Source organism: Nicotiana attenuata, unplaced genomic scaffold (assembly GCF_001879085.1).
Source record: "Nicotiana attenuata strain UT unplaced genomic scaffold, NIATTr2, whole genome shotgun sequence".
NCBI classification, from domain to species: Eukaryota; Viridiplantae; Streptophyta; class Magnoliopsida; order Solanales; family Solanaceae; genus Nicotiana; species Nicotiana attenuata.
Window position 1 is genome coordinate 1,301,029 of NW_017670262.1, and position 72,089 is coordinate 1,373,117.

At 37.0% G+C, this 72,089-nt stretch overlaps 4 protein-coding genes across 6 annotated transcripts; 1 reads left to right on the forward strand and 3 right to left on the reverse strand.

Moving 5' to 3' along the window:
• The first annotated feature begins 4,748 nt into the window (after positions 1–4,748).
• On the forward strand, positions 4,749–6,337 carry LOC109236870 (sugar transport protein 12-like). Its single transcript, XM_019403101.1, has one exon. It carries the CDS (start codon positions 4,769–4,771, stop codon positions 6,335–6,337), a length of 1,569 nt encoding a protein of 522 aa, XP_019258646.1. The 5' UTR covers positions 4,749–4,768.
• A 3,727-nt stretch (positions 6,338–10,064) lies between these two features.
• Positions 10,065–15,437, reverse strand: LOC109236881 (probable ATP synthase 24 kDa subunit, mitochondrial). Its single transcript, XM_019403120.1, has 7 exons — positions 15,237–15,437; positions 13,552–13,648; positions 12,114–12,258; positions 11,400–11,510; positions 10,914–11,060; positions 10,491–10,613; positions 10,065–10,394 (listed from the first exon to the last, which is right to left on the reverse strand). The coding sequence occupies exons 1-7, from the start codon at positions 15,276–15,278 to the stop codon at positions 10,331–10,333; spliced, it is 729 nt and encodes a 242-aa protein (XP_019258665.1). The 5' UTR covers positions 15,279–15,437; the 3' UTR covers positions 10,065–10,330.
• A 16,795-nt stretch (positions 15,438–32,232) lies between these two features.
• On the reverse strand, positions 32,233–38,214 carry LOC109236882. 3 transcript variants are annotated; one of them, XM_019403122.1, is made up of 9 exons: positions 37,935–38,214; positions 37,307–37,358; positions 36,539–36,612; positions 35,605–35,706; positions 35,198–35,338; positions 33,933–33,984; positions 33,773–33,846; positions 32,785–32,874; positions 32,233–32,437 (listed from the first exon to the last, which is right to left on the reverse strand). In XM_019403122.1, exons 1-9 carry the CDS (start codon positions 38,057–38,059, stop codon positions 32,425–32,427), a joined length of 723 nt encoding a protein of 240 aa, XP_019258667.1. In that variant the 5' UTR covers positions 38,060–38,214; the 3' UTR covers positions 32,233–32,424. The 3 variants fall into 3 exon arrangements, with proteins under 3 accessions (XP_019258667.1, XP_019258666.1, XP_019258668.1); XM_019403121.1 differs by having other exon boundaries at positions 32,233–32,442; XM_019403123.1 differs by having other exon boundaries at positions 32,233–32,455.
• Positions 38,215–38,929: 715 nt separating this feature from the next.
• LOC109236884 (ras-related protein Rab7) lies at positions 38,930–48,506 on the reverse strand. The gene is made up of 7 exons (XM_019403124.1): positions 48,216–48,506; positions 48,053–48,079; positions 47,528–47,627; positions 47,253–47,399; positions 44,848–44,928; positions 44,589–44,731; positions 38,930–39,320 (listed from the first exon to the last, which is right to left on the reverse strand). The coding sequence occupies exons 1-7, from the start codon at positions 48,266–48,268 to the stop codon at positions 39,257–39,259; spliced, it is 615 nt and encodes a 204-aa protein (XP_019258669.1). The 5' UTR covers positions 48,269–48,506; the 3' UTR covers positions 38,930–39,256.
• Between the last annotated feature and the right edge of the window lie 23,583 nt (positions 48,507–72,089).

The window sequence follows — 72,089 nt, forward strand, 5'->3', positions numbered from 1 at the left end:
ATGTTATTTTCTTTTTTTTTTAGGTAGTGTAGTAATTTTCCCTTATTTTTTCTTTGTGCCGCGGATCTTTTTCAAGGGTTTTACTTGAACCGGGTGTAGATAGTTTTTAGTTTATTTTTTGTTTTATAGGAATAAAGAGTCTTGAGTCATAGGGCTAATTGAAGCAACTTCCCTTGACTGCATATTCCTCGAGAGTGGTAAGTGCCTTAGTTGTGACGCATACACCCAGTTCTTGATTCTGAGATAAGTGCCTTAAATTGTGTGGTTGTCACCCTGCTGAACTACTTTGACTAGAGAGTTGGGAATGATCCGATCCTAAGTGAGTTATGTACCAATGTGTGAGAGGGGTTTTTGTGATATTATGTGCGTGTCAGTTGATGTCTAGAACTTGCCCCCTGTGATTGTAAAGCGACATAGTAGTCATGTTCGGTCTAGGAAGTGATATAGGAAGTTCTTTGTTGAGCCAGTTATATATCTGTGACCCACCTAATTGAATGTATCTTAGTTAACTCCTTTGACCCTGTAATCCTGTTTCTTTGGCAACCACATTACAAGCCTTACCCATTTGTTTGAATTGATCATCTGTTTGAACCTCTTCCTCTCGTGAGCACTTAAAACTGTTATGATCTTGTAAAAACTAAGTGGAGGTGTGATTGGGTTTTTGAATGGAACTATAGAAAAAGGAGAAAGGTGCAGTGTTTGAAAAATTGTGAGAACCACTTGTAGAAAAATTAAAAAAAAAAGAGTTTGATTGAAAAAAGAAGAAGAAAAATTAGAACTTAGAAAGAAAAAAAATGAACTCTTGCCAGTGGTATTTCTCATCTTGTTTGTGCTTAAAATATTGGGAGCTTGATGCTATCATGTATAAAGGTCGGGGTTTGGTTCAACGTAAGAGTGGGGTTTGAATGGTGAATTGTATATGTATTAAAGTACTCGGAGAGGTGTAGCCACTATATCTATATGTATCCTACTGTCCCGCAGCCTACATTACGGCTAACTAAAGTCCTACTTGATCCTTGATTGAATGAGCTAAATTAGTAGAGTATTACACTGCGGGCAAGACTATGGTACGTCTGCTGTTGCACATGAATTTTGACTCTGAGAGTGAATTAACTCTTTCAATCTTGAGTTCCAAACTATTCTTGAACGATATTGTGCGTGGAACTACTCTCTATTGTTTGTGTTAGGTCACATGATTTGCAAAGGTAAGGTAACGTCTTTGACCTCTTTGCTAGAGTAAGTGAACAGGTTATGAAAAATGCGTGGTACTTTTGAGTCGAGTCTTGAGGTTGGGATGTTATGATATGGTGCTCATACTATTTTAAATATTCTTGGCATAGTGTGTTAGGGAGGGTGTTTGATGAAAAGGTCGTCCCTATGTGAAGTGTAGTTTAATTGCTCGAGGACGAGCAATGGTCTAAGTGTGAGGTGTTGATGGTAGCTAGAAATCCGTATTTTAGTTGTAGTATTGCACTCTAATTACTGCATTTTATGTGTGTTCGAGCTTAAATGATAGTGAATTATACTTATTACGTGTTTTATGCCTTGTAGGAACTGTTTCTGAGCTATTTAGGTAATTAGAGCGAAATCGAACAAGTTGGAGCTTTGAAGTCTGAGTAGAAGCCCAAGAAATTAAGCCGGAATCACGTTCGGGAGTCGAGGATCAAGTCCGGATATAAAAAAAGTGAATGAACGAATTAACTCTGAGAAAAAGCCACTACCACGCTGCATGGGGCGCCGAGAGGCGCGACGCGGTAGTGCAAAAGTGGTCTGACAGAAGAAATGCAAGCTCTATGGATTTCCTCATCAGCGCGCCGCATGGCACGGCGCAACGTGCAACGCGGCTGTGAGAAATCGTCAGAGTGATTTCCAAGTTCGGCTATGAAAGGGTAGTTTCATCTGGGCTTGTTTCTACACGGTATAAATACACCAAAAATACGATTTTGAAGGGAATTTTGACCTACAGAAGATTGGAGAACCAACCAAGGCAAGAAGACTCTAGAATTCATCAATATTTTGACCTGCAATTGGTGCAATACAAAAGTTTGTATCAAATCATTAAAATTGATATTTTCTTTGTTTCTGAACCTTATTGAGATGTCTTACTCCATTGTTATGTAGTACATTCTGTTAGGGTGTTGACAGATACAATGTTACGATAACTTGCTTAGGAATTCGATTCTTGATAATTGTTAGAATTAATTGATGGAGCTTTAATTTGTATTGTGAGTTATTCTATTTTGCTTAATCAAAAGAGGAGTTTGATATTGAATTTCTTCACATCTTAGGCCCTATTTCAAATTCGTGATTCAATTAGGTAATCGAAAGAGCCTCTTGAATTGTTAATCGAACTAGAAAATAGGGGAATACTCGTAAGAAGTTACCCTTTAGATCATAACCATCATTTCGTTGTTGCAATTGTTTACCATGCTTCAATTGGATTAATTACTGAAATTAACGTTTAATCAAAAGAGGAACATTAACTTCAAGTGTAATCTGATTATCAGGTGAATTTGTGAGAATCAACCGTATTATATAGTAAATTAACTCAAGAATTGGATCCCCAGTCAGTTATATAGCACGTATATAGTCAAATACCCTTATTTCCCACATTGATATTTCATTGCTGCTCATATGCGCTGTCTTTTGTGATCAATTGTTATTTGTTTAATTTTTAGTAGCTAATCGTAGTAACAATCATTAAATCAAGTGTTAATTTTTCTGGATAGTAATCAACTGGAAACTATTCAAATACTGTTTAAATCCAATCCCTGTGGAGGCGATAATTAATCTATACTATCTTTGACTAGCGAGCAATAATTTTGTGTTTTATTTTGCGCTCTTCACCCCGCTTTCTTTACATTTTTCAGGAATGAGGGAGTACTTTGAATTATACGTGGAATTTTGTGGAATAAGGGAGTCCTTTTAATATGTACACACTTTGCACAGAATAAAATAGAAAGGGGTAATGCAATGCTTATTCTTAAATGAGAAATGACTCTTGTATACCGAAAACGAAGTATGTCAGTAAAAAGCATGGGTTTAAGAAAGAACACTAATCTTAAAAGGTGTAGGTATCTTCGTGATAGCATTGATACGCGAGTGTTGGAAGCTTACGGGATATGGTAGTATATCTATGATGCACCCATAAATAGATAAAATCACAAATTTTTGTTAGAGAACCATCACAAGAAACTCAATAGAGTTAAGGAGTTGGTTAAAGTTAAGAAATAAAAATTTGAACCCTGGTATTCAAGAATAGATGGCAAAGTAGTATCATAAAATGGATGAAACTGGGATGAATATTTTTTTTCTATAGAGAAAACTTGTAAGCAATAATAGTTATCAAGTTGGCATCTTCGGGAACTCTAAAGTCACGAGTGAAAGTGGGGGTATTAATTGTTATGTGATGGATGAATCTAGGACAAATATCTTATAAGTCTTTGGAAGGAACAGAAGAACATTCCAGAATAATTTTAACAATTATAGGGCATCAAGAGTCCTAAGTGGGAAAAATCATGTATGGCAACAAGAATCGTGGAAGGCAACAGATTTATTTGAAAGTATTGTTTATGGAAAAAAAATTCAAGACTACGAGTGGAATGAACAAGTTTTGCAGATACCAAGCGGGCAATATAACTTCGATCTCATAAACTATGAGATGTTGCTTTGAGCAAGCTAAGAAATTAAGGGAGCATGAAAATCAGTTATTCTTTATCTCAAAAAATTATTTAAAAAGTCCAATCATAGGGAGATTTTTGGTTTATTTGAAGATACTTTTCAGGTACAACTTGATGTATGAATGACTAAAGGAAATGGACGCATGTACAGTAGTAATATGAGAACTATTTAGTAGCTATTGTTGATATTGTATGGTATTCATGTATGTTACAAGTTAAAAGTTTTAAAGATTTACATTTGATGCACTTATGGTATAAGTACAGCCGAGTGGAGTCAATATGGTATATACATTATATTGTGTATCGTTGGTGGTTGAGCGATATTGTTGTTGGTGCCCGTGTGGGGGATTATTCTGGACAGGTTAAAATTTTTGGGCAGTCCCAATTACAAGGGTTGAATTTCTTAAATGAATTTTCAAATATGTCAATAAGATTTTTGTCTAGCTTTTGTGATTAACATCTGCAAAATTTTGAAACACAACTTAAGCTATAGTTAATTGTATAATGAAGTAAGTACTTAAACTAACTGGAGAAAGAACTATTAGAATGGATCTAAACCCCGAAATATGAATAATATTTATCATTTCCAAAAACTTATAATTTTTTGTTAATATTTATAAATGATTCAAACATATTTACTAAATATGCTATTTAGGCCCGTTTTTAAAAAGTTTGTTCTCACAAATATGAGGTACATACTCAACGCGAGATATAAATATAAAAATAGATGATATGATGATGATACGATGATAGGTTTACAATGTTGATTCTTTTTATTTGAAATTGCTCGTATATCTTCTTTACATTAAATTTTCCATAATTTATCCTGATTAAATAATAACACATATTTTTATGACATCAAAAGATATACTCCATATCCTACTCAACTTAGGAAGTTATATGCGGGTAATTATGTAAATCAAAAGAAGAATAAAAGGATATCCTAATCCGACTAGTTATAAACCTATTCGATCTCGGTTTTAATTTTGACATCTATATATACCCTTCTCTTTCCACGCCTAAGGACACCATCTTAATAATCTTCCTTTCTTTGTTCTGCATATTATTTTCTTTGATCCAATATCTTCATGGCTGGTGGAAACTTTATTCCCGCCGGCGGTGGCGGAGACAATCCAGATGAGTACCCAGGGAAGCTAACAGTGTACGTAGCCATGACTTGTATCATGGCAGCCATGGGAGGGTTGATCTTTGGCTACGACATTGGAATTTCAGGTGGAGTTACTTCCATGGATCCTTTTCTCAAACGCTTCTTCATGTCTGTTTACCAAAAAGAGGCTTTGAACACCTCTACCAACCAGTACTGTAAGTTCGACAGCCAGTTGTTGACCCTTTTCACGTCTTCTCTTTACGTGGCTGCCCTGTTTGCGTCCATTGTTGCTTCTCATGTTAGCAAAAAACGTGGCAGAAGAGTTACTATGGCCCTTGGAGGTCTCTTTTTCTTGATAGGCGCCGTCCTCAACGCTGCTGCTATCCATATTAGCATGCTCATCTTGGGTCGTATTCTTCTGGGGATTGGTGTCGGATTTGCTAATCAATCTGTCCCTATTTATTTGTCAGAAGTTGCTCCCTACAAATACAGAGGGACTTTCAACGTGTTATTCCAAATGGCCATCACCATTGGGATTCTGATAGCGAATTTGGTCAACTTTGGAACTAGCAAAATCTCTGGCGGTTGGGGTTGGAGGGTTAGCTTAGGAGGTGCAGCCGTGCCAGCACTAGTCATCCTGGTTTCCTCGATGTTTCTCTCTGATAGTCCGAGTTCGTTGATAGACAGAGGAAAGAAAGAGGAGGCAGAACAATTGTTGAAAAAGATCAGAGGAGTTGATAACGTAAATGCTGAATTTAATGACCTTGTTATGGCGAGTGAAGCATCCAAGAAAGTAGAAAGGCCATGGAATAATCTTTTATTCGTCCGAAAGTACAGACCGCAGTTGGTTTTGTCAATTCTGATTCCATCTTTACAGCAGCTTACGGGAATTAACGTGGTCATGTTCTATGCTCCAGTACTTTTCCAAACATTAGGGTTTAAGAGTAACGCTTCGCTTATGTCAGCTGCTATCACTGGCGGTGTCAACGTGGGTGCAACTTTTATTTCAGTCTTTTGTACGGATAAGTTTGGGAGGAGAATACTCTTCTTCTGGGGTGGCATCTTCATGTGTATATTCCAAACAACAGTGGCAGCTCTTATTGGGGCAAAATTCGGAACAACAGGGACTGCAACAGATTTGCCACTTTGGTTTGCAGCTTTAGTGGTTGTCTGCATCTGTGTATTCGTTGCTAACTTTGCGTATTCATGGGGTCCTTTAGGATGGTTGGTTCCGAGTGAGATATCTCCATTGGAAGTTCGATCAGCAGCACAATGTGTTACGGTCTCCATGAACATGTTTTTCACATTCGGAGTAGCACAAATATTCTTGAAGATGCTATGTGGGATGAAGTTTGGTCTATTTATCTTCTTTGGGGCGTTTGTGTTAATAATGACTGTGTTTGTCTACTTGTACGTGCCCGAAACAAAGAATATACCAATTGAAGAGATGTCTCAAGTTTGGAGAGAGCATTGGTACTGGAAGAAGTTCGTGGCCGATGATGATGCAGAATCAAAGCCACAAGGGAAGCCTGCAAAGGAGATAGTCTAAAGTATAGAATATGATGAAAATAGTTTTCTTTTTCTAATGTTTTGGAGTTCTATGGGTGTTCTTAGACTTTGTTATTTTTCCATAGTAGTAGTGTTTTTTTTTCTCAATTCAATATATATTCCTGTTTTCAGTATCTTATCATTCTTTTTTCAGCTTTTTTATGATATGCAAGAGTATTTATAGATAGTAGAAGAAGATTCAAGAGTGCACCTTAAATGGTAACCACAAACAAAGTAGATCCCTGATTTCCATTGAGGAATGCTGGCAATAGATTAACAAAGATTCGTAGTAACAAATCAGAATACTCATAAATGGTAACCAGAGTTACATTAGATTCGAGTGAGAACATTGGACTCCTAGATTTACTTGTGGGTATAGTTTGTGAGAGAACTTTGTCCTCCAGCATTCTTATTAACAATAAAGATCTACAGTAGTTCTGGTAGTAAACAAAAGATTAACAATAAAGATCTACAGTAGTTCTGGTAGTAAACAAAAGATAATGCATTAAAGCGATGATTACTGGTAATGTACTCCAGCATTTTGGTACATAATTTGTTTTGCTCCAGTATGGGGGTCAGTAATGCTCAATGCTGAGTTCAACAGGGATCTGTCAAACCAAAGAGGCATTGGTATTTTATAGGACTAGTTTTAGGGTACGCGCTTTGCGCGTGTACCTATATCAATAAATATATAATTTTTAAAATTATATAAATATTATTAAATAATGTATTTGAGTTATTGAATAAATATAAAATATTATAAGTTTCTAAAATAATGAATTAATTTTAATTTCACTAAGCTAGCTCTGTCAATAATTTTATTAAGCTAGCTTAGTGAGATTAATATTCATTATTTTTAAGAACTTATATTGTTTAAAATTTATTCAATAACTCAAATATATTATTTAATAATATTTACGTAATTGTTAAAAATTATATATTTATTAATATAGATATACGCGCAAATGATAAATATATTAAAGTTTGTATAAATATTTTGAGAAGATATATCTGAATATTGGGAGAAGATATATCTAATAATAGTAAGTAGTATCTGTATTTGTATATAACCAAAGAATGAAATATAATTTTTCACAAAAAGTCTTTCTCTATATTTTTCTTTTTTATTAGTACTAAGATCATTAAATTATATAAAATAATTAGTTTTAATTCTATGATCCATTTGTAAATATAATTGTTAATAAGAAAAATCAAAGGAGTAACAACTGATACCATACAAGATATTTAATATAGAACTTATACAAATCAAAGAAGGATTTAACGCACAAAATTTAGTTGATTTAAAAAATTTAGTTTTTGAGCAATTTTTTCTTTTAAAAATTACATACTATTAAAAATCATTAAAGTATATTTTAGATATAAAATAAAAGTTAATATCAAATACGTAAGTTTTTGAAAATGATAAATTTGATAGCAAGCTTAGATTGTTAAATAAAATCCTGGCACAATATAAAGGCCAAAGAATTTACAGTAAAATAAAGTGAAAATAAGATAGGTATTCAAAATAGTTGAGAAAAATATTCATTAAAAGGTTAGGAATAATAGATAATACATTTATATTTATAATGATTAATAGATGAAACACACTTTTATCTCTAATATACACTCAATGTCAATTGCTATTATTTATTACGTACTTGTTCCACATGAAAGCCTTTACATAAAAATTTTGATCAACTTATTCTTAATTATCATGGATTTATGGTAATGATACTGCAAAAAATAAAGGAACAAAAACTTATTGGACCTATAATAAAAAAGATCAATGTTAATTTTAATGTGATTCTTTCAACTCTTTAGTTACCATTCAATTCCACATCATAAAAAAGTGTAGGTTAACGGAAGTTTCTAGTTAGGCTTTATATATTACTTAATTACTATGTTTACCTTATAGCCCTATAAGCTAAAATTTTATTTGATATTTAAGTTCTAAATTTTTAGATTTCCTACATAGCAGTGCAAAAAGCCAAAAAGGTAATTATTTAATATGCAAGATTTCAGTTGATTATAAAGTCTTAAATATTAGAATATTTAAATTACTATTTTGCTTCCATATTATAAATTTATGTTAGAAGGAGGTTTTAATGTTAGCACAATTTTATCCGACAATTACTTTTTTGAAGAACAATCATTAATTGACGCCAAACACCATTAATAGAAACGATTCTTGGCGTGCATAAAAGCAAATTTTAAAATAAAATCTCGACTTTAGCATACTTTTTCTTTTTTTAATTTAAATAGTCACAATTCTATAATTGGAATGTTAAAATGCCATATGCATAATTGATTTCGAATAACTAAATATTTTTCATAAATTTAAGCATTAATAATGAGTACAATTTTATTCATTACGAAATATGGCGATATAAATTTTAAAGAGAAAGTAATGTCTAAAAGAAGTGGGAATCGAAGATAAATTTTCGAATTTGTCAACTGTTGTAGCCTTCTAAAAAATCTTCAACGGCCAAAAAGAGTTTAATTTTTGGAACTGTGTAGATATATAAATGTGCGTGTTTTTTATATTTATATTTAGAGTGAAATATCGAGAATTAAAGTTTTTCTACCCTAATTCGGTGTTAGAGACCTGAGCCGGCTCAGACTCTTTGTCCAAACAAGTGGAACAAACTAAGTTATTGTAATTAGCAACCAAAAGAGAGCACTGTATGATTGAACTGTTCGTAAAGAACACCCGAGCATACTGGAAGACCGAGCTAATTAAGAATATCTATGTTCATTAGATGAAATTGAATACCTCGAATAAAACCTTGTCGGATTTCATATTCATGGCACAAAGGAGTACTTAGAAATCCTCCAACCAAGATCCTGTGAGTTATAATTGATAGTATCCATCTAACACAGAACTTGAAAAACTTAATAAAGAAAACATTTAAATACAATGTAACCAACAAAAAAATCAATCAAAAACAATACTCAATTATGTAATTCAAAAGTAATAGATTTGGATATTTCATCAGTCATATTATAGATACATAAGACTATGAGACTAAAATTACTAACAAAACAAATAAAGCAAGCAAGCAAAAAGAAATATCACAACTAATAAGGCTTGAATCACAACCAAAACAAAAGGCAAAACAAAATAGAAAAAAAACGACAACTAACCAAACCTATCGGACTTGAGTGAAATGAGTGTTTTGATCATTAAAATGTATTACTTAAATACAAGTTTAATGGTGATCAAATTACAAAATAGTTTTCCTTTTCAACGTGATCTTTTATGATTTTAGGGTTAGTATAAAAAGTAAAATCTTAATTAATTGATTTTAAAGCTTTAAATATTAGTACTTTTTACATAGTTCAAATAAGGAAAAATATATAAAATAAAATTTTAGTTGATTTAAAGTGCTAAATATTAGGAATATAATTAAATGACTACTTTGTCCAATGTAAATTCTATTTTAAAAGGGTAAAAAACATTTCATTAAGGGCCTTCGTGCTTTTAATATAATATAGATATAGATTCTCATGTACTCCCAAACAATTAGTTGTATGTATCTGGCTAGAAAATACAAATCCAGATACATATGGACATCAACTAAGTTCACATTAAATCCACACTAATTTCAATTAAACATCCTGGTTGACCGAATTGCCTGAATGTTTAGCCAAATAATTTCACGAAGACCATAAACTGTTGCAGCAAAAACAAAAGATTTCAGCTATGACAATGAGCAGAAGATCAGTAAGGCCATCACAAAAGCAATTGAAATATTTGATACAATCATGCATCTTAGTTCTCTTTCATTGAAATCAAGTATAGAGTGCACAAAACAACTGACCAAGATCAGTTGCAAATAAAAGCTAAATTCTTGGTCAGACCTCTTATTATTCAGAAGCAGCCTCTTGGATGTCTGGTACAACTACACGTTTAGGGATAAGAAAATTTATGTTCAAGGGTAGCAGGAGATCAACAAGGTGCAAAAGGAAAATGAGTCTTGAAGAAATTTCAATTTTAAATGAAGTTTCTGATGTCCAGAGACTTCACGCTGGGCATCTCCTCATCCTTGAACTCCTCCCTGCAAGTACAAAGGATTCAAATTCAAAATCCGGAGAAGAAACAAACCCAACATTCATGTGGTCTAAGAGAATGAGCAATCAAAGCCTTATATTACCTCTTCTTCTGAGTTTCCATTGCTTCAAGAGCATCCTTTTTCAGTTCTTCTAGTTGTGCCTTTGCAATCTTCAGCTCTAACTGTTCTTCATATTTTGGCAGATCTTCCTTGCGAATGCCAAGCCTAAATAACGAGAAATTCAAAAGACAATAGTGAGGATCAAATACCTATGTAAACTCCGAATCATATATTATCTGAATCACAATGACTCGTGCTACAATATGGAAGTTGGCCACAGCTTTTGGTCAGAGCAAAGGAAAAATACCCCCCAATAAGTCAAGTCAACAAATGGCTGAGCAAAATTGTTAGGAAGCTGGTTGCAGTCATTTACATAACGAGTGACCAACTGCTCTTCAAGGTAGATAATCAAAAATTAAAGCACTTGCAAGTAGAATCAATTAAGGTCTGCATGAGGAAGCTTACTTCTGGTTGATCTTATCAAACTCAGCTGTAAGAAGAGCTATTCCCTTTTTGTCATTCCTCATTAGTGGTTTTTTGAGTTCTTTCTCAACTTTATCCAGTGCTGCCATCTGCAGATCCTCTATACCTTGCTCATCGAGAAGGCCCCTCCTGCCCAAATAATACATGAAAAAGAAAGGGGAGTGAAGAAATGCTGATACACCTGCCTAGAGGAAAAATCAAACGCCTCGGTCACTTAGGAATGCTGATTTCGACATTAGGAATCAAGTTCACATTTCAGAATTAATTGTGGGATACAAAAGAATATCAGAGAAAATCAATCACTTGAATGAAAGATAACTGAAAGCAAACCTATTTTACATTTATCTATTATTGATAAGGAAGCATACTACCTTTTTAAAAAATACCAAAAGCATGCCAACATGATAACTTGCATAACTCATTAAATATTCTAACTAGAAGGTAAAACATAAGCATGAAAATGCATACTTGACACGCATCTCCTTCAGTTTCAATAAATAAGTCCGAGCATCTGGAATTTCATGAGTTTCTACTTCAATGTTGAACTTAATTATTTGAGACTCTGATAAGAGATTAGCCCTGCAAACATGGGAAAACATAAAATTAACAATAGATCATAAGAATTTATGGAAATTAATCAAATAATACAGCATGCAAGTCGATAAATAAAACTATGTACTATTTGTCCATGCAAATAAAACTAGAGGTTTTGTACCACCAGGTGTGAACTTGTGATTCTTAATGAACTAAAGGTATAAAATGGTTCAATCCAAAAACAATTTTTGGGATGCCAAACAATATAGATAAGGACGGACCTATTTTGGTAGTAATAATAGAAAGTTAAATTGTACAGATTATATTTATATATGATCTTTCTCCAGAAAGCATCTTGATTAATGGCAAAGCACATGCATGGTGACCTGAACTAAATTTAGGATAAGCAGGACTTCCAAATGCATAGCCCAGTAGTATGTTTAATATGATTGCAGGTGAGGCAGAATCTAGTCGGGGGTGGAGGAGGAAGGGAGATATATAGAGGGAACAAGAAGTGCTAGTATCTTTACGGTTTCTGAATTCTGAATCACATGCTATCACAGTTTAAGTCAGTCACCAAGTGTTGAACTGCTGCTCTATTTACAAAATGAAAAAAAAAACTTCATAAGGAGAAGTTAGATATCTTACTTTTGTCTTACAGAGTTCATGACTTTGGCATACTCAGATACAGCAGCAGGATCTTCTGGATCTATGGTGATCTTCTCCTTTCGTAGGACACCAATTGCTGTCTCAAGCTTGTTCTTAACCTCGTAAAAGATGTCCTTCAACACCTCTTCATATCCACACAAAAAGTCAGCGTCACCGCAATGCAACAGTACCCAGATTCAAACCACATTGTAATAGTACAAGTCAATTTGAAGGCCAGAATAAATCCAACATACCATTTCCAAGACAGACAGAATTATTAGGTCAGTGACAAGACTCTAACAGGACACTTATGATCAAGGCCTAACAAGAAAAACATTATAGCACTTCTTAGACACTAATATTTTCTGGCACAAGATTGCCCTAGTTAGTCGAAATAAAGAAGTCACTATGAAATAGTTGTAAGTCACCCTCTAGAACACCAGAACATCAGCATAAATACAGATCAAGATAAGTTATCTGAAAGCATACACCCTATCATTTGAGAGACAAGTGAATTAGGCACCATGAGCAAACTCAAACTCTATATTTGTCTTGAAAACACCAGTATCGAAGTTTCTTATGAGTATATTATCTCCAAATTGGTTCACCCTAAAATAAATGTTAATATCTTGTGCCTTCCTGTGAAGACATTAAACAGTAATGTCTATGCCAACTGGGATCCATCACCTATCTAGAGCATAAGTAAAACTACTTTTTTGAAATACAAAGCATTTAACTCTCTTAAAGCTAAATGCTTACTTCATCTTTTCAGTTGGACCAAGTTGTCCCCAGTAATTAGCACTAGACAGTTTTTGGATTTTGTTAGTACTCGTCTTAGATTGACTTTTTGTATAGGAGCTACCTACACTCTTTTATCTTTTGTCTCTTGTAATTATGCTCCTTATAACTTTGCATCTTCTTGATGCCTTATTAATGAACACGTTACTTCATCAAAAAAGAAAAGAAAGGCTCGCATACATTTAATAAAGAGGAAAAGCCAGAGGCTTATTAGAAAAGTAAAGGAACTTTTATGCATAAAAATGATGGTGTTGGCTGCAGTACTTACTCAGAAAGAAAATATAAGAGTGGAAACATCCATATATAGCCTGTCAGCCATAATTCCGTCCTTATTTTAGTCTTGTTTATGCTATTAAATGTAGGTTAAAACAATGAAGTTACACAAAACAAAATAACATAATCACTGCATAAGGAGAAGGCTGCGAATAATTTTTTTGATTATTTCTTCAAAGTTAACTGAACAGATCTTCTGATACACAGACAAAGATAAATGAAAAACAAAAAGTGGGATGCATAGAAGAAAAAAAAGGCTTTAAAGTGTTTCAACACATTTGTAGTATGAAAAACTGAAAAGGAAATTAAGTCGGCAAACAGAAACAGAGTCATCAAGTTTCAATAAAGCATATCCTGAAATACTTACGATCTCCCTTCAGTGCAGTGGGAGCAGCAGCTCCTTTGGCAAAGGAACGAACTGGAATTGCATGCTCGGGGCGAAGGACAACCTGACCAGCGCATAACTGCAAAACCAGATTTATCAATAAGAGTAGACATTTCAACCAAGTACAAACTGCACCAGCATATTCAATCACATACACATCCCACATTTTACCACAAATTCTGCTTTAGACCTATATGGAACCTAACAGTTCAAAGACACGGGCAAAGGCCATGTAGCCTAAATTACTCAACAGTTAAATGACCACATTCAGTACCAGCCACTTCCTAAGTGGCATGCTATTCAATAAAACAAATACATTGGCAACGGCAGGAAAACCAAAGTCAACTCCCAAGTGATAATCGACTCAAAGAATCTCCCCCCACAAGAAAAAATACAAAGGCGGCCCAATGCACAAAGCATCTGGCGTTCGCGCAGGGTCCATGGAAGAGCCGCACCCCAAGGAGTCGTGACGTAAGCAGCCTACCCTAATGCAAGCATGACTCCACGGCTTGAAACCGCGAACTACATGGAGATAACTTTATTGTTGCTCCAAGGCTCGGAAAAGAAACAAGAGGAAAAACAAAACAAAAATAGATAATCTCAGGCCAAAGTAATTTCCCAAAAATCAAAAAAGGGCAGCTATTATCAACCAAGCAAGGACATTTCTTTTAAACCGAATCATTCAATCAATCAAATGTCTATCTTAAGCAGGCAAATACAATCCCTATGGAGCCTAAAAATGTACCTAATCCTAAACTCAAAAGAATACATAATTTCTCTGGGTCTTTTCCGGACACCGATAAAAGAAACCCTAGCTCAATCACTTTCACAAGTTTTAAGTCGATTGCATTTCATGTGCAAAATGCGTATCTCACTAAAAAAAGAAACTAAATTCAGTTCAATTAGCATTCAAATCAACTATGACGCAGTCTTCTAAGCACACCAAGAAAGAAAAAATAAATTTTAAGCCGCAATCAGATCAAAGAAATCATGAAACTCAAACATTTTGTTACAATTCAGGCTTTTTTAAGTTGTACTAAGAATTCATGTAATGATTTCACTGGTGGATTTGCTAATCCAACGGATAGGGGATGGAGTTATTTCGATTCACCAGCAAGTGCTTACCCTAACCAGGTTCCATGTGCTTATCAGATTGACAATAACAATCTGGGTTTCTGTTTCGTTTGATTCTATGATGGTTCGGTGGTGTCAATGACTGCTGCTAGGTTAGATACCTTGCTGAATTCTACTGCTAAGTATGTGGAGACTAATTGCTCACAGACGGATTTTCAATCACTTAAAACACCTCTAGACTCAATGGGTGGAATCGAAATGGGTTATGATCAATTGGAGACTGGTTACCTTGCAATGGAAGATAAAGATTCAGTAATGGAACGTACAGAAAATAATGAAGATAAGGTGTTTGACAAATTGCCACAACCGCTGGCACTGTCGAAAGGAAGACCAGATATTTGATGAAAGTTCTCACACAAATAGAACTCAGGAAATTAGCCCCGATGAGATCACAATTCCATTTTCCACCAACTACGTGCTTGCCTTTACCATTGAAGACCAAAATTCTTTGAAAGTAGATGAGGAAGGTGAGAAAAAGCCTGAATCGTAACACATTTTCCGCATAAAAAATTTAGAGATTAGATCGATTTTACCTGGCGAGTGGATCTGGAAAGCAAGCGAGAAGCGAGAGCCATTTGATGAAATTAGGGCTTTTGTCCTTGAAATTCCAAACAGAAGTAGTGGGTCTCTATCTCAGTGTTGAAAAGCTCTGTGTTGGGTTGGGGGAGGGTGGCCTTTTGATCTTGACCTAGTACTGCTGCTTCATTTCAGGTTTCGAGCGACGAGGCTAGGGCTTTTATTACGACGACGTTTTTGTCTCCGTCTTTTATGGGAATATTGTTTTTCCCCCTCGATACTTTTTGTCTTTGTTTCAGATTTGCACCTAAACTTTTAATCCTTTCATTTTTAATAATCACTAGGAGTAGTTTTTATTCTCCTGATATAAAAAAGATTAATGTTGCCAAAGTGATTTTCATCCTAGTAGAGTAATATCGTAAGCTATAGTATTAGGTGGCGTATGATGTGGGCTTACTCACATGGTCCCAAGCCTGGATAAGGGAAGAGGGTTAGTGGTAGGTTGACAGTCAGCGTAAAACTTGTGGTAGGCTGACAGTCAACGTAAAACTCATCAATAATACAGATAGCATGATGATGATATGAACTGAACTTATAGAAAAAATAAAAATTTATACGGCCGATGCTAACTTTATTCGGGACTGGGAGTAGTTTTGTTGTTATGATGTGTTTGAAATTTACAACTTTATATGATTGAAAATATCGCTCCCATTCCCAATAAGTTTTGTGCTTGCTCGAGAAAAATTTTAATTGAGACATAATACCTTTAAAAAATTTAGGCATAAAAATTAAAAACCCGAACTATTAAACTCTATGCTTAGGTAGCATGAGCTTGAATTATAGTAATAGACCATAATTATTGCTAAGAAATTATCAATTTCATAAATTATAATTCCTTTGCTATAATGAGTTGATAGATAAATTTCATAAGAGCATTGTTAATATATATGTTATCTTTTCCAGCTATATATATATATATATATATTATAAAAGCACGAATAATTTAGGTTAAATATTGAACGACTAAAATATCCCCGAAATATTGATCGACTTTTATAACCTTAATTATTGTATAATTTAAGAATATAATTGTAAATCACGTAAGGTTGAAATTATTTTCGATTTAAATTATACATATGTGGAAAAAGTATGTCCTATCCAAATTAGCTTTGAATTCATCCTTCCGCACCAGTTTGCTACTACCCCCATCTCCAATACTTACTCTTTCTCTCTTTGTAGAGTTTATTGCCTACTTCTTCTTGGACAACATATCCTTCTTCTTTTTGGACAGCAATATGCTTTCACTCAGTTATTTTTTTCCAATTTCTATGGGATTTAAATTTTTTGAACGAATTCATGTAGAAAAAGGGTAAACCCTTATTGTTATAAAAGAAGCCATTGTTCCACATTATTTATCACAATCTTTTTTGGGAGTATTAGATATAAATTGTGGATTGTTCAAGAAAGAAGCAAAGTTCTCCAAATATATTATTAGTTCTCTCTAGCTATGTGTGCCAAGAGGGCCTTGGGCAACCAAGACCAGCTATGTGTTGAGATTGATTAATCCAATTTACTGTTTTTAGTTATACTGATTTCTCACAGCCAATCGAGCAATGCTTGGTCATTGAGAATGGTACATGTACTGTAGTTTCTATTCTAGAACTCCAAACATATGCTTTTATAACACATATTTATGTTGTTGAGAGATTTTTTAATTTTAAAAATTATTTTATCTATGGCTATCATATATCTTCTATGTTCTTATAGAAGAACAAATATAATGTTGATCTTCCAAAATATTCTTGAAATTTTTTATAAGAACTCACAAGAAAAGGGCACAATTGAAAGTAGTACACTTTAGAATAAAGATTTGTATTAAAATAGGGACTTAACCGTGGAAGAAGTAGTATTTGAATGGAGTAAGAATTGGTTGTGAAGAAGGTATTTATCATTAATCTTGGACAAACAAACCTTATTTGAAACGAGATGTTTGCGACAACGATCATTCCTTCTAAAAAGCTCAGTGCAACAAGGGATTTCTAACAGCATGAATTCTATCAAGGTAACTGTTAGAAGAATCTAGAAGATAAGAGAATCACAACTGAAGGAAATGAAGTCTCTGTTTTCGTTCATGTCTTCAATGTACAGTGGTGTGTATATATACACTGTAGCTCCTAACTAACTCTACTAACCGACTCAAGAATACAAAGTTCACGTGAGTCGCACGTGACTTCAATACTCCCCTTCAAGCTGGAGGGTGGTACACATCTAACACTCCTAGCTTGGATAACAGATGTTGGTGTTGAGTTGGACCCAACCCCTTTGTAAAAAAATCAGCTAGTTGATGTTTGCTTCCCAAATATTCTGGTTGAATCAATCCTTTCTTGATTTTCTCCCTAATGAAATGGCAGTCAATCTCGATATGTTTCGTTCTCTCATGATATATTGGATTTGCTGTAATTTGCATTGCTGCTTTACTGTCACTGAACAATTTAACCGGTGTTGATATATCAACACTCAATTCTTTCAGCAGACCCTCTAGCCAAACTACTTCAGCTACAGCTGCTGCCATGCTTTTATATTCAGCTTCAGCTGAACTTCTACTTATGGTTTGTTGTTTCTTGGACTTCCAGGATATCAAGGACTCCCCTATCTTGATTGCATAGCTTGTTACTGATCTCCTCGTATTTGGGCAAGCAGCCCAGTCTAAGTCACAGAAGGTTGCCAACTTTCCTACATCAGTTCCCCTTTTTAAGAGTACACCTTGTCCAGGTGACCTCTTAATGTACCTTACCAATATCAAGGCTGCATTCCAATGTGACAATTTTGGATTTTGCATGAATTGACTCAGTACTTGCACTGCAAAACTGATGTCTGGTCTGGTGATAGTCAAATATAACAGCTTCCCCACCAATCTTTGATAACTTCCAGCATCGGTCAACTGCTCATCATCAGATCTTCCAACATGTTTGTCATGCTCAACAGATGTAAGTTTAAGGTTGACCTCTAGTGGTGTAGTAACAGGCTTGGACCCCGTCAAACCAACATCTTCAAGCAATTCTAAAGTTTATTTTCTCTGATTAAGCAGAATCCCAGACTTAGATCTCAAGACTTCAATTCCCAGGAAGAATCTCAACCTTCCTAGGTCCTTCACTTTAAACCCGTTATGAAGGGTGTCCTTGGCTTCTTCATTCATCTTCTTGCTGCTCCCTGTGATAAGAATATCATCTACATATACCAAGATTATGACTATATCATCTCCATGTCTCTTTGTGAATAAAGAGTGATCATAAGAACTCTGCTTATAGCCTGCTTCTACTAAGGCATCAGTGAGCTTGATGTTCCATTGTTGTGAAGCCTGTTTCAAACCATAAAGTGATTTAAGTAGCTTGCATACCTTATGCTCCCCCTGTCTTTGGAAACCTTGAGGCAAATCCATGTATACTTCTTCAAACAAATCTCCTTGTAAGAAAGCATTATTGACATCCATTTGTGAAAGATCCCAATCTCTTGAGGCTGCAATAGCTATCACTGTTCTCACTATTACCAACTTTGCAACTGGTGAGAATGTTTCATGATAATCCAAACCTTCTTGTTATATGTACCCTTTTGCCACTAACCTGGCCTTGTACTTGTCTATTTTTCCATTAGCTTTGTACTTGACTTTATATACCCATTTGGATCCCGCAGCTTGTTTTCCTACTGGGAGATCAACAATTTCCCAAGCGATTGTCCTCCAAGGCAGTTATTTCCTGCCTCATGGCTTCTATCCACTTCTCATCTTGAGATGCCTCCTTAAAGCTTCTTGGTTCTGCAACAATTGAGACAAGACTAATGTAGGATTGATAGGGGTCAGGAAGATGATCATAAGATATATGATCACTAATAGGGTACTGACAGAATGCTGAAGTTTTCTCCCCAGTAACATAGTCCTTCAGCCATGTAGGAGGCTTAGAGACTCTACTAGGTCTACCCTTGTTTAGTTCCTGACTATCACATTGGTCCCTTGCAGCTAGCTCTTCAAATTGTTCACCTACATTCTGGTCAACAACTTACTTATCTGCATCTTGTTCATCAATGACCATCTGTTGTTGATTCATCTCAGCTGGTATGCTAGAATCTGAGGTGTTATCAATGCTATCAGAACTGATAATTGCATCAGAGTTGGCCAGATTTTCCTCAAACATCTACTGTATTCTCCAAATGTGCTCCCTCTGAAGGAGTGTCAAGTTCAATATCTTGGTCATCATCTGAGCTGATAATATGAGGCCTTGCCTCTGGTGTAGGAATTAAATTCAGCAGAAATAGATCACCCTCTTCATTTCCTCCATGGTTCCTTTCCTTGAAAGGAAAAACAGTTTCCCTGAAGGAAATATCTCTGCTTATCAAGAAAGTTTTAGATTCTAGGTCATACAGCCTGTACCCCTTTTGTGTTTCTGAGTAACCCATAAACATTGTTCTCTTAGCTCTTGCAGCAAATTTGACTACCTTTGGCAAAACACTGGCATAGCATAAACACCCAAACACCCTCAAATGTTCCAGTTTTGGTGTTCTACCATGAAGCACTTCATAAGGTGATTTGCCTTTGAGGACTGCAGTTGGTAGCTTATTAATTAGATAAACTGCAGTTCTAATACACTCTCCCCAGAATCTAATTGGGACTGAACTCTGAATCTTTAAGGCTCTTGCAACTTCCAAGATATGTCTATGCTTCCTTTCCATAATACTATTTTGTTGTGGAGTGTATGGACAACTACTTTGATGGATTATTCCAAGATCAGAAAATAAAGCACTGCATTTGGAATTGAAAAATTATGTACCATTGTCAGATCTCAGCACTTTAATATTCATACCAAACTGGTTCTTTATCATTGAAAAGAATCTAGTCAACACAACTATCACTTCACATTTGGACTGAATCAAACATATCCATATATATCTACTATAGTCATCAACAATTGAAACAAAGTAATTTTTTCCATCATATGTACGCTGCTTATAAGGACCCCAAACATCTAGGTGTACAAGTTCAAAGTTACCATCTGTTTTACTTGTAATGTCTGGAAATGTTATCCTGTGTTGCTTTGCCATTGGACATACTGGACACTCCTGCTGAGCGTGCTCATCTGCCAAACCTTTCAAGATGGGAATGTGCTGCATTGTCTTTATTGATGGATGTCCTAACCTTGAATGCCATAGCTTTGTATTACAGTTTTCTTTTATCACTGTTGCTGCTGCTATAGGTTTTATTGCCTCTCTAAGGATATAAAGACCATCTGTTTCTCTACCAATCCCCATCACCTTGCCACTGTAAAGACCTTGTAGAAGACAGAAGTCAGGGAAAAATTTAACAGTGCACACAAGGTCCTTGGTCAGTTTTGACACTGAAAGTAGATTGAACTTGAAGTCTGGCACATGTAGAAAATCTTTTATCCTCTGTCCATCTAGGATTATTGCACTTCCTATATCTGTTATTTGTGATTTGTTTCCAGTTGGCACCTGTACCTTTCTACTTACCTGGCTTCCTAGCTCATTGACATCAATTAGTTTCTCCTTACAGGATGTGATATGATGAGAAGCCCCTGAGTCAATGATCCATTCAAAAAGACAATCACTCGATAACATGGAAACAATACCTGCCATGTTGACCTTGTAGTCAGCAGTTGAGGATTTGTTTAGCAAGTCTACAAGTTGCTTATACTCTTCTTCTGTAAAATAATGGCCTTGGGACTGGTCTTCAGTAGATCTGTGTCCCTCAACAGAAGTGCTTCCTTCAACTGTTGTATTATTTGCATAAGGCTTGAAACCACCAGCACCTTTCTCATGCATTGGCTTTCTTTTGCTTTTGAAATCAGGTGGATATCCTACAATCCTGTAGCAGTTCTCCTTTTGATGCCCTTTATACCCACAATGCTCACAAAATATACCAAACATTTTGCCTTTCATCATCTGTCCCCTGCCAGCTAACATAGTCAATGGCTCTTTATTCATGTCCATCACACCAAGAGCCCTTTGGCTTTCTTCTTGAATTACTAAGGCATATGCCTCATTTACTGATATCACAAGAGTTTTTAACAAAATTTGACTGCGAACATGAGCATAAGTTTCATTCAAACCTACTAAAAATTGTACCAGATGTTGCTGATAAAACATTTCAAAAAATGGTTCTGATTCCTTACAATTACATCCTTTACCAGGTAACAAAGTATCTTGTTCATCCCAAAAGTCCTTCATTTTAGTTAAGTATGTGGTAACAGAATCAGTACCTTGAGTTAGGGCTCCGATTTGAGTCCAAAGGTGATAGAATCTAGTTAAATTGGATTTTCCAAACCTTTCCTTGAACTCAGCCCAAACCTTCGTTGCATTTGATGCATAGACGATGCTCGGCAACAGCTGCTGCGATACACACCTTCCAATCCACGAGAGAACCATATCATTACATTGTTCCCACGGATCTGCTAATTCTTCTTTGTATAAACTCTTCACACATGTTCCTTCTACAAAACCTAGCTTGTTCTTTCCCAATAAAGCCAAACGCATCGATCTACTCCACAATCCGTAATTTTCAGGACCTGTTAGCTTGATGTCTATTAGGACTGCTCCAGGCGTATTGGATGGTTGAAGATAGAGCGGATGAAGATGGTCAATTTGAGGTGTTGAGGTCTCTCCCATGGCGGATTAGCTAATTGAAGGAGAAGAAGAGAGGAGAAGCAGATTCAGAGCCCTAATCGCTGCTCTGACACCATGTTAGAAGAATCTAGAAGATAAGAGAATCATAACTGAAGGAAATGAAGTCTCTGTTTTCGTTCATGTCTTCAATGTACAGTGGTGTGTATATATACACTGTAGCTCCTAACTAACTCTGCAACCGACTCAAGAATACAAAGTTCACGTGAGTCGCACGTGACTTCAATAGTAACTTTATCTTTTTTTCTTTGTACTTTTCCACTGGAATATTCATTGACTACTATCATTATTAATATATTATTTTGATTATTATTTCATCATGTGATAATAGTTATAGGGAAACATATGAAGTATTGGGAAAGTTGGGTACGTCGGATGCATGCACCGGCCACTATTTATCAGCTTGATTATATATGTTTTGTGTCAAACAATTTTAGTATAAGGTTTTTCGTATTTTGACAACGAATCTATGATTGTAAGGCAGTGATTTTATTAGTCTAATGTTACCCTTTGTGTTGAATGTTGATTAGTATATCTTTAGTCATCTATTGGTCGAAAAGTCTTGTATTTTTAATTTGACAACTAAAGCTTGAATTATTGTTGCTAATTGCAAAAGTGTTTTTCTTTTTGGCTTTTGTTAATATTATAAATATTTCAATTAACTTGGCTTTTGATTATTAGACTTACATAATTTTTTGGAAGAAGCTGTGAGATGCACCTTATTTTGAAGATCTCACACGGGATTGAAGGGAAGATCGATTCTAGAAGGCATACATAAAGAACTCAACAATATTTATGAAGGAAGAGTTTTATAAATTGAGGGAGATGATCAAGTTTGCATATTGTTTGGTGGTGGACATACACAATTGGAATGGGAAGAACTATTTAGTATTGGCTATTTTAAGGTAGTATTTTTTTTTTTTTGCCAAATAAACCTTACTGTGCAATGAATATCGAACATCGAAAACTAAAAGAAAGTCTACTTCATTTAAGCACACCAGAGTAGAAACCTTTTGATTCTACAAGAATAATGAAACATGCATAGGTAGTCAATCACAATTTTAAATTATCTTAAAGTTAAAATTATTTAATTTTTGTAATTTTTATGAAATATGGATATAATTATTATTTTTGGCAACGCAAACGCAAATATCTCTTATTATGATCTATAAATTATAAAATAACATTTATTTTATAAGGGCTAGTCGAGTTCTATAAATAACCAATAAAAAATTAGTGATGCAGAAAAGTCGCTAATCTAATAAGGCACAAATCACTCATTTCGTTTGACTGGAATGCTACTCACAATAGTCTTTCTTTCCCACTTATTCATACAAATAATCAATTAAAAACTAGCAGTAATAATAAAATATAAATGGTACGAATTAGCTAATTAAAGAGTACCATCTTTAATACCTTCATATGTTGCATGAAATTAACCCTTTTATGGTTATAAATTTCACATATCTTGCATAAACTATTAGTTGCATCTATTGTTATATATTTTTATTATCGATTATCTTACATTAATATTTTGATTTACAATTTTCTCATCTTGTGCTGGGGGTATTACATGCGAGGCATGTACATAGAGACTAGTACCATATTAAAAGTAAGAATGTCTTAGTGAAATATCGTTCGCCTGTTTTACCCTTTAAAAATTAATTTTGCATTAGACAAAATCACCATTAACTATTTACCTAATATTTAGGATTTTAATTAAATAAATCCTCTGTTAACTTTTACTTGGCACGTTTTGACTTTTCACGCCCCTTAAGAAATGATAAATGAAGTGCATAATTTACCATGATACCCATATTAATTGATGAATATTTTATTGGATTTGAGAAAATGATTTGAAATGAGTAATAAATACTGTGGGTATAACAGGGAAAAAAATTTGTCTTCTCTTGATATGCGTAAAGTGACAAGTAAAAATAAAAATCTATTTTTAGTATACATGCCAAGTAAAGTCAACTAAACTTATATATATAAGTACATTCCTTATTATTATTATTTTTGATAATTAATTTTTTTTTATTAATCACCAAAAGTGAAGGCATTACAAAGCATAGCTTAGCTACTCCCAGCTAGCTAATTCTCATGAGATTTACAGGGAAAGACTATACTATCTTAGCATACTAGACCATATTGCTATCAGTGAGCTATGCTAAAAATACAACTTTTGCACTAGTTTCTTTACATTCCCAATAGCTCTAAAATTACATATGCAGACTATCTCCTTTGTCAAGCTTGTGTGATCTCTGAATGTCTCTTGAAATATTCTCTTATTCCTTTCTTTCTATAGAGCATGTGTATATTCAGCATATATCATCTTGAGAAGTTTTGCTACAGCTGATTTTCCTTTTGTGTGCTGACAAATAATCTGTAGTTGTTGCTCCCATGTTGAACTACTAATGTTCTATACCTTTTCCCATTGACTCATTCCCCACAACCTTTTAGCATAGTCACATTCAGCAAATAGATGATTCCTTGTCTCCAAGTTTGTATGTCATAACACACATGAGTCATTTACACTGAGTCCCCATTTCTTAAGTCTGTCCATAGTAAGTAACCTTCCTTGGCATTGAAGCCACATTGTGATTATAGCCTTAGGTCTGGCAGCATTGCTACACATTAGACTTCTCCAGGTAGTTTTATGTAACATTGGAGTCAGTTGAAGCTATATCTGCTTAATGATGCTTGTCTTATCCTCTAATGTCCTGTGCAGCTGATTTATGATCTCCCTTGCTTCCAATATCTTCCTCACCATCCAGCTTGCATTCATAGGGATAGACATAGAGTTTATGCACTGCTCCTTGATGTACACAGTATGAATTCACTTAATCCAGAATTTGTCTTTCTTGTGAGATAAATCCCAGAAAGTTTTGACAGTGGCAGCAGTATTCCAGATGTGAAGGTTGCTTAAGTTGAGTCCACCAACTATCTTTGGTAGCACACTTTATCCCAGGCAATAAGGGCCCTCTTTGTGATTTTATTACCACCAGACCACATGTAACTTCTACAATAAGCTTCTATTAATTTGATCACTTTGACTGGTAATGGAAATATTTAAGCCTAATATGATTGGATTCCAAACAGCATTATCTGTATTAATTGGACCCTTCCAGCATAAGACAACTTTTTTGCAGTCCATGAAGTAATCTTTGCTACTATTTTTGTGATAAGAGGTTGCCATTGTAACATATTCAGCTTCTTTGTGTTCAATGGTACTCCTAGATATTTGAAAGGTAGTTGACCATGAGTATATCCCATATTCTGGCAGATTGTTTCTATAGTCCCTCTTTCCATACCTCCACAGTATATAGCACTCTTATTTAGATTTGCTTGCAATCCATAAGCTATTGAAAAGGTTGTGAAGCATTCCTGTAGCCTTTGAGTTGAGGATGTGTCTCCTCTAGCAAACAACAACAAGTCATCAGCATAACTTAGATGAGTTATGTGTAGTTTGCTGCATCTGGAATGGTATTTGAACCTCTTATCCTGGTGTAATTCATTGAGAAGTCTGCTCAAGTATTCCGTAGCAATGGCAAATAGGAAAGGAGAGATTGGATCTCCTTGCCTTAGGCCTTTAGCAGCATTAAATGGCTCTAGAGATTCCCCATTCAGTAGAATGGTGTAGTTGACTGTTTTCACACAAGCCATTAACCATTTGACAAACTTTTCTGAAAAATTCAATCCTTCTAGAACCTGTTCCAAGTAAACCCATTCTACAGAGTCGTAGGCCTTTTGCAAGTCTACTTTGATTATACATCTAGGAGAGATGTATTTTCTGCGGTATGATTTAACCAATTCATGTGCAAGTATAATGTTGTCCACAATCCTTCTCCCTGGAATGAAACCTGCCTGAGCTTCTGAGATGATACAATTCATAACCTTTTGTAGTCTCCCAGCAAGAATTTTTGCAATCAACTTGTACATCATTGTACAACAAGCAATAGGTCGATAATCCTTCACAGTATTAGGATTTGCTATCTTTGGAAGCAGGGTTAGTGTGGTGCAATTAATAGCTTTGAACATGATTCCAGTGTTAAAGAACTCTCTAACAGCATCACATACTTCAGTTTTGATGATTGGCCAAGCTTGTTTAAAGAAGGTAGCATTGAATCCATCAATCCCGGGAGCCTTGTGATCACCAATTGAACCAAGTGCTTCACAAATTTCAGTATCTGTAACTTTGGCATATAACTCAATCTGTTGGCAATGGGATAGTCGAGGTCCATTTCTCATCACCATCCTATTAACTCTGGGAAGAGAAACTGCAGCTGATCCCATCACTGATTTATAAAATGTTGTAAACTCCTCCTTGATAGCTTTAGGATCTTTGAGCTTCATGCCTGACAGGGAAGTGATCTCCAAAATCTGTTTCTGGTATTGTTTTTCTTTCATTACTGCTGTAAAATACCTTGTGTTTGAATCACCCAATTTGATCCATGTAGCTCTGGATTTTTGCTGCACCACACTTTCTCAGTGAATTGGATAAAATAACTAATCTTAATTCCCAAAATATTAACGCTCTCACGTTAGGTAAATGTGTAAATTATTATATTATAATTACGAGTATGTTTCCCTAAACATTATAAAACCTAAAAGCATAAACAAAGCCAAAAAAATTATTGATCGGAGACAGCGCGGATTTTTCTTTTGGAAGTATTAGTTATTACTGGTTTCTAAGAATGATTTTGAAAATACCTAAATAGTTATTTTTGATATATTAAATTTGAAAAATAAATTATCTGAAAGTACTATAAAATAACTATGAAGTTCCGGAAATAAACCTAACTAAAAGTAAAATATTTAAGATACCTACGATCTAAAAATTTGTGAAGTAATTTATATGAAGTTAGTGTTGGTCGATTTCTTCACTTTTGTAGCTTTAAAAACTAAACTGTTCCTTTAACAAATAATTCCATGTTAAAAAATTATACTAACATTTAAACTTTTATGTAATATTTAAAATTTTGAATCCAACTAATTAAATTTTACTCTAATTTATAGAATATGATTTAAGAATCAATGTCTGCACTAAATTTTTTCCAGATATACGGGTCTAATCTATCTATCTATATTTGAAACGATATATCATAAAAATATAAAATATTAACATAAAATATGTATCAACTTACCCTTCATAATCATTATAAGTGCCGTTCGTGTTGAATAAGAATCGTAATTATAATTAATAGTTTATTTTTAGTGGAACTGATATTTAAGATTTTAAGGATTTTTATGAGAGGTAGTTTCTTTCTTTATTAAGTTAATTAAATATCGACATTAATCATTATTTTTATAATTTTACACTTTCTTCCTTTAACTTTAATAAATATCTCAAATATAATTCGTAAAATAATATTTATGTGATTTTTTTTAAATGTCATACTTATTGAAATAAGGTACACGCAATGAAGTATGCAGAACTTTTTGTAAGCGGTGTCGCATTTTGTTATAGGTAAAAAAAACGAATAAATTACTATAATGACATCATAATACAAAAAACATAATTCAAATATTACTACAACCCTCTACGGTGAGTTTTTATTTTTTAAATGTTTCCATAATAGGCTTATAAATATGTCTTTTTCCAGAATGGTTTGATAGTATCTACTGTCAATTCAACCAAGAAAAGGATGCCAGCTCAAATGGATTTTTATTGCTTCTTAATTTTGTTATAGGTCGGCGGTGGTTCAAGCCTCACTAATTGTCACGACCCAAAATTTAACCCGTTGTGATGGCGCCTATCATGGAACTAGGCCAACCTCAAACCAATGCAATCCAATGCCACAATGTAGATATTAAAAATCATTTGCGGAAAACTTTCATCATTTTGAAACAAATCGTTTAAGACATAAAAGAAAGATTCATATTATGATACAATCGTCCCAAAACCACAGTGTCACTAAGATCATGAGCGTCTAAGGTAAATACATAGTCTATTAAAGTGTCTAAGAACCAACAGAAAAATACAACTAGAAATGAGAAGGAGAGCCAAGGCCTGCGAAAGCCATGCAGATACCTCAGCAACTCCACAACCTGCGACCTCGATCAATGGTTGTTGCTGGGACCATAAGATACCTGGATCTGCACACAAGGTGTAGGGGGTAACGTGATTACACCAACTCAGTAAGTAACAATCCCAAACTATGGACTGAGAGGTGGTGACGAACTCAACCTCTTCATAAGATAACAGAAATATCGTACAAAAACGTAGGCATGCTTTCAGTCAATTTAACAACTCATAGCAGGGAAATAAGCAGATATGAACATGGTAAAGGAGTATAACTCCGCTACGTCTACATGCCAATGCACATACTATATGTACTGTACTATGCCAAGTGCCTCATGTGCCCAATACCCCAATGCTCGTCCACTCAGTACTGTATATGGCTCATACGGCCCAGGGAAGATCCATCCCGGAATATATACACATCACAGACCGTACGTCTCCAGTACCGAGGAACAGGCCAATCCAGCATCGTGGAGAAGATCCATCTCCAGATATAAGTACTTCGGACAAGATCCATGTCCAGGGAAGATCCATCCCTCAATATAACCAGCCGCGCCCACTATGGGTGTGCAGACTCCGGAGGGGCTCCTACGTCCCAAGCGCCATAACATAGCCAGCGAAGGCACGTATCATTAATCCGTTGCAGCGTGCAGCCCGACCCATAACTGTCACTCATAATCAGGCTCTCGGCCTCACTCAATCATCACTCTCCAGTCTCATACACACGGGCTAACAATGCCATGAAACTAGCCCGAAACAATGATATGATATGCCAAATAATAATAACTGAGACGGAGACATAATATGATATGCATGAACAAGACTGAGTACAGAATATCAATGAGTGTAGTGAGATGACATCAAGAAACGACCACTCGGGTCTCAACAGTATTGGTGTAAAGCCCTAACAGGATGTCTAGCATGATTCATAGAACCGTTACTTAATCACATGATAGAAACACGGATATCAACAAGAAAGAGTTACTACGCGATGCCATGGAATGAACCAGGCCGCATTCCTCAAGGTGCACGCCCGCACGCCCGTCACTTGGCATGTGCGTCACCTCAATACCATCATATAGCACATAGTTCGGGGTTTCGAACCCTCAGAACCAAGTTTGGAAGCATTACTTACCTCAAGCCAAGCCAAACTCTAACTCGCGAAGCCCTTGCCTCTCAAATTGGCCTCCGGATGCTCCGAATCTAGCCATAACAATACGATACAATCAACACGAGCTAAAGGAATCAATCCCCTAAGAAAATGCTAAGCTTAAGGCCAAAAGTCAAAAAGTCAACTCAAAAGACGGGCCCCGGGCCCACGTCTCGAAATCCGACCAAAGTCTTAAAATCCGACAACCCATTCAATTACGAGACTATCCATACTAGTTTCACTCAATTCCGACTCCGAATCGGCTTTCAAATCCCAAAAATTCATTTTATGAAGTTCCACGTTTTTTCCCAAATTTTCATCCCAAATCTCTACTCAAATGATGAATCCAACGTTAGAATCATGTATTTTAGCCAAAATTGAGTTAGAATCACTTACCCCGATGATTTTCTTGAAAATCCCTCGAAAAATCGCCAAAGCCCGAGATCTCTAGGTCAAAATATGAAATAAAACCCCAAATCTTGTATTTATAGTGCACCTCTCGGATTCCCATCACCGCTGACCACGGTAAACCACCTCTGACCGCGGAAAATCACCGCTGACCGCGCTTCTGGTGGCCGCACAGACATGCCTTAGTATTTTAGCCATAACTTTCTCTACAGATGTGCAAATTATGATTTCTTTAACTTTCTAGAAACTAGACACAAAGGGCTACAACTTTTATTTTGAATCATCTCAAAATTCCTTGTATCAAAAGATATAGGCTTCCGAAGTCGGACCAACGAACCTGCGAATTCTCCCCTGGACCGCCTCAGCGCTCCTTTTTCCGCCTCAGCGGTATATTTAAGCACCAGAACCATTGCCTGAGTTCCGGTAATGCCCGGACTCGCTCAAAACTCATCCGAGACCCTCGGGACCTCAACCCAAACATACCAACACCTCCCATAATATCATTAAAACTTAGTCGAGCATTCGAATCACTCAAAACAACACCAAAACACCAAATCAACTTCGGATTCAAGCTTAAGAACTTTCAATTCCACAAACAACGCCGAAAACTATCAAATCACCTCCGAATGACCTAAAATTTTGCATACACGCCACAAATGATACAACGGACCTACTCCAATTTCCGGAATTCCATGCCGACCCCAATATCAAAATTTCCACTGCCGACCGGAAATGCCAAATTTTTAATTTCGCCAATTCAAGCCTAAATCTATCACAGACCTCCAAATTCCATTCCGGACGCGCTCCTAAGTCCAAAATCGCCCAACAGAGCTAACTAAATCATAAAAATCCAAATCCGATATCAAATACTAAGAAGTCAAAACTTGGTCAAACCTTTCAAATTTAAAGCTTCAAGCTGAGAACCATTCTTCCATATCTATTCCTGTTAACCTGAAAACCAAAACCGACGATTTACATGAGTCATAATACATCATACGGGGCTAGTCATGCCCGAGAAGTGGCGAGCGAAGTGCAAATGCTCAAAACGATCGGTCGGGTCGTTACATCAATACATCATTATAGTTTAGTAAGTAAAGTTTCGAAAATTATAAAAAATTTAAACCTGCCATTCGGATTCGAACTGCTGGCCTTGAATAGAGAACTGTAGCGCTTAACCACCACAAATCTATTTTCCTTTTAAGCGGTGTCACATAATTTTTATACAAATAATTCTCTTTGCTTATATCTGTATACACATAGTAAAACTTTCCGACGAAATGGTGTCACGTGACCGCTTCCGACAAGGTGGTTCCGCCCCTGGGTACACGGCAAAGGGCGTACTTTAAGACTAAGTAGTTAATAATAGCCTTGCAAGGATCAGTTCATTGTTACATACATATCTAATTTCAGCTACACTGTCATGAAAAAATGTTAGGATAGCTATAACTAAAATGAGTAACATATCCAAATTTAGAGCAAACAAAACTATTCAATTATCATGAATGTGGACAGAATCACATTCTTTATCTACTAAGGGTGTGTTCGGTAGGAAGGAAAATATTTTTCGGAAAATGCTTTCCAATTTTTCCATGTTGGTTGGCTTAAATGTTTTGGAAAACATTTTCCTTATGAACTCATTTTCCTTCAATTGGAGAAAAATGTTTTCCTTATCAAGAGAAGGGAAAACATTTTCCAAAACTCCTTCTCAACCTTCCCTACCCTCACCAACCCACCCCACCCCCTCTCTCCAAAAAAGGTTTTTTTCAAATTTCAGTTTTTCCGTTACCACCCACCCTACTACCCCTCCATCCCACCCCACCCCACCCCCCTCCTGTAAAGAAAATATTATTTTTTTACCTTATTTTTTTTATTGCAATTTCAAGTTTCTGTTTTTCGTTTTTCTGCACCACCCACCCCCAATTGCGTCCCCCACAAAAAAAATTAACCTTTTTTTTTTTGCAATTTCAAATTTTGCTTTTTTTTTTCGTTTTTACTTCCACCCCCCCCCCCCTCGAAAAAAAGTATTTTTTAATATATTTTTCAATTTTAGTTTTTTTTATCGGTTTAAAGGTTCAAAATTTTACAAGTTTCAAAGTTATGAGTTCGGAGGTTTATGTGTTTGGAAGTTTACCGGTTTAGAAATTATAAAGTTTACGGGTTAGAAATTCAGCAGTTTCGAAAGTTTAGCGGTTCGAAAGTTTATGAAAAATGTGGGTTCGGAAGATTATTGGTTTGAAAGTTTATGGCTTCATGTTTATTATATCTAAATTATTTATGAATACTCTTGAGAAGTCATTTTCCTTAATTTGCGTACCAAACACCGGAAAATGAATAAGATTACTACTTTTCTTGAAAAACATTTTCAGTTATACCAAACACACCCTAAATGTATACAATACTATCTTGTAATTGGTTGAGTAACGAACATATGTATTTTTAGATTTCTATTGTGCTTTGTAAAAATGTCTAAAAGGTAAAACAATGGCTTCCAACTTGTTGCTGGATTAATGTAGATCAAAATTCTATTTACCCGAGTGTTTAATTATATCTTTCTTGGCCTCAACGATTCATAACACACACACACACAAAAGAGAGAGAGAGAGAGAGAGAGAGAGAGAGAGGGGAAGATAGCATTTCGCAGGTTGCCTGAGTTATTATCTTATTCGAATTTTAGTGGCAACTGAACATATTTGACCTTGAATTTAATAACTACTGTGTATGGGATATATTTTGCTCAAGGATATAACAAAATATTAGTCCGCAAAAGACAGTAAAATAAATTATTACAGAAAATATTCTGGTTCGTTTACACAAACATATGTATATTACAAATCTAGTATGTTAACGTATTCGTTAAAAAAATAAGAATGGCTCAAGAGTTCCACTATCAAATCAAACCAAATTAGCCATAAAGCTTCGTACTCAGTTGATTCCTTCATACCCGTTTTCTGCCCTAGTAAGAACAACTACAACACAGGGTGAGTACGTTTCTTAAAATGGTGGAAAAAGAAAACAAAGAAATTATTTGGAAAAAAAAATGCTTTTTAATGTGTAGAGAATTGTTAAGAAGCGCAAAATACTATTTGATTGAACAAATATTGTAAATATGGTATAATTTTGACTAGAACAAGGATGTCAAGGAGGGATTTTTGCTCAAAATGCAATACTACAGTATTATTGTTGTCGCTGCAGAATTAGCAGGAAATAATATCATTTGCTTGTTCACAGGATGCACAGATAAACTCTCGTATCATAACGAGGGAAACACGCTTAAACAGATGGTGCAAAAACTTGCCTGTTGCTGCTGCTGAAAAGAATAAGGTAGATGGGATCTTGAGATGAGAGACTGAAAAGCTGTAGAGCAATATAGGCGCATGTGCTGATGCTGAGGAAATCAACATAACGTCTGAATTAGATATAGTCCAAAACGAGCTGTTGCAGTTGCTATAACATCTGGAGTCAGGTCTAATACGTGCAGTGGCGAAGCCACATGGTTATAAGGGTGGTAAAATATTTTAGAGGTATATAACACATACTGAACACCCTTTATCGGATTTTTTTTTACTTCTTTTAAATTTGAACACCCTTGGGGAAGTTTCTTGCTTCGTCACTGAATACATGCCCACGACCTGAACACACGTATCCATTGAAGCTAAAGGACTGAAAGACAACAAAAGGAAAAAAAACAGATATTTTTCTCCCAGAATGGAAAATAATGAAGCCACCCTTACATTCAGATGATGAAGTTGAAAGAGACATTATATTTCAAGAGGAAATGAGGAAAGTGGGGTTGTTTGCATGCTGACAAATGCAAATGAAAAATCTAATAATTTCGAGCTGTAAGATATTATATGCAGGTCGGAGTGCAATTAGGAGACTAGTATTAAATCTCTCAGAAAACACAAACTAGATTGGACTATTCTTACTCTTGATGGAAATATATATTCATGCTTCGGAAAAACTCTAGAAACTTAAAGCTTGATGCGACAAAGTGGGCATAAAGTCAATGCAGTTGTTGCAAGAGGCAAAGGCTGGAATTTTAATTTAGTTCTTGTCAGACAAGCAAGATATTGTAAGTTAGTTCGACAATATCATTGAACCCCTTCTATTCAGGATCATATGAAGGTATGCAAACACATATTCGTAAACTCCTAGTTCCACCATATATGAATGAGACTTCATAGTTTGCTCTCACTCATATAGAGTAATGAATAAGATGTCATACCAATGGAGCTAACTGCAAATGCATTAATATCAGCATAAATCCAACAGAAAAAGCATACCCGCCAAAACAAATTAATAGTATTATCCAGAAAGCTGCACTTAGCCAACTTGATTCCTTATATGCAATCCAGACCTGGTAAAACAGTGTAACACATATAAGATCAACAATCTTCAAATACCAGTGAGACTAAGAGCAAAGATGGCTATTGAAAAACTTACCGAGAGAGCCGCAATATTGACATAGAAATCAACTAGTGTTGCTGATAGCCACCTGCACGGATATTGAGTTCTTAAATTGCATGTCAAAGAAAGATTTATATCAAGCAAGTTAATATTCGACCAATGTATGGGATGCACACAGAGACGGAGCCAGGATTTGAAGCTACTGGGTTGGGGATTCTATTCCTTCTAAGTTACTGGGTTCTAAATTAATAATTTATACATATTCAACGAATTTTTAAAGACAAACACAGAGTTTGAACTAAAATTACTGGGTTCGGCCGAACCCGCGTCTGAAGCTCTAGCTCCGCCCTTGGATGCACGTGTACCACTTCATCACAAACTCACAAAGTTTGCTTTCAAGAAGAAACTTTCAAACAAATTTGCAAATGATGGATTGCAGCTCTTGGGACAAAGAAGAAAACAGCTTTCTAGACTAACAGTTTTCCTAAATCCAGGCCCTAAGAATGGCCTGTACATAGCAAATCCATGTAATGGAAGAAAAAGCTCATTTCAAAAGTATTTCATAAGTTCAATTTTAGAAAGCAAAGAAGAGGATAACAAATACAACATTCTGATTAAAAATTTAGCATCAGAACAGCACGTCTCTACCGATCATAGAATGTGAAATTCCATAGATACTTATCTGACATATCTCACACTGAAGATAGTATCATGTTCTCCAGGGAAACTGAGAAAGCTCAACATAGATCAATCCAGTCAAATGTTTTGATATTTTAAGTTCATATAGTATTATTAAGGATTAAATGATAGTATGACGTAAGATAGCATCAATAGTCTTCGTCCATGCAAAATGAGCAAGGCAATCAAATTATCAGACAAACAATTTATACATTTTGGGAGCGCAAATCATTCTCAGTAAGTTACTGACAGTAACCTTATCCCAACCTCAGATCACTGTAACAAATATGTTCTCTCATTTAGGAATCTCATTCCGGGAAAGACATATACTTCCTGAAGGATATAAGGTGCTGAAGAGCATAGAAGACATTGAATAAATGAGAAGGTGTTTTCCTCCAGAGTAGCACAATGACTTCCCTTAAAAGTGCAACAATTTAAAGCAAAACAAAGGAGATCTAGCTATTAGCTCAAAGAAGAAAACAAACAAATACTTCAAGTACTGACAAAGTCCTCCGTCACAACTAATATCCTCCAAATATATTCCAGTCTCCACTTTACCAGGAAAGACTATAGTCAAAGTTGATGGGCATCTGATTAAAAGTAGGAATAAGTAAAGAACTTACGGAGTGAAAACATCTCTGCGAAATGGAGAACCATCAATTACAATGGTGTAAATCAGTGTCCCTAGCATCAGACAGCCCAAAACAAGAGATAGAATTCTTGCAGTTAAAAGAGAACACTTCCTCCTTTGTTCTGTTTCAGTCCTAAATCATAAAATTTCAACAGATCATTATAAGTTAAGCTCATTTTCAGAAAGAAAACTAACACAAATAGATGTGTCTCATGATATAACATTGATGGGAAAGCTTCAAACTCCAAGTAACATTTATTTGTATCAGTTAAAGTTTTACTACAGTTCTTTTCTGCAAAGAGTAGGTTATTACACAGCCTACAACCACATGAACTGATAATGTAATTTACTGCAAGGTCTTGTACAAATAGAAAGAAACATAAAGTATCAGAAACTTACTTTTGCTGGCGTCGTAATAGAACAAAGTAAATTGGATCCTGTATAGATTCTTGAGTTGAAAGATTCAGGAACTGCAAGACAATGTAGCCGCATGTAGTAATGCTGCGAAGGGGTTAGAGAAAGGTTATCACCATCCCTGAATATATAGTCACAAACTGATAAACGTTTATGGATAATATTGTCTGAACACCGTTAAGGGCAATAACACCATGGCATTCTGATGCCATAAAAGGATAATACAAACTGAAAAGGAAGATATTCTTTGCCAATAGAATCTAAGAAAATTTTATCTTATGGAATGCTGGATGCCAAAGGATATTAAGATAAATGTGCAGTCTTACACATAGAGGATATAACGAGAGAAAGGCGCCTGTAATAGTTTGCCAATACCTTATGCAACCTCCAAATACACCAGTCCCTTGGAGCAACATGATGGTGATTGAAGGTGCTAAAAGGGGATGAAATATGCCAATAGCACATGGAGGAGAACATAATGGCAGCAGAGATCCATGTAACAATACCAATTAGTGCGGACCGAGGATCAATTTTTGCAGTTACACAGACATTAGGGTCATAAGGGAGATTATTAGAGAATTTCTAAAACTTTGCCTTACAAGACAAATTTCATGCTAGTACTGGAATGAAATGGGCCAGAATAGAGCAGAATATGTAGAGGATTCATATTGCTGCCTACTTAATTTGGGATTGAGGTATAGTTGATCGATTGATTTATTGGGTGTATACCAACAAAGTTATCTACATGGTTCGATATAAATTGATTGATTGGTCACACTGTTCATATATGTGAAAATTGCAACCGAGAATTCAGTCTCATAAAAGATACTTAGCGAAATCTTGAAGGACAGTCATCATCTAAACTAAAAAGTACATTGCTGGTAAAGTTGTTTTGTATACAGGAACAAGGTAGGCATACCTTCCTAAACAGAACAGCAAGACCGCCCAAAGTAGTGCAGTAATCCAGTTGGATTCCTTGTAGGCAACCCAGGACTAATATGATAACACAATGCCAAAACATGAGAGCAAATCTTTTGGAGATAAGAGCAGAGAAACATAGCAATATGTGATGCATTCAGACCAATATCTTGGAATCACAAAAGTGTTGTCAAAGCAATTCAAAACTAAAGGACCTCAAAGATTCACCCCAACAAAAAATAAAGAGACAAGAGAGTCAACTACAGGTTAGATATTTTCCTAATCAATGTTTTGCTTAAACTGCAGGATGACATTATACATTAGTGCAAAAGAAAACTTCAAATCTCAGCCTAAGGCTATGGATTAAATGCTAGTTTTACTAATGTCTGAGGCTCTTAATGAAGTGTAAAAGAGATTTTCAGTTTTCAGCTAAAGGCTATTGATAAAAACGTGAAAACCTGATGCTACAGTTGACCCAGGCCCCATACTAAAGTTCATGATCAATTCTCAGCCTAAGGCTATGGATAAAAACGCGAAAGCCTTCACTCTATTGGTGTTAAATTTCTTCCAATTCCCAATTACATTAGTTACTAGCAAATCATGTTATATTAGCACTAGCTTTGAAGCTAGTTGAGTTTTAACTATTCGTATATAGGCAAATTCAAACATGTTCTCTTTAATGTCCAATGCTAGCGGCACTGTACCAAATAAAAAGCAATTGAACTTGAGAGTAAACATTGAGAAGCACTAAAAAATAATCATGTCATACCCCTATTGCAAAAATGTTGATGTAGAAATCTATCAAGGTTGCTGCCATCCACCTGCAACATCCATTCCACCAATTTCAAATTGTTCAGAAAACAGATGGAACTAAACTGTTTTTCAAAGTCAAATTCTCAATGTCTAGTTGTCTCGGTATGACCTATAGGTCACGGGTTTTAGGCGTGTAAGCATTCACTAATGCTTGCATTAGGGTAAGCTATCTACATCACACCCCTTGGCTATCGGCCCTTCCCCGACCCTGCGTCTTTGCAAGATGCTTTGTGCATCATGCTACCTTTTTTTTTTAATGCCTAGCTAATTCTTTTCTCCTGACTATTCTCACAAAAATGCTACTATAACATAAGTCAGTTAAGACGCAATTAAATAAATAAAAACTGCGTCATTTCTAACAGCTTGAAGGTGCTCCCAAGAATTAATATAGTAATAGAGCAGATAGAACTCCTGAATTTAAAAAGATATGTTCACATAAACAAAAGTATTTATTTCAAAACAGTTTAAGCTTTTAGATAATGCAGCAGAGTCTACAACCATTTATCCAAATAGGAGCATCAATGATCCAATCAAGAGAAATTCAAAATAGAATAATTAGTAAGACGGAGAGAAAAGAAAAATACGGTGTGAGGAGTTCTAAGCGGAAAGGGAGGCCATCAGTGACGACAGTATAGATTACAACGGCTGAGGCCAAACATCCCAACACGGCGAAGAGACTTTTTAATGCAATTGCCAATGATACTCCCATCTTCCTCCACTGTGTCTTCGTCTACCAGCTTTTGCAAATGAGGAACAATGGATAAAGGAAACAAAATGTGAGAAGCTCATTGCTCCACGTCCACTGAGTTTGTGTCATAATAATGGAAACAAGTTGCTTCTTGTTGATCATACTTTAAGTCTTTCATTTCATTACTTCATTCCCTTTCAAATAAATAAAAGGTGGAGTACTATACTATTTTTGCAAATTAAAGTTTTTTTTTTCCAAGCCCAAAAAAAAAAAAAAAAAGGAGGAAATAAACACGTGGAGAAAGCAGTTGGTACACTAATATTTAATTCATTCAAGCAAAGATTGGAAGCACATCATTGCTTTTTCTTTATTTTTTTCCTATTCAATAAAAAACAACAAAAGAATATATTTTCCAAGACTAATTATATCCAATTTAATTGTGGATCAACCTGTTTTAGTTTTTGCTACAAACAAGGTCTATCCAAGTGAAATGTCCTGTTGACTTTGACAGTTTGATCTTCAATTTTATCTGACCTATTGGGTATTCATACAACCGAAACTTAATTGCAACAATGATTACTGATCTTCAAAGTTTTAGGTTGAAAAAATCATCTGGAAAATACTCATGCCCATCACTATAATCTATTAACTAGAGCGAGTTATACTGAAACATGATTGTTATTTATTTAGTCATGTGTAACCAGAAGATTGGTATCATATGATTCATTTAAGTCTCCTGTAAACTTACACAATCTGGTGCTACTTCTGCATACCTGAGCTTCAAAAAGAAAAGATAGTAATTTTTCATCCGCTCCATGCATGAAGCCAACAGCAATTTTTTTGCATAACTAATAATTTCGCCTAACTGTAAGTTCATGGAATGAAGCACAGTAACAGTTACCAATCCAACTCATTGTTATACGTAGATGTAGAAAAATACAGTTTTCAGTGTATACAATAACATCCAACCACACAGGGTACGGCAAAATGCACAATTACAATCTTTCTCAGAGCCAACTGCAATACAAGGAGACATTCCTGAGTTCCTATACCTCCAGTATCTGAATGTGACAAAGATGTATTTCATCTTAAGCGAAGAGTATATGTAGTAATGGGTACAAAAGAATGGCTACGGCCTGAGAGTAACGATACTGTTGCAGGAAAAATAGGCAACAACAGCGATTACATATAGCACTCAATGAAATTGCTTCATCCGCCTTAACATGCACAACCACCTCTTTGCTCCATCTCTGAAACTGCCTCCGGAATGCCCTGGAAGTATCTGGAAAACAACACAAGATTTTAGTATATGCAGGTTCCCTAGCTGCCAAAATGCAGTAGTTGAATGTAGAGGGATGAGGAACATAGAGTAGGTTCACTATCTGGCCTACCAAAATGCATTTTCACTTCCACAGTCGCTATATCATTAATAGTCGATAGTCAATCAGGATATTATTACTCAATTATTCTAGGCCCTGTACAGAAAACTCAGGGAAAACCATTTAACATACTGCTGTCATAATTATCAGAGATATACTAATTCCGACTTATGAAATACTTTTTCAGGTTCAAAGATTAAATTGATATTATCTTATTAGAAATGCACTCTAACAAGATTCATTGGAGTTTATCCTAATAACCAACCATTGACTGTCTAAACTTTCATTGTTACAGAAGCAGCAGGCACCATAGTAGAACATCCTATGATGAAATGACGTTCCAACAAATCTATGAGCTCTTGAACTCTTTATGAACCATACGTCAGAGTTACTTGAGTTTTGAGCTACCACAACATATTCCATTTGTTTTATGGAAAGTAGAGCAGCGATCATTGCACCAAAATATATAGACCACTAAAGCTTCCCTGATAACACAGAACATCTGTATCCTGCAGGCACGCCAAAGGCTACAGAATATAAAAGCATGAAGTACTATATCTATGAAAAACTGATGCTACTGTCCATCACTTCCTTCTGATCCTAAATTCTGTAGTGAATAGAAAATTTATCTGTTAAGTCTGTGTAATCAACTCGAACATAGCACATTATCGACTCTATTTTTCAGCATCAGGCTTTTAGGCAGGTAAATTAGTGAACCAAACAAAGTCACCATTGTCTAAGTTATATCTCCCAAATCAACACAAGTATAGCCCAAAACTCTGTTTTAAAAGGCAGAATTGGGACTCGCCCGGGGCTCGCCCCGGGGCGGAGCACTCGTAAAAAGCCCCTGGGCTTATGTGTGGGGCTTAGTTCCGTGAGACTTACGCCCCGGACACGCCCAACGCCCAGCGTACTGGGCTCGCCTAATAGAACTTTATGCAATTATATGTAACTAACTTTGTAAATCCTCAAATTTTCTTAATAAATCGTTGACTATTCAAAATTACTTTTTTTCTAATTTTAAATCATTAAGTTGAGAGTATTTTATGTCATAATTAAAGTGAAAATTATTGCACGTTATCCACTAAGACTGCTATGATAGTTAATTTTAAATAAATCTTTCATTTAAAAAGTATTTATTTATTAACTTTTGTTATGTCTTTACTATATACTAGTCCATAATTTTTTTTATAATCATTTTTCTAAATATTTTTTTTCATGTTTATGAGATACAATACTTATTAATTTAATAGCTCAGTATTAGTAACTATTTACAAATAATTAGTTATCATGGTATAGTATGGTGAATTATGTGTCACTTTATGAACTTGTTGAAACTTAAAAATGAACGATGCTTGAGAATCACATTTAAATTGTGAATTATGTTTTTATATAAATTCTCTTTCAAATACAAAGCATATTAAATAAAAGGAGTATTTTAAGAAAAATATCAAATTATAATATCGAAATTCTTTCAAGATTCATTACTCCTTAAGAGATACATATAAGATTTCGTATCGAATACATTACTTTTGATGTTTGATCTGTAACGACGTTGCAGCTAATTTGCATATTATGATATATGTCATACTTTTCGTATTATTCATAGTTGAATTATAATTTATATTTTTTTTAAAAATAGATTATTTGTATAATTTGTGATTTAACGTAATTTTTATAATTATTTTTTATTTTATACTATCTTAAAATTCTTGAAATTAGAAAAATTTAAAGATCCGTGGTACTTACGCCCCATGTCTCAGGGCTTACGCCTCGCCTCACGCCCCCGCCTTTTAAAACATTGGCCCAAAATCTATTGAAGACGTCAATAGTTGACGACTCTACTCTCTGGAGTCATCATCAAAAGTCTGGTCCTTTACAACCCAACCATGCTTAACCTCACCATATTGATTGGACTTTTTAGCTACATTATCAGGTCAAATGGTAAGCTCTGCCACCTAAGACTTAAATCCGCATACCCTTGTGAAACGGCTATACTGACGGCGTTAGGTGGATCACTGAAGAATTATCATTAATTAAGCACTCAAACCGAGCTTTCTGGTATATTCACTTCTAATTTCAATTTCTCTTGGTATTGGTCACTGTTAGAATATCAAGTGAATATGTATCCACATTCATACACGTCTAAGTTCATTGCTTGAATAAGGAAAATCATATAGAATATGATACATGATACTTAGGATAGTCTGTATTTAACTATTAAGTATCCGCTTACCTTATTAGTATAGGGATTGATTATCTACCATAATTGTACATAGCCTAAGACTCCTACCTAAGGAGCACCTCTTGTACATTGTTGATTGACTTCTCTTTTCACTTGGTATTAGAGCCTTCACAGTCTAGAGACTACGGAAGCTATCACCACGGCCAAAAGTGCTGCTTGCCTGGCCAATGCTTCTTTCTTTTATTGTCTGATGACACTCCTCGCTCCATCAATTGGTGACCCTACATCTAGATGAGTGTTTATGCGTCATTCCTCTCCTTAGGATTGTTCAAGCACCATTCATTTCTCTGGCGAGAGATGTTGTTACTTTTTATGCGACCCATGTCCTAGAGATTTGCAACACTATATTTGTTTTCGGTGATAGAAAAAAGATCCTTTTTTTTTTGTGTGTAGTTCAACGAGCACATTCTTTCATTATGCAGTCACCAACAACTTCGCGGAGGAAATAATTCCAACAATGCATTTATATTTTGTCATTGTGCATGAATCCAGCGAGTATTCGGCATCAACATTATATGTTTTTGATATAACCAAACGCAAGTTGCTTTCCTTATTCTAAGTTTGAGAGAGCATGTTAGAATATCAAATGAATATGTATTTAAATTCATACACATCTAGATTTCTTATACTTGAATAAAGAAAATCATATAGAATATTCTATTGAATACCTTGGTTATTTGATATTTAATTATAGAATATTTACTAACCTTATTTGTATCGGAATTGATTACCTACCACATTGTAGGTAGCTTACGACTCATATATAAGGAGCATCTCTTGTACATTGTTAAACAAGTCAATAAGATACCATGTGAAAATAGAAAAGAACTTCTCATTGAATTGATTAACGATGTACGAGAGGTGCTCTTTATATAGGAATATTAGACTATATAATATGATAGCTAACCAATCCTTATACTACTAAGGTAAGTAATATTCAATAATTAAATACAAAATACCCAAGATATCCTATAGAATATTCTATATAAATTTTTTATCCAAGTATAATGAATCTAGACGTGTATGAATCTAGACACATTCAATTGGTATTCCAACATGGCCCCTCAAACTCAAAGTGGGAAAACCAACTTGAGTCTGATTATTTTTAGAACATGGAAAGTTGACTACGAAATCTCATTGGAACTGCACAATCACCAAAAAAGAAACAGTGCAGCAATTCTTTCCTCTAGAAAGTAGTTGGCAAATGTTTTGTGGAAGAAAGTATTTCTTGCACCACAAGGAAAAAAATATATTCTCAATTACCAAAAAAAAGATATGGTGTTGCAAATTTCCAAAATATTATCAATGTAACTTGAATGGGCAGACTACGGAGGAAATTCAAAGTTTAAAAGACAGCATCGGTTGCATAAAAGTTAGCAGCACCAGTCACCGAAAAGATGAGCCGATGCACAAACAATCCTAAAAGACAGGAATGGCGCATGAATGGCTATCTGGAGATAAGGGTGCCAATTGTAGGAGAGAGGAGGGTCATCGGGCACCAAAAGGAAGAACAAAAGAAGATAACACTGCCCAGCGAGCGGCATGCATTGGTAGTACCAGTGGCCGGTAGCAGAAGGTATTTGAGTTTCTACCAATATTGTAAAAGCTCTGATACCAAGTAAAAATAGAAAATCTTCTCATTGACTTGATAAACGATGCATAATACGTGCTCCTTATCTAGGAGTCTTAGGCTATGTATAATATGGTAGGTAATCAATTTTTATACAAACACGGTAAGTAAATATTTTATGATTAAATACAGAATACCCAAGATATCTTATAGAATATTGTATATGATTTATTTCGTTCAAATACAATGAATCTAGATGTGTATGATCTACACACATATTCACTTGATATTCTAACAAACTTTTTTGCACTTTGGTTGAACACCCACAGACCACCACTTCACATTGCCTCAAAATCATCTCCGTGTCTTAAACACATCGATTCATTAAAGGCAAATGAATGAAATAGCAGGAGAGTGCACAGTTAATTATCTTTCTAGTTCAGCAGTAACTTTTCCATATATTTGGTTATCCAGATACCTTAGATGATAAAATTTTGCACACCAGAGCAAATCAATTTCAACATTCAAAAGCTCAATCTTGGAACTGTCGGGTTACCCTTTCATTCCAAGATCAATCTTGAAAACAGGTTCTAAAAATTTACACAAACTGCACGATTCAAAAGTGGCTAACTACAAACTGAATGGGCTAAAAATCTAGCACTTCATTTATAGAATTGCTGAAGCATCAATATTACTTACATTTTTTAAGATATGTAATCATAAACTTGACATGAAAGTTTGGGGAAGCTCTATGATTCAAGTAATATCTTTTGCATGTAACAAGAAAAGAGTTTTTTAGATGGCTCTTGGACAGTTATTTTTTTGAAAGGTTGATTTGAGAAGCTTTTCAAAAATGTTTTTTGGAATTACAGAAAACAAAAACATGCAAGGTAGTTGTTTTTTCAATGTTGCAATGTTTACCTTGATCTAAAAACGACTTTTAGCCCTTTTTTTTCTGGCTAAGGTTTTTTTTTACATGGTTTCCTCTTTTTCTTCTAAAAACTTTTTGAGAAAACAAAAACCAAACAAACATCTTTGCCAAGATCAACAAACATTTAATGTTAGATGTTAGTTTCATCTAGTCCGCTAGAAAACATTCTACTTTCAAGGGGTCATATGTTAGAATAAATATGCTTGACATACAATAGACCCTTGTGGTCCGGCCCTTCCCCGGACCCCGCGCATAGCGGGAGCTTAGTGCATCGGGCTGCCCTTTTTTTATCGTTGGGCTCTCATTACTTAAGCTAGCTCATCTTATTGTTACCGCTAAGTTTATAGGTATATAAGCATCATATCTCATACAAGCAATAACCAACAAACAATGCTTTGTTTATATTCAAATTCACATATACTCACATATCTTGCTCGTGTTCATTGGCCAAAGCAGTTTTTGCAATAGACAAGAATGCAGCATCAACATTTATATCCTCTTTTGCTGATGTCTCAAAGTAAGGTATCCCTTTTGAAGCACACCATTCCTTTGCTTTCTTCTCAGAAACCTGTTCAGCATGCAAAAGATAAATCAATTACAAATGTCGCACAGAATATGAAAACGAAAACTCTCATAGAATCCGAAGACCATAACTTGAAAACTTTAGCACTACGATTGTCTTACCACTCTGCTATTTCCACCATCTATGTCAATCTTGTTCCCCAGTAATATGAAAGGAAATGTTTTAGGGTCTGGTGGATTAGCCTGCATATCAACAAATTCTGTCGGTTAACATGGAACAGAGCTAGTCTTAATTCAACAATCACCAACACAATATTTGCATGACGAAATGATAATACATTCCAATGTTACACCAGAAGAAGTCCAATTAAGATCTGAACATATAGACCATATGTGAAAACTCTTTAGATACACAGCATAATCCCAAGCCTTTACTTGTTGGGATCTTACACAGGAAAGAAATTGCAGGAATCGTCTACTTCTATAAAATACTCAATGTTAGGCTTAAAACTAATTTCTCTTGTAAAACATGCGGGCCTAGTAAAATATAAGGCACGATGGAAGATATATATATATATATATATATATATATATATATATATATATATATATAGGTGATATTAATGAGTTGGGATTAAGTTTTAGAGTCCGTTTGGATTGGCTTAAAAAAATGGCTTTTAAGTTAAGTGCTTAAAAGCACTTTACAAGTGCTGGAACTTGTTTTATAAATAAGTAGTTACATGTTTGGATAAAAGTGCTGAAACTTAAAAAAAGTTGTTGAAGTGTTTGGTAAACAAGTGCTAGCAAGTACTTTTTTCTGTTAAAAGACAGAAATAACCTTAATTATGAGTTAATTCAAATAAAAAATAATTTATATTTAATTTAATTGATTATTTTTATTCAGTTTTAGGCTTGATTGGTGGCCAACCTCAAAACCTAAAAACTCAAATTCTTTAGAGAATCTAGCAGCAACTAGTGACAATGTTGTTGTCAAGTTCAAAGGATTTGCTATGTTCTGTTTTTTTTTTTCTTTTTGCATATCTTTTTTAAAATTTACAGATCTTGCTCTTTCTTTTCCAAAGCTTTCTCTTTGTTTTTTGAGTTAACTTTGAGATTTAGAGTGGATTTTGGCATGAACAGTACTTACCAAAAATGCAGAAAAATGAAGATGAAACGGAGAGGAAGAGGAAAAGGAAAGAAGGTGCACTGCTGTGTTCTAAAGTGCAAAAAAGATAGAGAAATAGGAAGTTTTAGATTTTTATTTGACTGAGGGTAATTTGGGTATTACGAAAACTTATAATGGATAAGAAAGTAAAATCTTTGGTCAAAGTAATATGGCTTTTAAGCCAATATAAAAAAAGTTGGGTTTACCCAACTTCTTGGTTTTGGCTTTTCTTAAGCAGATTTTAACTTTTTTTAAGCTATTTTTTTGGTTGCCAAACACCTCCATCAGTTAAAAGGGGCTTAAAAGCTGATTTGACCAGCTTTTAAGCCCATCCAAACAGGCTCTTAATCATGTTAGTATGATTACTTTAGGTTCATTATTGTCTAGGAGTCAGATTAATGCCTAGTAGAAAATATGGATAACTTCTAGTGCTTTTTATTTTTAATTTACATAATATAGGACGGAGATGAGCTTAAAATGGAGCAACATGGACTATAAGAATTCATATAACCGACCAAATTCAGAGACATGGCACATCGATTCATCTGCAGGGAGATCATTAAACAAAATGCTGCACTATACTGTTTGGTTTTTATAATTATATGTTTGCATATTCGTGTATTCTCATTTCTACATATAAACACAACCAAAATGAAGCCTTATTTCCTAATGTCCATTTCTGATTTTTACAGACAGATATATGAAGGGAAAGCAGCTAGTCCTTTTGTTGGTTTTGTACAATTTTGACTCTCTTCATCTTCTAACAGCAAGGTTTAAGCATTAAATACATGATTATATTTTGACTGTAAATCCTTCTTCTGTCAATTTTTCCAATCATCTTGCAGACTTGCACATTCTTCATGTACATGTTCCCACTTAGACGGAAGAATTTGGGTAGTACACCAACTGAAGCAGCCTAATAAGACTTTGATGCACCAACAACAAACCAGATGGCAAACTTAACGCTCTTTCTGTTCTCATTTTCTCTCTTCAATTGGTTCACAAGTCTGCTTGATGCTTTAAACAAAAGAGGATGTGGAGAATAGAAGATGGAGGGCATTTCTACTAACAGATAACTAGTTTAATCTCTGCAACACCCAGTTCAATTCCTAAATAGGTATGCCTTTATTTCTTGGTCTTTTGATTATAAGTTGCTCATGAGTTCCATATACCAACAGAACAAACAATGCACTTAAGATCAGTTCTAGCCCTAGTTGGACCACAAAAAATAACCTCCACCGGGATTCAAGGAAGAAATGTCCATCCTAATCATCTCAGAAGTGTTTGCCTACTAGTCGATAACATGACTCTTAGCAATGTATAAAGCAGTCAAGAAATCCTAATTCACTGAACAAGAAAAAACCACTGAGACAAATGAATCCACGAAGAATAATCACTCGACCTGTTTGAGAAATTCTTCATGCCAATTGTCAAGGTTATCAAAGGATCTCATAACATTGACATCATAGACCAAAACACAGCAATCTGCACCTCTATAGAATGCAACTCCAAGACTCTGAAATCTCTCTTGGCCAGCTGTATCCCATATCTACCAAACAAGAACACAAACACATTCAGCAAATACATAATCCCCAAAAATGGTTCAGCTACTCTTATGCATTTAAAAGCACGTAAACATCAGAATATTTTTCACATATAAATAACCAAGAAACTCACTTGGAGAGTTACAAGCCTGTCATCAATTTGAAGCTCCTTTGTCACGAAATCAGCTCCAATTGTAGCTTTATATTGCTGGCTGAACTTCTTGTGAACATATCTTTGCTATTGGTCAAAGATCCCACATGTCCAAATACTTTTAGAAAACACAAATCCACCCATAAACAGTGAACACAACAAATAGACGGTATAAACAAAAGAGCCTAAAACAATACTCCCTCTGTCCCAATTTATGTGATACTCTTTCCCTTTTAGTATGTCTCGAAAAAAAAAAAAAACCTTTCTATATTTAAAAAAATTTAACTTTAATTTACCTTAATGATCTGTGCCCAGTCAAACAAGCTGATAGAGAGAGTAATTACTTATAGGTATTTGCAATGCCAAAAAAAAAAGACTAATACTAAGTTAACTGTAAAATTGAAGCTACTAATAGAAAATTGATTAAAATCGAAATACCCAATTCGTAAATTTAAAAAAAAAAAATCTTGACCTCCAATAATTAGGGAATGTGGTAGAGAAGGATACTGATTCATTAATGACGTTTTACCAACCCTGAAAACAGATAAAAAAGAGAAATTAAATTAGCATTATATACTCCAAATTTCTTCCAAATGAATAGTCCTGGGATGAGAAATTTCTCAAAATGAAAAAATAAAAAGAGAGAGAAAAGAGGAAAAAAGGAACGTACCCACTATCGCCGAGGACGATGACTTTAAGCAAGGTTCTCCTACGCATAGACATGGTGAAAAGAAAATCAAATTAACAAAAGGTGAACCCTTTATTAGGTTTGTATTTTCCCTTTTGGAATTTGGGATTTCAAATCTGGGTTGACAACTTTCAGAAGAAAAGAAATGGGGTTGTAGGGAGAGAGCAGGGAAAAGCGGCGCCAATTTCGATATTTTCAGACACCGATTTGTTGGACAGATAAGCAAATACTGTGTTAGGACATTGGTATGTAATGGAGTAGTATTATTTTTTTCACCATTGTTATGTAATTGTTAGACTATATAGTATAATTACTGTGTCTGTAATTACATACTGTTTCTGGTCCAAAATTAATTTTCGATTAAACTTTGATAAACCCATCAAGAAAATTATTAAATAATATTCATCGTAAGAGTCACTTGATTAAATTACCCTTTAGCACTCGGCAAATTATTATTTATCTCACTTATGTTATGAACAATAAAAGAAGAAAAGATTATTACGGAGAAAAGTAGGGAGAGAGAATTCTTATTGATTTGGGGTCAATTACAGTGGAATATAACCCTCTATTTAGAGGCTCTATTTAGAGGGAGAAGGTGACTTATAGCCTGTTTTGCCAAGCTTCTTTTTTGGCCAAAAGTGCTTTTTTTTTTGCCAAAAGCACTTTTGGCCAAAAATTGAGGTGTTTGGCCAAGCTTTTGGAAGGAAAAAAAGTGCTTTTGAGGAGAAGCAGAAGCAGTTTTGGAAAAGCAGAAAAAAGTAGCTTCTCTCCAAAAGCACTTTTTTGAGAAGCACTTTTTTGAGAAGCACTTTTGAGAAAAATACACTTAGAAGCAGTTTTTTAAAGCTTGGCCAAACACTAATTGTTGTTCAGAAGTGCTTTTCAAACTAATTAGCCAAACACAAACTGCTTCTCACCAAAAGTACTTTTGAGAAAAGTACTTTTGAAGAAAAACACTTCTCAAAATAAGCTTATTTTTGCAGCTTGGCCAAACGGGCTATTAGCCACCAAGTAATAAACCCTAGAATCTCTCTAAAATCTAAATATAGACATTCACCATAAATAAAATTCTATTTATAACACTCCCCCTTGAATGTCTATTCAACAGATAATATGCCTCGTTAAAACCCTAACAAAAATAAAACCCAGTGGGAAAAAAGTTCTAGTGAAGGAAAAAGAGTACACTTGTTTAGTAATACGCCTTTTGGTTGCCTCGTTAAAAACCTTGCAAGGAAAACCCAGTGGGACAAAACCTTGTAAGGAAAAAAGAGTGCAATGCGCATTAACTCCCCCTGATGAGAGCATCAATTCACATCCTTGAGCCTTCGCATCCCAATCTTGTGCACCATTTTGAAAAGATCGTTGATAGATATTTGATAAACAATATCAGCCATATTAACTTCAACGAATTTGTTTCACCTTGAAATCATCATCCCTGATAGATGTATTGTCTTCATATGATCTTGTTGGAATCATCATTTCAATATCTTCACATAGGGGTGAAAACTCTTGCTATCATATTATCATGCTTACAATTATAGCAAGATACATATGTGCACAGATTACATTTAGGATATAGTAATTCATGACCATGAATTCTATATGCTTTAAGCAATTTAAATCCTTCAAGGATTTTTAAGTCATATAAGCCATATAATAGACTTTAGATGCATATCAAGTTTTCATGTCATGCTAGACATATAAGATATCGAAAACTGATTGCACATACCATTGACTTTATACTTTCAAGTGTTTGAACTACATGTTCAAAACTACATGTCTTTCATATGAAACCAAATCTATTCGAATTGTTTCTTCAGACTTAAGATCCTCATATATATTTAGCGTTATTATAGATGTCGTCGACAAACATTTTATATCGGTTCCAACCTCCTTATTTTTCATAAAGACATAACATAGAGATCTCTTCATTCATGTATTCAGGTACCTGAATCTCTCATGAGATTTTATGAAGTGTTATGTCATGTGATCTTCTAGATCACTTGCCTCCTTTATTATGATCATTTTGATCATTTGCTCATCTTCTTTATCAAGAAGTTTATTTGAAACCGATTTGTCTATACGCTTTAAGCGTACCATAGACTTTGTCCTTCTAGGACTTATTCCAATAGGAGCATTTGCAGTGAGATATAGTTACTTTTTTTGGACCAGCAAATGCGTTTGACATGCTTTGCAATATATTGCAAATGAATTATTCTTTTATGAACTTCAAGTTCATATTATCTTATTCGAGGATCTAGATGTACAAATGATAATTCATTCCACGTAACTTTTTCTCAACTGTTTATCGTGTCTCCCCCTCATGTTAGAAAAATTAACTTGTTACCTCAACTTTGAGAATCCACCTTTGTGCGTTACGTGCTAATAAAAATATACACCGCACATCAATAATAATAAGATGGAATTATTTGGTTCCTGACCCTGAACCACTTGTGAGGGAGAAAATAATATACTTTCGTATATAACGTATATCAAACTGATATAGATAACTTTATTCTCATAAGCAATTGTTTAGCTATTAAGTAGAGGCACTTAATAAATCATTTTGCTAAACCAACTGTGATGTAAACTAACTTATCAAGATGAACTTCTTGAATAGAAAATCTGGAAATTATGCTCGAAATTAAATTATTGAGCAAGTTACCTCGCAAATACCATGTTGCGGGTTATTAATAATCGCACATTTAACCATCTCATAGATGCATCTTATGTGGTATACATGGCAGGTGAGTGGGCCCATATTCACCTTTGATATTTCCAGCATTCATGGGATTCAATCCCAATTTTAGTTGGTATATTAATTAATGAGAACAACCAACATAAGAGAATTTGTAAAGAACTTTCTAGTTCTTTAATATTTACCCATGTGAATTCTCTTTTATTTTTTCACATCATACTTAAACTGATATGGGTAAACCAATTATGCCAACTGAATAAATTATCAATATTGATAAACTTCAGATTTACACCATGACGTGTGCAATTATCAATAAACTCCAAGTTTTTTATGATATGGATTTTTATATCAATAAACTTCTCTTTATTGTGGCATTCTTTTGTTTATGTAGTACAAACTGGAGAATAAAGCGGGTAGCTTTTCACATACATATTACCCCGCTACAAGTTAGTAATAGAAGATATTAAATCTTTCCTTTATTTATAGTCTCAATATACCAACCATTTTCGCTATACTTTGGAAACTGAATAAGTTTCTTTGAGACTCACTACAACACAATACCTTATTGGTAATCAATTGTGTTTCTCCAAAATAGTATAATTGGCTTTTGTAGAGTTCTCAATTAATTTTATACTATCACATATTCATCAACATCCATATGGTGAATATATCTTTTAAGGAGAAAGTTATACCATTATGGTCATGGTCAAAATTATATGCGAGATATGTTTCTTGCATTATTGTTGTCCTTTAATAATCACATTGCCAAAATATTTTGGCGTACAATAGGTACGTGACCAATGACATTCATGCCATAATAATGACATTGATTTCTTATATCATCTCAAACCTCCTTCTAGAGGTGAGTGTGGTATATTCACTACCACTAGCACGTTCATATTCTTCCAAGAATGAATATGTATTAATAAATCAGATGTTGTCACATTCATATCATGAATGGACCATATTCATCTGTATGTGCTTTATGGAATCTTATGTCAAATCGATGACAAACATTAACTTTCATAGAGTGAAAGACTATCTTGAGAATCCTTATTATTCTCGTTACCACAATGATGACGATTATAATTTCGTCTATTGCCACGTCCACATTCATTGATACCTTCACGGTAATAATTTTATCTTCTTTCATACTTATTACATATTGCTATCACATTCTCTTAAGGGAATGAGAATGAAGCAAATTCAATGGGACGAGTTTCCACTTCTTGCACTCACAATCATACATGACTTTGATCATGGCAAGATATAGAAATTTTACCTCTTCGAGTGGTTATAATTTCTTACTAACTCCATTAGATTTATAATCAAAATTTATTATCTTTTCTTGTATTTAAAATCAAATTATAGATTAAAAGAGAAAAATACGGTAAAATACATACCTTAAATCCAGAATTTAATCATGAAGGAAGTTTATGGAACAATTGACAATCATTATGCTCAATCCCAAAGCTTCTACTCAATTGGTTAGAGTCTCGTGCTGATAACGTGTTATGAACAATAAAAGAAGAAGAGTATTGCGGAGAAAAGTAGGGAGAGATAATTCTTATTGATTTGGGGTCAATTACAATGGAATAGAACCCTCTATTTATAGGGAGAGGGTGACTTAGCCACCAAGTAATAAACCCTAGAATCTCTCTAATATCTAAATATAGACATTCACCATAAATAAAATTCTATTTATAACAACTTGAGACTTTTTAGATCATTTATTAGAGCAATGGTAGATTGAAAGAAAAAATTGATGTGGATTTAGGTTCCTAACGTGACAGTTTATTTCGAACTATATTGATTTGGCTAAAATGAGACTTATTTTGAACTAAATTAATTGAATTTTAACTAATATAGTATTCTGAACCTACAATTAATGGGCCTTGGGTTGGGTATTATGGTGTAACTAGTTAACGTAAAAATAGCACGGTCTAGCCAGTTTTTGGACTGGTCATTCAAAAATAGCCAGCATTTACCAAGTCAATGAAAAATTGCCACTATTTTGCTGTAACAGAGACTGGTCCAGCATAATATACTGGAGTGCGGTGCACCTGTGTATGAACTTCCAGCATATTATGCTGGAACTCCAACACACGAAAAGGTCCAGCATAATATGCTGGAGATTCGAGCACTTGTGTATGAACTTCCAGCATATTATACTGGACCGGTATACTTTGCTGGAACTCCAGTATATTATGCTGGAGTTCTAGTGTACTTATGCTGGAACTCCATCATATTATGCTGGAGTTCCAACATACTTATTCTGGAACTTCAGTATAATATGCTGGAGTTCAAGTATACTTATGCTGGAACTCCAGCATAATATACTGGCGTATTTTCCGGGTTTTGAACAGTGTTTTTGCTCAGATTATCTTTACGTGAAAAGTGGCTAAATATCGATTACTTTTGAAACTGGGCTATTTTTGAACGACCACTTGTAAATCTTGCTATTTTTGAATTTCTCCCCTAGTTAACTGACACGCGCTTCGCGCCGTATCATTTTTTAAATTTAGTTGATATAAAATAGATAAAGAATTTATAGCACAAAGAATTTTCAAAAAAAAAAAAAAGTTTAATATTAGAAATAGAGCAAGAAAAATGCACAAGTCTTCGTACCTTATCCATAAAGGGGTTTCAAGGAAGTCGCTTGGCATTCTGGTAAGAAACATTAGAACATAGAAACAAAAGATATAGAGAAATTTTCATAAAGCACTATCTTTTAGTACTAATTAGTCATCTATAGATACCATTTGCTATATTACGGATTATAGATACTTTTTTTGTGGTTATAAGATGTATTTGATGTATTTAAGCTATTATATTCATGAATACAATAGCAAAAATAGGCGTGAATCAGGGAAGTCCAGCTAATCAGTTGTTGTATTCGAATGTATTCGACTGTATTCATGGAGTGAAACATGGGATTACAGCTGGACAGATTATTGTATTCGACTGTATTCACGGCGTGAAATAGGGGATTAAACTGTTTTTAAAACGGAAAGTAAATCAATTAACATAATAGACTCCTAATATAACTCAACAAACTCAATTATAACACACAAATTTTGTATTTTTCAGTTACAAAAAAGATTCTCAACCGACAAATACCCCCAAAAATATAGCAATCTTCAAAGAAATTATATAATACATCTGAATACATAAATTATATTAATTAAAAAAACATATGAATACATTCATGGCATATAGCGAGACAGTGAATACAATAAAATACATAGAATACAACGGGATACATTGAAATACAATGAGAAAAAAAGACAATGAATACAATGAAATACATGGAATGCAATGAGATACATTGAATTACAATGAAAAAAAAGATAGTGAATACAATGAAATACAACGAGATACATTGAAATGCTCTTAAAAAAAAGTTAACAGAATCTTCAAATTGCTCAACCCCAAACTTCAGATGACCTATTTTAGTCGACGATTTTCTGACGACCCATCGGATTCCGACCATGTTTCCATAAGCAGCGATGAGAGAAAGAAGAAGAAAACGAGAAAGATCTCTGAAGAAGAAATTGCTAGCATCCGTAACGCATCTGAAGAAGTTAAAGTCCCAGAACTGAATTTGGCTAGCACCCGCTGGTAACGAATCGGAAGAAATTGCTAGCACCCACTGAAGAAGAAATTGCCAAGAAGTTAAAGTCCCAAAAAATTCCTTGCCATGGAAAGGAAGAAGAAGAAGAAACATACTGGTAGAAGAAAACAATCAAAATCGGAAAGGAAGAAAAAGAAGAAACATACTGGAGTTGGCCATGGAGATTTCGTTGCCTTCATTAGGGTCAAGCCAGAGAGGCAGCGTATTTTATGAGAGAGAGGGCAGCGTATTTTATGGCTTAAGGGTAGGAGGTGACCATAAATAGGTATTTGGCTATAAAAAATCAAAAGGTAGTTATAGAATATAATTTTTTAAAATGGTATTTATTTAAAATAAATAAGTTATCAACCTTTGCTATAGGAGGTAACTAATCCATGAAAGAAATAGAGGGAAAAGCCAAAAATATTTAGGGAAAAAGATAAATGATTTTCTTGGCTTTAGGGAGTGTCAGTATACACGGATTTTATATGGTTATACACATATAATATACATGGATTATACATATATTATATATCCATCGATTATTTTTAATTCAAACGGTTGGGTGGGAGGAAGAACAATTGGCTTTTTTTGTTTTTTCTTGCCTTCCACCCGGTGTGCGATAACCACATTTTGTTTAAAGTTCTATATACATTGTTTTATACGCGCATTTGGCAGTGTATCCTTAGTGTATCCCGAATGTATTTGTGTAAAATTAGTATATAAACTATTTATACAATGTATGAAAAATTATAACGATTAACGAGTATTTGAATATACAGTGGATGCGTCGCCTTCTATTTCTTCATTCTTATTTTTCTTCTTCTATGACATGAGTATTTATGTTTATGCAATTTCTTTCTTTTCCTTTTTTTTATATAGATTAGGCCAATGAATATTTCAGATTTGTATAACAGATTATAAAAAAAAGTGATTTTAAATTCCTTTTTAATCTTATTGTGATTGCCTTGATAAATTATGGACACTTCACTGTTGTGACCAGAAACTTCAAATGAATGTGTCTGAAGTTTCACTTGCACCAAACTTCAGACAAATTGGTCTGAAGTTCTCTTGTAGCAGTACAAACTTCAGATACACATGTTTGAGTAAATTTACATAGAACTTAAGACAAGTATTTCTCAAATTGTCTCGAAATTGAGTAAATTTATTGATATTTACACAAAATCAAGTATACGTATACTTCCCCCACCTTAACATTTTGGCCAAATTAGGAGTTTATTAGATACAATTTAATATGACTCCGACCTATTAAAAGGTCGTAATGAAACATACAGTAAAAGTCATTTTGCATTTTGAGGAATGGTTTTGTCATTCGAAAAAGTACTTACAAGGGAAAATAATGATTTTAGTTCATGTCTTATTCAGCATGGAACATTTAACTTTTAATTAAACTAAACACTCGATTGCTCCTGTCACGTCCCAAATACTCCACTGTCGGGACCGTGATGGCGCCTAACATCGCATTCGCTAGGCAAGCCAACGTTAGAGTTAAAATCACCTTTCTCCTTTACTTGTTATAATTAAAACTAAACAAAGCTAAATCAACAGAATTAAATGCGGAAGAACATAATTAACTGGTCATCTTTATACTATTGACAAAAAAAACCGAAACAGTCACCACCCAGAAAATGGTGTCACAACTCACGAACTTACTACAGATTACTACAAATACTGGTCTGAAAGAAAAGAATACGTCTATCTCGAAAGTAAATAAAACAGAGATATAGTATGTAGGAGGGGACGCCACGGCCTGCGGACACCTGCAGGACTATCTTGGGTCTCCTGACTGAAGTATCAGCAACCGACTTCTCGATCAGCCACTACCAGCTCCGAAATCTGCACAGAAAATGCAGAGTGCAGTATCAGTACAACCGACCCCATGTACTGGTAAATACCGAGCCTAACCTCGACGAAGTAGTGACGAGGCTACGACGGGGCATAAACAATAAATCCTGCAATAATTTATAATAAAGCAAGAAGAAAATACGGAATGAAATAGGACAGAACTTGCATTAAATAATTACGGAATCCAGTCTTTCTACCAATACTCAGCTATAACTAATCCTTAAGAGAGTTTCAACACCACAATAATGAATCTTCGCAGAAAAGACTACATATTAACAAATGATGTGGCGCGCATCCCGATCCCACCATATAATCAATAACAAAATGAACATTCACCCTTATTACTCCTTGTTGCGGCGTGCAACCCGATCCCACTTGTCCACCCTTATTGCTCCTTGTTGCGGCATGCAACCCGATCCTACCAGACAATCATATTTCACCTGTATTCCTCATATTGCGGCGTGCAACCCTATCCCACCACATCAGTACCAATCACAAAATAAGAAAAAGCATTTCACAAATTAACTCAAATCCTCCTCAACACTTATACCTCAAATCAAAACAACGGAAGATCACTATAATTATGAAACTTCACCAGTTAATACTACACCGCGAGTCCAACCAAAGTGTACCATGAAGCACCAATAAACCAACGTAAACTAACAGTGTGATATAATGAATCTACGAAACAATTAATAACGTCAATAGAGAAACAACATTTAACAAAAAGCAATTAGACATGGAAACATCAATAAGCAAGTAGCAATTAAGACAGGAAAGCAATATATATTAGGAAACGGGGAAGGGAACAGGCTAAACAAGAAATTTGGCGACGCATAGGTGCTCGTCACTACACCTATACGCCACACACATGGAATTTCACATAGCAAGAAAGTCAGGGATCTCTCGAGTCAGGGTTAGACCAAACACTTACCTCAAGCCAACAGGCAATTCAAATCTCAAATACCGCTTTACCTCTCGATTCCACTACCAATCCACTCGTTCTAGCCATAATCAACTTAATAACATCAATTAATGCTAAAGAAATCAATTCCAATGCATAATTATAGATTCCCCAACATTTTTCCCAAAAAGTCAAAAATCGATCCCGGGCCCGCTTGGTCAAACCCGAAATTCGGACCAAAACCCGATTATCCATTCACCCCCGAGCCCAGATATACAATTGGTTTTGGAATCCGACCTCAAATTGAGGTCCAAATCCCCAAATTTGAAATTCCTAAGTTTTACCCAAAAACACCCAGTTCCACCATGAAAAACCCTAGATTCTAGGATGAAATCTTGCAAAAAGATGAAATGGATTGAAAGAAATGAGTTAAGAATCATTTACCTATGATTTGGGGAAGAACTTGCCCTAGGAAAATTGCCTCTTGAAGTTTAGGTTTTGAAAAATGGGAGAATGAATGAAAAATCCCGTCTAACTTATGTTTTGAACAGCTGTAGATGTCGCATTTGTGACCTGAGCTTCGTAAATGCGAAGCTCGCAAATGTGAAGAAGCCATCGCAAATGCCCCTTCACAATCCTACTGCCATCGCAAATGCGAAGAAAGTGTCGCATTTGCGAACACTGTTCATCGCAATTGCGAGTAGAAGATCGCATTTGCGATCATACCCCTTCCCGGAGTCCTTTCGCAATTGCGAAGATTTGTTCGTATTTGCGAATTCTGCTGGCCCAAGCCTTCTTCACAATTGCGATAAAGACCTCGCAATTGCCATGCCTGCTTTGCTCGCATTTGCGAAGCCTGATCTCGCAATTGCAAGATCAGAGGCCTGCAACAGACACCGGTTACACCAGCAAATTTCTAAGTTCCAAACACTCCGTAGCCTATCCAAAACTCACCCGAGCCCTCGGGGCTCCAAACCAAACATGTACACTAGTCTTAAAACATCATACGGACATGCTCATGCGATCAAATCGCCAAAATAACACCAAGAACTATAAATTTAGCACCAAATTGCATGAAATTTTCAAGATAGTTTCAAAACTACTATTTTCTCAACCAAAGGTCCGAATTACGTCAAATCAATTCCGTTTTTCACCAAATTTCACAGATAAGGTTTAAATATCATAATGGACCTGTACTGGGCTCCGGAATCAAAATACGGGCCCGATACCAATAAGATCAAATCTTTTAAATTATTGCATTTTCAGTCTTATCAATTTCCTTCAAAAATTCATTTCTCGGGCCAGGGACCTCAGAATTCGATTTCGGGCATACGCCCAGGTCCCATATTTTACTAGGGACCCTCCGGGACCGTCAGAACACGGGTCCAGGTTGTTTACCCAAAACATTGACCAAAGTCAACAAAAAATCAACTTTTTAGGCCAAATATCATTATTTCTTAAATTTTTACATAAGGGCTTTCCGGATACACGCCCGGACTATGCAAGCAAATCATGGAGAGATAAAATGAGGCTTTCAAGGCCTTGGAACACATAATCGGATTCTAAAACAGAAGATGACCCTTTGGGTCATCACATTCTCCACCTCTAAAACAACCGTTCGTCCTCGAACGGACATAGAAAAGTACCTGAGTCGGTGAAAAGATGGGGATATTAGCTCCGCATATCGGACTCGGACTCCCAGGTAGCTGCCTTAACAGGCTGGCCTCTCCACTGCACCTGAACCGAAGGGTAACTCTTCGACCTCAACTGTCGAACCTGCCAGTCTAGAATAGCTACCAGCTCCTCCTCGTAGGTCAAATCCTTGTCCAACTGGACAGTGCTGAAGTCTAACACGTGGGATGGATCGCCGTGATACTTCCAAAGAATGGACACATGAAACACTGATGCACAGTTGATAAACCTAGCGGCAACGCAAGTCTGTAAGCCACCTATCCCACTCGATCAAGGATCTCAAAAGGCCTGATGAACCTAGGGCTTAGCTTGCCCCTCTTCCAAATCTCATCACGCCCTTCATGGGCGACACTCGAAGCAACACTCCCTCTCCGACCATGAACGCCACATCACGATCCTTACGGTCGGCATAACTCTTTCGCCTGGACTGAGTTGTATGAAGTCTATCCTGAATGATCTTAACCTTATCCAAGGCATCCTGCACAAGATCTGTACCCAATAACCGAGTCTCCCCCGGCTCAAACCACCCAACTGGCGATCGACACCATCTACCATATAATGCCTCATAGGGAGCCATTTGGATGCTCGACTGACAGCTGTTGTTGTAGGCAAACTCCGCTAACGGCAAGAACTGATCCCAAGAACCTCCAAAGTCAATAACATAGGCGCGGAGCATGTCCTCCAAAATCTGAATAGTACGCTCGGACTGTCTGTCCGTCTGAGGATGAAATGTTATGCTCAACTCGACCCACGTACCTAACTCACGTTGTACTGCCCTCCAGAAATGTGAGGTAAATTGTGTACCTCGGTCAGAAATGATAGACACGGGCACGCCATGAAGACGAACGATCTCACGGATATAGATCTCTGCCAACCGCTCCGAAGAATAAGAAACTGCCACAGGAATGAAATACGCTGACTTAGTCAGCCTATCCACAATGACCCATACTGCATCGAACTTCCTCTGAGTCCGTGGGAGTCCAGCAACAAAATCCATAGTGATACGCTCCCACTTCCACTCAGGAATCTCAATCTTCTGAAGCAAACCACCAGGTCTCTAATGCTCGTACTTTACTTGCTGACAATTCAAACACCGAGCTACATATACAACAATATCCTTCTTCATCCTCCTCCACCAATAATGCTGCCGCAAGTCCTGATACATCTTGGCGGCGCCCGGATGAATAGAATACCGGGAACTATGGGCCTCCTCTAGAATCAACTCACGAAGTCCATCCACATTAGGCACACAAACTTGACCCTGCATCCTCAAAACTCCGTCATTTCCAACTGTAACCTGCTTGGCATCTCCGTGTCGCACTGTGTCCCTAAGGACAAGCAAATGAGGGTCATCATACTGCCGATTTCGGATACGCTCAAATAATGAATACCGAGCGACTCTACAAGCTAGAACACGATCGGGCTCAAAAACATCTAACCTCACGAACTGATTGGCCAAAGCCTGAACATCCAAAGCAAGCGGTCTCTCACCGATCGGGATATACGCAAGGCTACCCATACTAGCCGACTTCCTACTCAAAGCATTGGCCACCACATTGGCCTTCCTGGGATGATACAAGATGGTGATATCATAGTCCTTCAATAGCTCCAACCACCTTCTCTGCCTTAAATTGAGCTCCTTCTGCTTGAACAAATACTGCAAACTTTTATGATCCGTGAACACCTCACACGATACGCCATATAAATAATGCCTCCAAATCTTCAGCGCGTGAACAATGGCTGCTAGCTCCAAGTCATGAACTGGATAATTCTTCTCGTGAATCTTCAACTGCCGCGAAGCATATGCAATAACCTTGCCATTCTGCACCAACAGCGCACCAAGTCCAATACGAGATGCGTCACAATATACCGCATATGGCCTTGAACATGTGGGCAATACCAGCACCGGCACCGTAGTCAAAGCTGTCTTGAGCTTCTGAAAGCTCACCTCACACTCGTCCGACCACCTGAACGGGGCACCCTTTTGGGACAACCTGGTCATCGGGGCTGCTATAAATGAAAACCCCTCCACAAACCGACAGTAATAACCCGCAAACCCAAGAAACTCCGGATCTCTGTAGCTTATGTGGGTCTAGGCCAGTCCTTGGCTGCCTCAATCTTCTTAGGATCCACCTGAATACCCTCTGCTGACACAACGTGACCCAAGAAAGCAACTGAACTCAACCAAAACTTACATTTCGAAAACTTAGCATCTAACTGGTTGTCTCTCAAAGTTTGAAGAACAATCCGAAGATGCTACTCATGCTCCTCTTGTCTACGGGAGTAGATCAAGATATCATCAATGAAAACAATCACAAAGGAATCCAGCTAGGGCTTGGACACTCGGTTCATCAAATCCTTAAATGCTGCTGGGTCATTTGTCAACCCAAATGACATCACTAGAAACTCATAATGCCCGTACCGAGTGCGAAAAGTTATCTTAGGGACATCGGATGCCCTAATCCTCAACTGATGGTAGCCAGACCTCAAATCGATCTTTGAAAACACCCTGGAACCTTGAAGCTGATCAAATAAATCATCAGTCCTTGGCAATGGATACTTGTTCTTGATGGTACTTTGTTCAACTGCCGATAGTCTATGCACATCCTCATCGATCCATCCTTCTTCTTGGCAAACAACACCGGCGCACCCCAGGGCGAGACACTAGGTCTAATAAAGCCCTTATCAAGCAAATCTTGCAATTGTTCCTTCAATTATTTCAACTCTAGCGGGGCCATGCACTAGGGAAAAATAGAAATGGGCTGAGTGCCTGGAGCCAAATCAATGCAGAAGTCAATATCCTTGTCGCATGGCATCCCCGGTAGGTCTGCAGGTAATACCTCTGGAAACTCACGAACAATCAGTACGAAATCCATGAAAGGAACCTCCGCACTGGAATCACGAGCATAGGCCAAATAAGCCAAACACCCCTTCTCGACCATACGCCAAGCCTTCATATAAGAAATAACCCTGCTGATAGAATGACCAGGAGTCCCTCTCCACTCCAATCGAGGCAACCCCGGCAAAGATAAAGTCATGGTCTTGGCATGACAGTCCAATATAGCATGATAAGGTGACAACCAATCCATCCCCAAAATAACATCGAAGTCAACCATATCGAGAAGTAGGAGATCTACACTAGTCTCAATACCCTCAATAATAACCACACACGAACGATAGACACGGTCTACAACAAAAGAATCCCCTACTGGCGTGGACACATACATGGGAGCACTCAAAGAATCACGAGGCACAACCAAATATGAAGCAAAATAAGATGACATATAGAAGTATGTAGACCCTGGATCAAATATAACTGAAGCATCTCTACAGCAAACTAAAATCGTACATGTGATAACGGCATCGGATGCCTCAGCCTCAGGCCTGGCTGGGATAGCATAACATCGGGGCTGGGCCCCACCACCTTAAACCATATCCCTGGGACGACCTCCTGCTGGCTGGCCTCCACCTCTAACTGCCTGACCTCCACCTCTAGTGGGCTGACCCCTACCTCTGGCTCCCTGACCCCTACCTCTGGCTGGCTGGGCAGGCGGTGCCGGAATCATGGCACGAGAACTCTGCTGCTGTGACTGAACATCCACAAATCTCGGACAGGTCCTCCAGACATGCCCATACTCACCACACTCAAAACATTCATCTTAATACTGCGGCTGAGGAAATTGAGACTGACCCTGACGGGCCGGCTGACCGCGATAATAACTCTCAAGAGGAGGTGCTCTGATAGGAGCTGGCGGTGCACTATAAGTTGGCTGCCCTGAAGGAGGTACATAAGGACCACGACCCCCTGAAGCTCCATGGGATGTCTTAAGTGCTAAATGAAACGGCCTAGGATGACGGCCTCTACCAAAAGTACCTCGACCTCCAGATGAGGCCCCACTGAATCCACCGGAGTGACGAGGCCCCTTATCATACCCCTGACCACTCCCCTGAGCTAAAACCATCTCAACTCGCCTGGCCACACAAGCTGCATCCTGGAAAGAAATCTCACTCCCTGTCTCCTTAGCCATTTGCAATCCGATAGGGTGAACAAGTCCCTCAATAAACCTCCTCACCCTCTCTCTCTCTCTCTCTCTCTCTCTCTCTCTCTCTCTCTCTCTCTCGGTGGGATGTATAAGAAGAGCATGACGGGCCAAATCAACAAATCTGGTCTCATACTGGGTGACGGTCATAGAACCCTGCTGAAGGCGCTCAAACTGCCTCCGATAGTCGTCTCTCTGAGTGATAGGAAGATACTTCTCCAAGAATAGCTGAGAGAACTGTTCCCAAGTGAGAGCTGGTGACCCAGCTGGTCTGGCAAACAATAATCCCTCCACCATTTCTTGGCGGAACCTGACAGATGAAAAACAGCAAAGTCGACCCCATTGGTCTCCACTATCCCCATGTTCCGCAAAACCTCGTGGCAACTGTCCAAATAGTCCTGGGGATCCTTTGAAGATGTACCGCCATAGGTAGTAGTGAAAAGCTTGGTAAACATGTCCAATCTCCATAAGTCCTCAGAAAACATAGCTGATCCATCGCCGGTCTGTGCTACAACACCCGGCGAGACTACCCTAACTGACTGAGCTGCTGGAGTCTGAAGTTGGGGAGTCATCTGCTTCGGAGTGTGAGTAGCGGGAGTCTGGGCTCCTCCCCCAGCCCGAGAGATAGTGATAACTAGGGATTTTAACGTGTTTTACGCTCCTTCTTGCTTACGCTTTGGTTATAAATTGTTACAAAATAGTCCCAAAAGGCTCATAAGTATGCTTGATTGCAGGTTTGATCGATAAAGTGACGAAATGTCAAAGATCGGCTCAAAGGGAGTGAAACTTGCTCAAATATCAAAGACAAGGCAAACTGAGGGCAAAAAGGCCTAGTGCGGCCGCATTCGACTTTGTGCTGTCCGCACTAGGTAGATTCAGAGAGATGGCAAAACCAGGCTTCAGGCAACGCGGCCGCATTACACATTGCGCGGTCCGCGGTGAAGGCTCCACGGCCGCACTACCACTTTGTGCAGTCCGCGGAAGAGAGATTCAGAGAGTTAAAATTTGCCATGGTTCAAGCTGTGTGGTCCACGGTCATACTTGTGCGGACCGCGTTAGAGACCTCCGCGGCCGCGGTCCATTCTACGCGGTTCGCGGAGCCCAAGTTCAGAGAGCCCAGATTTGAAGTCCAAGAGCCTAGTCCGGCGGCGGTCCATTTTGTGCGGCCCGCACTGACCCCGCAGGGGCATTTTTGTCCAGTTTTTCCAGCCTAGTATAATTAGAACATTTTACCATTTTTAGGTCAATCTGTTAACGCCAGAACTAAGCTGCGCTCGTGGGAACTTCATCTGTAGCCATTTTTGGCATCTTAGCTTCAAATTAACGATAGATTCTTGTATTTTAATTTAGCATTTAATTAATATGTCTTGTTCTTCATCTATTTCTTTATTTTCTTGTTCAAGCATGAGTAGCTAAACCCATCAGCTAGGGTTGTGGCTCAACCCTAGTGTGGGTAATTGATGGGTGTTGTGATTTAAGGTTAGATTGACTATGGGTGTTTGTATTTGGGTCAATTTTATGGTTTAATTTATGAATTGGTGGTTGCAAACACTGGTTTGTGCTAAGTTGACTTGGCTCTTCTTGAGAGAGAGAGCCTAAGTCTCCAAAATTGACCCAACAAGGAATTGGGATGGACTCAAGAGAATTGATAGTCCGAATTAAAGGGTTAAACCTCGAGAGAGTAATTACCCGACTTGAACCCTAGTTGCTTGAGCTAATTTGCCTACCCATTTGGTCTCGAGAGAGTCAATTGGGCAAAATCACTCTCTCTACCGAGTGGTGTGAGAGTGGGTAAAATTGTGCAACGGTTATACATATTTCCCCAATCATGTCAATCAAGCTTTAGAAGCAATTACCCGTCAATTAGCCACCTAGGTGAAAGCCACTACCCTAGTGCCCCTTAATCCATTAGATACAACTCTTAGCAATTATCTCTTAGCGTAATCTAGTTTCAATTCCAATTAGTAGTTTTATAATAGTCGTTTATAAAAGAAAACCCAAAAATGTTGGTAGTGATATTTAGAACAATTACACGATTCTAGACTAAATAGATACATCAATTTCCTTTCTAGCTCCCTAAGGAATTCGATCCCGACCCTCATATCGGGTAAAAGCTATTGCGACCCTCTCTTGCTACCTTTTATTGGTGCGGAGTAGGCAGCGATCAACTTTTTGGCGCCGTTCCCGGGGAGCTAACGGTTTTGGCTATCTATTTAGTTAGTTTTGTGTGTTGTTCTTCTTTCCTTCCTTATTACTAATTTGTGTGTGTGATTACTACAGGTACCCAATGGATTTAAACGCGAATGACCCTCTTGGAAATGTGCTTGCGGGGGAGGAGGTAGATGAAGTTGGAGAGGATAAGGTGCCTCTTGTACCTCCCGGACTATGACGAGGCCGCCAGGACAATGCTAATGACAATGTTCCAGACCCTCCTTCGCCACCTCCAAGAGCGGTTCCTCGGGTGCTACCGAAACAAGGATATGCAAGTGCTATTGTCCCTCCCAGAATCCGGGCAGGCAATTTTCAGATAACCAATGTGATGTTGACTTTACTTGAGCAGCGTGGGTATTTCACGGTCGCTGCGGATCAAAATGCCTACAAACATCTAAAAGGGTTCATGGATACATGTTGGGGTAGCAAGCAGATGAATGTGTCCGAAAATGCTCTTAGGTTGAGACTTTTCCCATTCTCACTTCGGGGAAAGGCATTGGATTGGCTAGAGAGACTCCCCAACCATTCCATCACAACTTGGGATGAGTTGGCGGATAAATTTATTGCTAAATTTTTCTCACCCTGGCACATGGCGGCACTTCGAGATGAGATATTGGCTTTCAAGCAAGAACCCACAGAACCTTTTCATGAGATTTGGAGCGGTTTAGAACAATGGTGAAAGAATGCCCAAACAACGATATGACCGAGGCGATGATTCAACAAACCTTCTATCGGGGCATCAATACTACATATCAGTGCATAGTCAATCAATTGGCCGGGGGTAATTTCATGAAGTTGTCTTATGACGAAGCTTGCGAGATTCTTGATGAGATGGCGAATACATCTTCCGCATGGCAAAGTAGAGCCAATGTTCCCCAAGGTGACCCTACGGTCATCCATTTGCACAAGGAATTACATGACCATGGACAGGCTATACCGGAGTTGACAACTACTATGAATCAATTGGCTAAGGCACAGTTGCAACAAGTCCAAAACCCTCGCCAAGTGAATGCTATGGAAAGTGTTAATTTGCTCACCAACAAGAGAAGGCAAAGAAGGCAACAAAATCAAGGGAATTCCGAGCAATTTGATGATGAGTGTGATGGGTTTCAAAATGATGGCTATGATGAGTAAAATGAAGAGGTATATGTTAATAACTATCAAGGCAATAGAGGCAACTCTTCAAACCAACAATGGCGACCTCAAGGTAATTGGGGCAATCAACAACAAGGTGGTGGTAATTGGAACAACAACAACCAAGGCGGTAATTGGGGGAACAACAATCAAGGCAACCAAGGGCATTGGAATGGTAATAACAATAATTGGAACAACAATGGTCAAGGCAATTGGAACAACAATGGAAACCAAGGTAATCGGGGGCAAGGCTTTCAAAGGCCCCCAATGTACCAACAACCGAACATCCACCCCCGTTCCCTTCTCAAGGATCTAGTTCTTCGGGTAATGATATGGGAAGAATAGAAATGATGTTCGAACAAATGATGAAGAAGAACCAAGACTCCGATGCTAAATTGGCTTCCCACAATACCTCCATTCGGAATTTGGAGGTGCAATTAGGCCAAATCTCTCAATCGTTGAATACTCACCCAAAGGGTGCTCTATCAAGTGATACGGTAGTGAACCCCAAGGGAGGGAATAATCATGTGATGGCAGTTACAACACGAAGTGGGAGAGGCGGTGATGTGCATGCCTCGAAAGATAAGCAAGTTGTGGATGATGATGTTGAGTTGCAAGAAAATGATGTTCCTTTGGTAGTTGAAGATGTAGTTGATGACAATGTGAACAATGAAGTGAGGATTGACATTGATGAAATCGAGGTGGAAACTCAAGAGGCCGTGAACCCCTCTAGGGAGCACATAATTGACATGCCGGAGCCGGTGGTGCCAAAAGCCAAGGCACCTTTGCCTAGACCACCTCCCCCTATCCTTAAAGGCTAGCCAAGAAGAAAAGTGACAACCAATTCAAAAAATTCATTGACATGATGAAGAGCTTATCCATCAACATGCCTTTGGTGGAGGCTTTGGAGCAAATGCCTGGTTATGCTAAATTCATGAAAGATTTGGTTACAAAGAAAAGATCAATGGACTGTGAAACTATCAAGATGACCCACTAAGTTAGTGCCATAGTACATTCAATGGCCCCGAAATTAGAGGATCCTGGTGCTTTCACTATCCCATNCTCGAGAGAGTAATTACCCGACTTGAACCCTTGTTGCTTGGGCAAATATGCATACCCAATTGGTCTCGAGAGAGTCAATTGGGCAAAACCACTCTTTCTACCGAGAGGTGTAGAGTGGGTAGTATTGAGCAACGGTTATAACATATTTCCCCAATCATGTCAATCGTGCCTTAGATGTAATTACCCGTCAATTAGCTACCTATGTGAAAGTCACTACCCTAGTGCCTTTTAAACCATTAGATACAACTTGTAGCAATTTACTCTTAGCTTAATCTAGTTGCATTTCCAATTAGTAGTTGATAATAGTAGAATATAAAGAAAACCCCAAAAATTATAAGACCAATTAAGAACACACACGCAATCCTAAGCTAGATAGATACTCGACTCCAATTCTAGCTCTTTGTGGATTCGATCCCGACCCAAAATCGGGTAAAAGCTATTGCGACCCTCTCTCACTACTTTTTAGTGGTGCGGAGTTGGAAGCGATCAACTTTTTGGCGCTGTTGCCGGGGAGCTAACGGTTTTGGCTATCTATTTAGTTAGTTTTGTGTGTTGTTCTTCTTTCCTTCTTTGTTACTAATTTGTGTGAGTGATTACTACAGGTACCCAATGGCTTTAAATGCTAATGACCCTCTTGGAAATGTGCTTGCGGGTGAGGAGGTAGATGAAATTGGAGAGGATGAGGTGCCTCTTGTACCTCCCAGACCAAGACGAGGCCGCCAGACCAATGCTAATGATAATGTTCCAGACCTCCCCCGCACCTCCAAGAGTGGCTCCCAGAGTATTACCAAACCAAGGATATGCAAGTGCTAGTGTCCCACCCAAAATCCGGGCGGGCAATTTTCAGATAACTAATGTTATGTTGACCTTACTTGAGCAGCGTGGGTATTTCACGGGCGCTGCGGATCAAAATGCCTACAAACATCTAAAAGGGTTCGTGGATACATGTTGGGGTAGCAAGCAGACGAATGTGTCCGAAGATGCTCTTAGGTTGAGACTTTTCCCATTCTCACTCGGGGAAAGGCATTAGATTGGCTAGAGAGACTCCCCAATCATTCCATCACAACTTGGGATGAGTTGGCGGATAAGTTTATTGCTAAATTCTTCTCACCCGGGCACATGGCGGCACTTCGAGATGAGATATTGGCTTTCAAGCAAGAACCCACGGAACCTTTGCATGAGATTTGGGAGCGGTTTAGAACAATGGTGAAAGAATGCCCAAACAACGATATGACCGAGGCGATGATTCAACAAACCTTCTATCGGGGCATCAATACTACAAATCAGTGCATAGTCAATCAATTGGCCGGGGGTAATTTCATGAAGTTGTCTTATGATGAAGCTTGCGAGATTCTTGATGAGATGGCGGATACATCTTCCGCATGGCAAAGTAGAGCGAATGTTCCCCAAGGTGACCCTACGGTCATCCATTTGCACAAGGAATTACATGACCATGGACAGGCTATAGCGGAGTTGACAACTACTATGAACCAATTGGCTAAGGCACAGTTGCAACAAGTCCAAAACCCTCGCCAAGTGAATGCTATGGAAAGTGTTAATTTGCTTACCAACAAGAGAAGGCAAAGAAGGCAACAAAACCAAGGGAATTCCGAGCAATTTGATGATGAGTGTGATGGGTTTCAAAATGATGGCTATGATGAGCAAAATGAAGAGGTACAATATGTTAACAACTATCAAGGCAATAGAGGCAACTCTTCAAACCAACAATGGCGACCCCAAGGTAATTGGGGCAATCAACAACAAGGTGGTGGTAATTGGAACAACAACAACCAAGGCGGTAATTGGGGGAACAACAATCAAGGTAACCAAGGGCATTGGAATGGTAATAACAACAATTGGAACAACAATGGTCAAGGCAATTGGAACAACAATGGAAATCAAGGAAATCGGGGGCAAGGCTTTCAAAGGCCCCCAATGTAAATCGAACAATCCACCCCCGTTCCATTCTCAAGGATATAGTTCTTTGGGTAATGATATGGGAAGAATACAAATGATGTTCGAACAAATGATGAAGAAGAACCAAGATTCCGATGCTCAATTGGCTTCCCACAATACCTCCATTCGGAATTTGGAGGTGCAATTAGGCCAAATCTCTCAATCGTTGAATACTCGCCCAAAGGGTGCTCTACCAAGTGATACGGTAGTGAACCCTAAGGGTGGGAACAATCATGTGATGGCGGTTACAACACGAAGTGGGAGAGGCGGTGATGTGCATGCCTCGAAAGATAAGCAAGTTGTGGATGATGATGTTGAGTTGCAAGAAAATGATGTTCCTTTGGTAGTTGAAGATGTTGTTGAGAATGAGGTGAACAATGATGTGAGGATAGACATTGATGAACCGAGGTGGAAACTCAAGAGGCCGTGAACCCCTCTAGGGAGCACATAATTGACATGCCGGAGCCGGTGGTGCCAAAAGCCAAGGCACCTTTGCCTAGACCACCTCCCCCTATCCTCAAAGGCTAGCCAAGAAGAAAAGTGACAACCAATTCAAAAAATTCATTGACATGATGAAGAGCTTATCCATCAACATGCCTTTGGTGGAGGCTTTGGAGCAAATGCCTGGTTATGCTAAATTCATGAAAGATTTGGTTACAAAGAAAAGATCAATGGACTGTGAAACTATCAAGATGACCCACTAAGTTAGTGCCATAGTACATTCAATGGCCCCGAAATTAGAGGATCCTGGTGCTTTCACTATCCCATGCACTATTGGTAGTGCAGACTTTGCCAAAGCTTTATGTGATCTTGGGGAAAGCATCAATTTAATGCCCTTCTCAGTTTTCAAGACTCTAGGTATTGGGCTACCAAGGCCAACTTCCATGAGATTACAGATGGCAGATAGATCAATGAAGTGTCCTTTGGGTATAGTTGATGATGTGCTTGTCCGGGTGGACAAATTTATCCTACCGGCGGAATTTGTGATTTTGGATTGTGAGGTGGACTATGAGGTCTCAATTATTCTAGGGAGACCTTTCCTTGCAACGGGGAAGGCATTGGTTGATGTTGAAGCGGGTGAACTAACTTTCCGAGTGGGTGATGAGAAGGTCGTCTTCCATGTTTGCAAATCCATGAAACAACCCAATAGCACCGAGGTGTGCTCATTTGTGGACATTGTCACAGCTGTGATAGTGGATAACACAAGTGCTATAATTAACGTAGAGGATCCCCTTGAGGCCGTGCTCTTAAATCTTGATGTCAATGATGATGCAAGCAGAGTGGAGTGTGTCAATGCTTTACATGGGATGAGCTCTTGTTCCTATGAGCCAAGAAAATTGTCTTTAGATCTTGAAAATAGGAAAACTCCACCAACCAAACCATCAATTGAGGAGCCACCGGTGTTGGAGTCGAAGCCACTTCCTCCATACCTCAGGTATGAATTCTTGGGATCTAATTCAACTTCACCAGTTATTCTTTCCTCTTGTCTTACTAACATGCAGGTATATGCCATATTGGCGGTGCTCAAAAAGCAAAAAAAGGCAATTGGATGGACTCTAGCGTATATTCGGGGAATAAACCCCGCATTTTGCATGCACAAAATTATTTTGGAGGATGATGCAAGGCCTTCCTTGGAACATCAAAGGAGGCTCAATGAAGCAATGCAAGAAGTGGTGAAGAAAGAAGTGATCAAGTGGCTAGATGCAGGTGTGGTGTATCCAATCTCCGATAGCTCATGGACTTCTCCGGTGCAATGTGTGCCGAAGAAAGGTGGGATGACTGTGGTGACTAATGACAACAATGAACTTATTTCCACTCGGACGGTTACCGGATGGCGAGTATGCATGGACTACCGGAAGCTAAATAAGGTGACCCGCAAGGATCATTTCCCTTTGCCATTCCTTGACCAAATGCTTGATCGCCTTGCGGGGCGAGCTTTTTATTGCTTTTTGGATGGATATTCGGGTTATAATCAAATCTTAATTGCTCCGGAGGACCAAGAGAAGACCACATTCACCTGCCCATATGGTACATTTGCTTTCTCCCGGATGCCGTTCGGGTTGTGCAATGCTCCGGCGACCTTCCAACGATGCATGATGGCTATTTTCACCGACATGGTGGAAGACATTTTGGAGGTCTTTATGGATGATTTTAGTGTGGTTGGTGATTCATTTGAAGAGTGTTTGAGAAATTTGGATAGAGTCTTGGCCCGATGTGAAGACACAAATCTTGTTCTCAATTGGGAAAAATGCCACTTCATGGTTGAAGATGGCATAGTGTTGGGTCACAAAATTTCTAAGCATGGGATTGAAGTAGACAAAGCCAAGATTGAGGTGATTTCAAGGCTTCCTCCCCCCACTTCTGTCAAAGGGGTGAGAAGTTTCCTTGGGCATGCGGGGTTCTACCGGCGGTTTATCAAAGATTTCTCGAAGGTTGTGAATCCCTTTTGCAAGTTGCTAGAGAAAGATGCTAAGTTTGTGTTTGATGAAAAATGCATGGAGGCCTTTGAACTTCTTAAGCATAAGTTGACAACTACCCCGATCATTACCGCACCCAATTGGAGTTTGCCTTTCGAGCTTATGGGCGACGCGAGTGATGTTGCGGTTGGGGCAGTTTTGGGTCAAAGAGTGAACAAAATGTTTCATCCCGTGTATTATGCAAGCAAGACCATAAATGAAGC

Bases quoted from the DNA above. Each gene is read 5' to 3' on its own strand.
- LOC109236870 (XM_019403101.1), top strand. From the start codon at position 4,769: ATGGCTGGTGGAAACTTTATTCCCGCCGGCGGTGGCGGAGACAATCCA.
- LOC109236881 (XM_019403120.1), bottom strand. From the start codon at position 15,278: ATGGCTCTCGCTTCTCGCTTGCTTTCCAGATCCACTCGCCAG. The intron at 13,649-15,236 runs GTAAAATCGATC...CTGGTTTTGCAG, and splicing joins TTTCCAGATCCACTCGCCAG to TTATGCGCTGGTCAGGTTGT. The intron at 11,511-12,113 runs GTAAGATATCTA...CCATGTTTGCAG, and splicing joins ATGAACTCTGTAAGACAAAA to GGCTAATCTCTTATCAGAGT.
- LOC109236882 (XM_019403121.1), bottom strand. From the start codon at position 38,059: ATGGGAGTATCATTGGCAATTGCATTAAAAAGTCTCTTCGCCGTGTTG. The intron at 33,985-35,197 runs GTAAGTTCTTTA...ATATCCGTGCAG, and splicing joins CGCAGAGATGTTTTCACTCC to GTGGCTATCAGCAACACTAG. The intron at 33,847-33,932 runs GTAAGTTTTTCA...CTGTTTTACCAG, and splicing joins TCAATATTGCGGCTCTCTCG to GTCTGGATTGCATATAAGGA.
- LOC109236884 (XM_019403124.1), bottom strand. From the start codon at position 48,268: ATGTCTATGCGTAGGAGAACCTTGCTTAAAGTCATCGTCCTCGGCGAT. The intron at 47,628-48,052 runs GTATCCTTCTCT...CCAATAGCAAAG, and splicing joins AAAACGTCATTAATGAATCA to ATATGTTCACAAGAAGTTCA. The intron at 47,400-47,527 runs GTGAGTTTCTTG...CTTGTTTGGTAG, and splicing joins ACAGGCTTGTAACTCTCCAA to ATATGGGATACAGCTGGCCA.